General features: G+C 40.4%; 3 protein-coding genes and 3 pseudogenes across 3 annotated transcripts; 1 reads left to right on the top strand and 5 right to left on the bottom strand.

The window, feature by feature from the left end:
- Positions 1 to 3,903: 3,903 nt before the first annotated feature.
- LOC128021683 (trace amine-associated receptor 13c-like) lies at positions 3,904 to 4,962 on the bottom strand (annotated as a pseudogene).
- A 24,136-nt stretch (positions 4,963 to 29,098) lies between these two features.
- Positions 29,099 to 30,075, bottom strand: LOC128021694 (trace amine-associated receptor 13c-like; annotated as a pseudogene).
- A 13,634-nt stretch (positions 30,076 to 43,709) lies between these two features.
- LOC128020625 (trace amine-associated receptor 13c-like) lies at positions 43,710 to 45,976 on the bottom strand. Its single transcript, XM_052607240.1, has 2 exons — positions 45,235 to 45,976; positions 43,710 to 43,828 (listed from the first exon to the last, which is right to left on the bottom strand). Exons 1-2 carry the CDS (start codon positions 45,974 to 45,976, stop codon positions 43,710 to 43,712), a joined length of 861 nt encoding a protein of 286 aa, XP_052463200.1.
- Positions 45,977 to 51,619: 5,643 nt separating this feature from the next.
- Positions 51,620 to 52,636, bottom strand: LOC128021662 (trace amine-associated receptor 13c-like). Its single transcript, XM_052608974.1, has one exon. The coding sequence runs from the start codon at positions 52,619 to 52,621 to the stop codon at positions 51,620 to 51,622; it is 1,002 nt and encodes a 333-aa protein (XP_052464934.1). The 5' UTR covers positions 52,622 to 52,636.
- A 3,444-nt stretch (positions 52,637 to 56,080) lies between these two features.
- LOC128020623 (trace amine-associated receptor 13c-like) lies at positions 56,081 to 57,142 on the bottom strand (annotated as a pseudogene).
- A 10,192-nt stretch (positions 57,143 to 67,334) lies between these two features.
- Positions 67,335 to 71,759, top strand: LOC128020622 (trace amine-associated receptor 13c-like). Its single transcript, XM_052607238.1, has 2 exons — positions 67,335 to 67,368; positions 70,708 to 71,759. The coding sequence occupies exons 1-2, from the start codon at positions 67,335 to 67,337 to the stop codon at positions 71,757 to 71,759; spliced, it is 1,086 nt and encodes a 361-aa protein (XP_052463198.1).
- Positions 71,760 to 72,089: the final 330 nt, after the last annotated feature.

Here is a 72,089-nt window from a genome sequence, read left to right as displayed (position 1 = left end):
GACTTCATGCTGCTTTTGTGAGAGCATGAGTCTCGACTCTCTGCGCTCACGGATTGCTTTCTTTAAAGAAAAGTTGGCTCTGGCTTGCTTGGTTGGGGACACTTCATTTAAAGTGATATCGGTGACACATACATAACTTATTCAGTATAAAATAAAATAAATAACAGGGTATTAGGTAAAAATTATTTTATACTAAAATGTATTTCCTTAATAGCAATTATGTTTATGTATTATTAGACAAATATGAACCATTATGCATACATAAAATGCATTCTACCTTGAACTTATACACAGCATTATTAAACTAGATATTTATTATGGTCTTCAGGTATCATGAATGATCTTATAAAACTAATGTCAATCAAAGTGGATGCAGAGTCAGTGATTTACGAATTAAGAATTTAATATAGAAATTAACCAATCCACTAAAATAAGCCAAAAGTCACCTCCACAAATTAAAAAAAAGTTTGTAAATCTAACTAGGCAATTATGGTTTGCATAATTTTAGCCTTTGTTTGGATCATAAAACGATCGGCCTACATGAGGTGACGTTTAGCAGTTACAGTATTAATTTATTCACATCAAACAATAAACATTACTTCAACTTACTTGAAAAGTTAGGCATGTTATTAAAGCTGATAAAATGCTGATTTAGTTACTGCTTTGATATGACTACTGAAACTAAGGTCTTTCTTCGAATCACAACAAAGGAACCGCTGGCACAACCAGAACTCATTCCTTTTTTCTGAAAGAGGGACTTTATAGAACAAGGAAGACATCAGCCCATTTTTATGACAGTGAAAACAGTGGTATACAGATAAGTGAATTGTGTGAAAAATACTGTGTTTTTTTTACACGCGAAACATGAAGACATGTTATATTGCACACTGAAAACACAATCAAAGCTTAAAAAAAACACGAAAAACGTGACCTTTAATGCTTATTGGAGATGTGAACCATTTCAAATGAATCAGTTTGAGTTGGTGAACTGGTTCAAGAAGATCCAGTTACATTGAGTGATTAGTTTGCGAACCGGATATCACTACTCTGCAGCGAACGCGCTCACAACAGACCCGGAAGAAGACAATGCTGAATAAATTTGTATTTTTTGCTATTTTTGGAACAAAATGTATTTTAATGCTTAAAACAATTCTAACTGCCCCTGTGATGTCACATGGATTACTTTGAAGTATAGCATACATACATTTTCAATGGAGGGACAGAAAGCTCTCGGACTAAATCTAAAATATCCTAAACTGTGTTCTGAAGATGAATGGAGGTCTTATGGGTTTGGAATGACATGAGGGTGAGTTATTAATTACATAATTTTCAATTTTCTGTGGACTAACCCTTTAAGTAAAAAGTAAAGTAGGTTACTGACCATCTATCTAAAACAAATAAATGGCTTTTCAAATGAAAATACTATAAACAATTTAGGCCTCATGGGATTCATGGGAGGAAATGTCTCTGTCTCTGTGTCTGTCTCTGTTTCCTATCTCTCTCTCTCTCTCTCTCTCTCTCTCTCAGACACACACACACACACACACACACAGTGCTTTTGCTGTTTTATCAAGAAATGGATCACAGTAAACTCTGAAGCCCTGTTATGGACAGCATGGCTTGTTTTTTTGTTTTTTTAAACGTGGACCTGAAGGTGTTGTTATACCTGTGCTACACTCAGAGATGATACTCTAGTGCATGAATCATTCATTGTTTTGTTTTTTTATTTGTATAAAGACATATTGAAATTCAATAAATGTATTCTTCCAGGGAATCCTGGGCAAGATGATTGTACAAACAAATGCACATAAAATTCACATAAAAAGGTGCAAAACAAACACAGGCAAACACACACAACAGACTGATGCAACAAAAGCTGCTTTCTACTGCAGAGTCAGTGATTTAAGAATTATTCAACAATTTAATTTATAAATTAATCAATAAACTAAAATAATCCAAAAGTGGTGCACAACATTTAAACAATAAATAAAAGGAGATGTGTGTGAGAGCTTCAGAACTAACTATAAATATGGTCTTCATAATATTTGACTTTTGTTTGGATCATAAAAATAATCTGCCTACAGTACATGAGGTGATGTTCAGCAGTTACAGTATTTATTTACATCAGTTTACATGAAACAATAAACATTACTTACACTTATGAAAAGTTGGAATAAAATACATATTTAATAGTGTTATCGTTAGGCTATAACTTTGTGTGTAGCTCCAACCTTTAAATGCCTTTTCAATAAACCTGAAGTTACTTTGTTTCAGATGTTTTAATTTGAGGTGTACTGTAAGCAATTTTAATTATTCACTTTGTGATGAACCACCATAATACGCATGACCCTTACACATAGTTCTATATGACTGTCCTCTTTTTGTCATTTTATTTTTGATTTATATCAACACAGATTCAGCATGACTGATACAAGATTTGTGATTCTTGCTCAATTTTCCTAATAAGCTACTGCAACAACTGAACTTTTTGTCATTTAAACTCACTATGTGAAAATAAGTTTGCCTAATTGTTAAATTCTGACGATACCTGCATTTAAACAGATTATAATTATAAAATAATGATACTCAATGAAACAAAATATATAAAATTTAAACATGTAGTATGGAATTTTTGGCCACCAGGGGTCACTCAATCAAAATAATAACATAAGACGTACTTTGATGACGTCGGGAAAGAGCGTAAGGCTCATGGGAGTTGTTGTTCATTGGAACACGCGATCTTTCGCTCCCTGTCTAACGTTACTCAATGAAGCCTTTTTGCTCCAAAAATAAATAAATGTATGGGAAACACATCCCACAGCACAACCACCTGAGCCCAACTTCAGTCTACTCATCACCTTGCCTTTAACTGCGTTTGTAGAAGGCACTGCAGTCAGACCAATATACACAACACAGACCGGATGTTAACTTAGGTCCAGGCGCGTGCGCCCGTTGAAACCGTCTATATGAATTATGAGACCCCTATCAAGTCAATATTCCATCTAGCTAGTAGTAATATATGTTAAAAAACACGGTCGCCTTTCGTTAATAATTATAATTACGTTATACTATGATATCGAACAAGTTAGAGAACTGCATTTGAAGCTACTTTATTCAGCTAGATGTAGAACAAATGTAGATTTACATGCTAGTGCATCTGCGTTTTACACAAGAAATCATAGTTTCACAAAATATACGGATAGATAAAGTTAGTTGAATGGATGCATACCTGTTTATCAGAATGCAAGCGAGTTCGGCATCTCTCTGTAGTTTCAGCTTGTCACGAAGCTCTCTCTATCTTGGAAATGCAACTCCAATATTTACCCGTGTCTTGTTGCTTCTCTTGTCCCAAAACCATCTCGGGTCATTTATTTCACCTGTGCGTTTGCGCTTCACAGAACGTGCAGGCAAAGCATAATCATGCTCCATAACTAAGTTATTGATTGAGGTTTAAATACGAATATAAACAATATAAATATAAAATATAATAGTCTCGATAAAGGCTACTACTTTTTCTTCTTCGTCTCGTCTTTGTTTCTGTTCGCCTTTGTATTTGGCGGTTCCGCAGGAAGTTAGATAAACTAGAGGGGTCAAAGTTTATATGACACCATAGACGGGCGACAAAAAGGAAATAAAGAAACGTGCCGTGTCTTCTAATTAAACTATAATTTTCTCCGGATTTGAAAGTTCGTGGAAACTGTCGGGATGATGTAAGTACACAACTAAAAGATATATATAACATACATATAGTGATTTCTGCTATTTTTAAAGCAGAAAAATTACATATTGCGCCTTTAAATGCACATAGTGTAAATTGTAACTATTATGATTATTTACCTTTATGATTTTGACAATTGCAGTTTAGGTGAAATTGTCCTCAGAATGATGACTTTATCAGTTTAATTACAATTGATGTTCTGAAAAAATATTAACCAGAGAAGATGCTGGCTGAAATATTTGAAGAGTTAAGATGAGTTTAACTGTCTTTTTAAACCAGGGGTAAAATAAAGCATAGATCATAGGGTTCAGACCTGAGTTCATATACACAACCCATGTCAAAACATTTATGGTTGTGGAAGAAACTGCTGATATGGAACAAATATAGTAAGGAATCCAACAAAGCAGATAAACTGTGACAATGATTCCTAAAGTCAGAGCAGCTTTGCTCTCAGATTTCCTTCTCACTGAACCTTCATTTACACATTTGCCACCCTTCATCAGGGTGTTTATAACTTTCACTTGCTGATGTACAACATAGAAAATCCTCAAATATAATGATATGATCAGGATACATGGAAAAATAAAAGACATGAATAGATCAGTGACTCTCCAAGTAAAACCCACCAAAACAGAACACTCTCCATAACACATGTTTGTTTTGCCTGACATTTCAAAATAACTGGTATCAATAATAAAGGCAATGTTGTAAGTTGAGGAGCAAACCCAGCTCAAACAGATGCTTATTAATGTTTTAGTCATGGTTATTTTCTGTAGGTACTGTAAAGGGTGACAAACAGCCACATAACGATCAACAGCAATTAAAACTAAATTACTTAGAGATGCTGTGGGAAGCATCCAAATAAATATTGAATAGAGTCCACAAAAAGTGTCTCCAAAGTACCAACACATCTCAATCAGCCTTGTGGCCTCTATGGGCATCACAAGTCCAATAAGCAGGTCAGCCACAGCCAGAGAGAGAATGAGCAGGTTGGTTGGAGTGTGAAGTTTCTTGAAGTGAGAGATGGACATGATCACCAGAAGGTTCAGAAACACAGTCCATGCAGACAGCACTGATACAAACAGATAAATGATATTGTATTCATGACTGGAGCGTTTTCCCTTGATACATGAAGAGTTGATGGCAGGAAAGCAGTATTGAGTCTCATGATCCTCTGTCTCATAGGCCATGAGTGAGTCTTTTCCTCTTAGGAGTTTGTTCTGCTCTTCTTACTGTCCTTTCATTTATAGTGTCTGGATCAGACTGACCAACTGATCTACCGCCCTCCATGATGCTGCATAATTAATTTTTTTTTTTTCCTCCAACACTTTCAACCTTGATGTGATCACTTAGGACCTTACTATATATATATATATATATATATATATATATATATATATATATATATATATATATATATATATATATATATATATATATAGTAAGATTACTGTGTAGGTCCTAAGTGATCACATCAAGGTTGAAAGTGTTGGAGGAAAATATTGGAGGAAAATAGCAGCTATATAGTATACTATATATTTTTTGTCATTAATTATAAATATATAGAATATAGTGGCCCTCAATACTCTTATCTGTGCCACCACAATTTCATAATGAACCACAAATATATATATATTTTTTACTTTCATTATGGCTGCCCTCGACTAAAGATTTTTTTGGTCGACTAGTAGTCATTAATTTTAAGCATTAGTCGACTCACACGTTTATTAATAAACCATTTAAATCATGTTAATGATGCTTTAATTGCCTCCATAGCCTAATAAGCACTCAAACGCACCCATAAAGCGATAAATTAGTGTTTTCAGTTTAAGAGATGAATTCGGTGACACTGACTTGTCATCTTTACATCAGTGGATGCGCCTGCATGCAAATGACATACAGATGACGTAATCTGAGAATATATGTGTGTGTGTATATATATATATATATATATATATATATATATATATATATATATATATATATATATATAGATAGATAGATAGATAGATATGTAAATAGATAGATATTTTTTTCGGATTTGAATTGTTAAATTTGACAACATGGTCTCACCCCTAATCGTCACGTATCGATGCTTGGTCATTGCCCTCTGGCGTCGACATTCGAGGCAGAAGTTACCCCCTTTCCGTCGCTTTTAAACATAGAGGGCCATCCGATACACTCACCTTCGGATTCTGACACAGGGTGTCAACTAACGAGAGATGTGAGTGCGCTGGAAAGTTACAGTTTTCAAGGATATAATCAAACCTGGTATCACGCCAAAATGTGTAATAGTCCAGCCTGATCTCAGGCCAATTCATACATACTTTACGAGGTGGCTAATTCGTATGAATTTGTACAACCTCAAATTCATACAATTTGTGATAAATCGTACGTATTTTATGAGTTGCACAATTTTTATGAATTTGTATGAATTGCTTACACCTAACCCCGCCCCTAAAAATACCCGTCACTGGGGTCTACAAAATCATATGAGTGAGGTCACACGAATTTGTATGAATTACAGGTAAGGTTTCCACACATCTCATAAAATAGTTGATCTTCCCACATTAAATTATTAATTTGATATTTGCCTTTCATGGAAAAGGGATCATGTAAAAAGTACACACATTTACCATATTTTTACCATAGTTACTGTCACTCGACCATGTCATGTGTAGTCAATCCCTTAAAAAAATTAACCATGGTTTTATTTCAGTAATAGTATAGTAACCAAGGTTTTATATTTTATTAATTAATTTATTTATTTATTTTTGGTGTATTGATTACCATTTGTATAACCACACTTGTACTACAAACACAATGGTTAAACCATTGTTAATTTCTGGTTACCATAATTAAACTATAACAACTATGTTTTTTTTTTGTTTGTTTGTTGTTGTTTTTTTTTTTTGGTTTAATTTGTAGTGTTGCACATGAAAAAAAAAATACTATAGTAATTTATAGAAAATATTATCATGTTTTTGAACAATGCTATAGTAAAGTACTTGAATTAATTTGTTGTGGTAATTATATAGTTTCTGTGATAATATAACCATTATAGTAGTATAAACAATATATATTACTTTACCCCAGTACTGTCCTAAGTTTTATACAACATAGTCAAAGTCACCTTTATTTAGTGCTTTATATAGTGCTTTAAACAAAATACATTGCGTCAAAGCAACTGAACAACATTCATTTGGAAAACAGTGTGTCAATAATGCAAAATGATAGTTAAAGGCAGTTCATCATTGAATTCAGTGATGTCATCTCTGTTCAGTTAAATGGTGTATGTGCATTTATTTGCAATCAAGTCAACGATATTGCTGTAGATGAAGTGACCCCAACTAAGCAAGCCAGAGGCGACAGCGGCAAGGAACCGAAACTGAAACGGTGATGGAATGGACAAAAAAACCTTGGGAGAAACCAGGCTCAGTTGGGGGGCCAGTTCTCCTCTGAACAGACGAAACCAGTAGTTCAATTCCAGGCTGCAGCAAAGTCAGATTGTGCAGAAGAATCATCTGTTTCCTGTGGTCTTGTCCTGGTGGTCCTTTGAGACAAGGTCTTTACAGGGGATCTGTATCTGGGGCTCTAGATCTCCTGATCTCCGCTGTCTTTCAGGGTTGTAGAGGTCCTTTCTAGGTGCCTGGTCTCCGCTGTCTTTCAGGGCAATACCGCCCTCTATATACAACAGGGTATATTATACTACAATACACTATAGTTTACTGTAGTAAAAGCTAAATAATACTAAAGTACTTATTATAGTTTATCAGATCACTATAGTTAATACTACAGTATGCAGTAGCATTCATTAACAGTGTTGTAAATACTATAATATATACAGCAGTGATGGAGTAATCGAGTCCTGGACTCGGACTCGATTCCGACTCGAGTCATTATTCTTTGGACTCGAGTCCGACTCGAGACTCCATTCTCTGGACTCGTGACTCGACTTGGACTCGCGGACTGATGACTCGTACTTGGACTCGGACTCGAGGATATACAAAATCGGACTTGAGCATTCATCACGTTGTTTTTGACAAAAAAATGTTATAAAAAAATGTTTTGTGCCAAAGACCGGCAGGGATCTATTCTTTTCCCTCACAGACACTACCGCTCGCTCTCTTGGCTTGACAACACACTCACTGACGTCACTCACTTTACTTTCACTTTACTTTTTTTCCAAAGCGCTTGGGCACTTGCGGGAAAGGATGAAACTGATTGGTTAGTTCTTGTCACATGACCCGCGGTGCGCTTGCGGCATTCTGAAAAGTTGAGATGTTTTAAACTCGATGCGGTGAGGACGCGCCTGGATGCTGCCGTTATGAGCGCGCATATCGCGCGCCTTCATTGGAAACAACTAACTTAGCGCGCAAAAGACGCGGTATTTGAATGGCCCTTATCGTTACACATTGCTTTCTGATCAGTCGCGTGCCATCACACACACACATTTACTTGAACACATACTGTACAAACGCACTCACGCTAAATCACTCGGTCACTCACACACAAACGCTCTCTCTCTCTCTCTCTCACATACACTCTCTCTCTCTCTCTCTCCCTCCCTCTCTTGGCATATTGTATTGATTTTTATGTTTTAAGTATCTTTGAAATACAGTGTCCTGTAAAATGCACGTTTCTTTTTTTCGCCGAATGTATTTCTGTAATACAGTGTTAAAGGATTATTTCACACAAAAATGAAAATTTCCTAATCATTTAATCCTCCCAATGCCATCCAGGATATCCATGGCGTTTTTTCTTAAATTATGTTTTTTAAGGAAAACATTTCAGGATGTTTTCTTCATATAATGGACTTAAATGCCTACCAACTCAGTTGGTTGCTATTGTTTCCTCAAAAAACGTAAAAAAAATTCCAATACGGAACTCGAGACTCGACTCGGACTCGAACTCTGGAAATGGTGACTCGACTTGGACTCGACTTGGACTCTTCTTTGGTGACTCGGACTTGGACTCGGACTCGAACAATGAGACTCGAGACTCGACTCGGACTCGACAGTTGGTGACTCGACTACAACACTGATATACAGTATAATACACTTTACAATAGTGGTTCAAAAACACTATAGTATTTAAACATGGTAACTACACTTTTACTGAAATAAAACCATGGTTGATTCTCTAAGGGATTGACTACAGGACATGGTTGAGCAACAGTTACTATGGCAAATGTGTGGACTTTATACACAATCCCTTTCCCATGGCAGGTAAATATCAAATTATTAATTTAATTCATAAATGTGGGACGATCAACTATTTTATGAGATGGGTGGAAACTAGAGGGTGACATGGGAGTGGATTAAACTTGTGATCGCTGGCGCCGATACAGGATGGCTGCCTCCGTGACGAGCTCCGCATATGTTTTTGTGTTTTTGTTAGTTTGTCCTGTCTTTAGTTATATTCCTGCCATCAGTTTCACCAGGGAAGAACTGCTGAACATTCGGCAGAACGCACCACAAGATGTTTTTTCCGGATTTCAATTATTCAGATGTTTTAGTGAACGTTGTTATCGGAGGAGCGGCGGCGCTGATCAAGCGCTTCAGGACGCGCAGACGGGGGAAGCGAGCGGGAGCGCTCGTCAGACTCAGGAAGCGCGGATTTCGAACGCCGTTGCCTAGCATCCATCTGGCAAATCTCCGCTCTCTACCTAACAAAACGGACGAACTCCTTCTGCTTTCTCGGACTAATAAGGATTTCACACACTCTGCTGCTCTGTGTTTCACGGAAACCTGGCTGAATGACACCATACCGGACAGCGCGCTCCATCTGCCGGGCTTTCAGCTGTTTAGAGCGGATCGTGAATCAGAATCCACTGGGAAATCGCGCGGCGGCGGGACATGCTTTTACATCAATGAACGGTGGTGTACAGATGTAACTGTGTTAAAGAAGACGTGCTGCTCAAATCTCGAAACACTCTTCATTAACTGCAAGCCGTTCTATTCGCCGCGGGAGTTTCACTCGTTCATTCTGGTCAGTGTTTACATCCATCCTCAAGCGCATGTGAGCTCAGCTTTACAGAAACTCGCTGATCAGATCACAGAGACAGAACAACAACACCCTGACTCTGTTTTAATCATTCTCGGGGACTTTAATAAAGCCAATCTGTCCCGTGAACTGCCAAAATACAGACAGCATGTTACATGTCCCACAAGAGACAGTAATATATTGGATCACTGTTACACCACAATAGAGGATGCATTTCACTCTGTTCCACGAGCAGCTTTGGGACGTTCTGATCACCTTCTGGTTCATCTTATACCGTCCTACAGGCAGAAACTAAAATCAGCTAAACCTGTATCAAGGACTGTAAAAAGATGGACTAATGAAGCAGAGCAGGATTTACAATCTTGTTTTGACCTCACTGATTGGAGTGTTTTTGAAGCTGCTGCCACCGATCTGGATGAACTCACAGAGACCGTAACATCATATATCAGTTTCTGTGAGGATATGTGAATTCCTACAAAGACTCAACTAATTTACAATAATGACAAACCGTGGTTCACTGCAAAACTCAGACAGCTCCGTCAGGCCAAAGAAGATGCTTACGTGAAGGGGGACAATGTCTTGTATAAACAGGCTAAATACACATTGGAAAAGGAGATCAAAGTGGCAAAGAGGAATTATTCTGAAAAAATAAGGACTCAGTTCACTTCCAACGACTCCGCATCAGTGTGGAAAAGTCTAAAGAAGATCACCAATTACAAGACACCACCCCCCAGCACCGTAGAGAATCAACGACTGGCAGACGATCTGAACGAGTTTTACTGCAGGTTTGAAAGAACACCCATCACCTGCCCTGAACGCCTCCCCACAAAAACATTCACACCCCTTCACAACTCCTGCAACCAGCCCTGAATGCCTCTCCAAACTACCGTTCACACCATTAACAGCTCCTGCAACCCATCCTGAACACCTCTCCAATCAAGCACTCTCACCATTCTCACCTCCTGCATCCCCCCTCTCCCTCACACCTGCATTTCAGATCAGCGAGGATGCGGTGCGCCAGGTCTTCCGGAAGCAGAAAAGGAAAAAAGCACCAGGCCCAGATTGTGTTACACCAGCCTGTCTGAAATCCTGTGCTGACCAGCTGGCCCCCATCTTCACACAGATCTTCAACAGATCGCTGGAGCTGTGCGAAGTCCCTTCATGCCTCAAACGTTCCACCATCATCCCCATCCCTAAGAAACCCAAAATTACAGGACTAAATGACTACAGGCCTGTGGCTCTAACGTCTGTAGTCATGAAGTCATTTGAAAAACTGGTGCTGGCCCACCTGAAGGACATCACTGGGCCCTTGCTTGATCCTCTTCAGTTTGCCTACAGAGCAAACAGGTCTGTGGACGATGCAGTAAACATTGGACTGCATTATGTTCTGCAACACCTAGACAGACCGGGGACTTATGTGAGGATCCTGTTTGTGGACTTCAGCTCGGCCTTCAACACGATCATCCCAAACCTCCTCCTGCCCAAACTAAATCAGCTCTCCGTGCCCACCTCCGTCTGTCAGTGGATCAACAGCTTCCTGACAGACAGGCAGCAACTAGTGAGGCTGGGAAAATACACATCCAGCACCCGTACAATCAGCACCGGAGCTCCCCAGGGCTGCGTTCTCTCCCCACTGCTCTTCTCCCTGTACACCAACGATTGCACATCTAAGGACCCCTCTGTCAAGCTCCTGAAGTTTGCAGATGACACCACACTCATCGGCCTCATTCAGGACGGTGACGAGTCTGCTTACAGACAGGAGGTAAAAGAGCTGGCTGTCTGGTGCAGTCTCAACAACCTGGAGCTTAACACCCTCAAAACAGTGGAGATGATCGTGGACTTCAGGAGAAACACCCCTGCACTCCCCCCACTCACCATCATGAACAGCCCTGTGACTGCAGTGGAGTCATTCAGGTTCCTGGGAACCACCATCTCTCAGGACCTGAAGTGGGACATTCACATTGACTCCATCGTAAAAAAGGCCCAGCAGAGGTTGTACTTTCTCCGCCAGCTGAGGAAGTTTAACCTGCCACAGGAGCTGCTGAAACAGTTCTACTCCACCATCATTGAATCCATCCTCTGCACTTCAGTAACTGTCTGGTTCAGCTCAGCTTCTAAATCTGACCTCAGAAGACTACAGAGAGTAGTCCGGACTGCTGAGCGAATCATCGGTTCAACTCTCCCATCTATTCAAGAACTGTACTTATCCAGAGTGAGAAAAAGGGCTGTCAAAATCACTCTGGACCCCTCACATCCAGCACACTCCCTCTTTGAACTGTTGCCATCTGGTCGACGCTACAGAGCACTGAGCACTAGAACGACCAGACACAGGACCAGTTTCTTCCCTCAGGCAATCCATCTTATGAACAGCTGACAATAATGGCGAACACACTACACTTTATATTTATATACACACACACTTTATTTATCTAACACACATACTTAGTATACACTTAAATTTTGCACACAATATATATGTACATACATAACTTCACTTTGTAATATACCTGCCTACAATTGTCATTTGTATATTGTCATTCACTGTCTACATATTTGTATTTTTTATTCTTTTATTATGTGTTTTATGTTCTGTCGCTGTCATTCTGTTGTACTGCGGAGCTTCTGTCACGAAAACAAATTCCTCGTATGTGTAAACATACCTGGCAATAAAGCTCATTCTGATTCTGATTCTGATTCTGATTCTGATTTTCAAACCTTTCCCACCCGACTCTTTCAAAAAAAAAAATTTCGTCCCATCCCAATCTCACAAAAAAACTGGGGGGAAATCCCATGCCATCTCAATCCCAGAAGAATACCTCCCATTACCTCCCATTCCTTGGGTTTTTGGGAACCTGTCAGTTAGGGCTTCAGTAAAATAAAATAAAATTAAATAAATACAGCAGCCTACAGATCACAGCATGCCATCGAGCTGGCCGTCCAGTGCCACCGCCAGGCACCGCGGAGGAGATCTGGGAACCAGAATTTTTTTTTCTCTCCTCTCTCCCCTCTCTCGTCTGTCGCTCCTCCTTCCATCTCCTTTTCTCTCGCCTCGTCTGTCCTATCCCCAGGTTCCGGCAGGTCCCCGTGAGCACCCCCGTGCACTCTAGGTTAGTAGAGTGCAGTCTCGATGGTACCCCTCAGCCTGCGAGGGGCGATGGGGGTATGTGACGAGTGGGGCGGTGCCGAGAGACGTGGGAACAGGAGCGAGGCCGGTGGAGTGATTGGAGATGAGCGACACCTGCTCGACCCACCGGTCTCGAGTCCCACGGAGGAGATGGAAAGATATAAAACTGGAGTGACAAAAGTGAAGGACGAGAGAGGACCAGGCATGGGTTTTAGTTGTGTTTGGTTTTTATTTGTGCGCAACAGTCGTCCGCGATGGGCTGTTGCGCTGTTTTGTGTTTATTTTGATTATTAAAGTTTCATTTTGATTGTCTGCCGGTTCCCGCCTCCTTCTTCCCGATGATCATGGAGTAAATTCGTTACACACACATTCAATTTCATGTAAATCATCCAGAGTTTCGAAGTTTCTCACTTAAGTTCACAGACCAAGACAGCAGAAAGCGCATTCTGTTTTTGCTTGAATAATTTTACAGTAGCTCAACATTTCGTTGTTATTCTGAGTGAACATAAATACATGTAGAGTCTTTACAGATTCTAAAGATGTATTATTTTTATCTGTATGACCAAAAATTAGGGAGTATTTTAAGAGCAAGTGTCCGCATCAGTGCCTCCATCTCTCCTACTGTGAGCGTGCTGCTGTTCAGCTTCCACACACGGTTCAATAGCGCACATTTCTGTTGGATAATATTAGATTTAGATTTTGTTTCCAATCCCGAATGAATTTCCATGACATGCGCACTTCCCGAAAAAATGTCAGCCTCTAGTGGAAACCTTACCTGTAAGCATTCTGAAGTCATCTAAATCCATCTTTAATGCACTATATTGCTTGTCTATGGTCCGTGAGCAGTTGTTGGCATTTGGGAAATTATCGCCCCTGCTGGCACTGCAGTAGTAACTCCAGCTTCATACATATGTGTCATTTTCATGTTTAGTGGAGCCAAAATGTGACACTCACACATATTCTTCAGTGGACGAACATGTCTGTTTCACATTTTGGCATGATACCAGGTTGGATTATGACCCTGAAAACCCAAACTTTCCAGCGCACCTATATTTCTCGTTGGTTGATCGTCTTGCGTTAGTTGCGACTGTATCACTTTCTGTAGATTTTTTTTTCTGCGACTAAGTGACAAATAAAATTAAAATTAAAATAAAACTCTCATCAACTAAAGGTTAGTCGACTATTATGGAGGCAGTCCTACTTTTCATATTTACCTAAAAGATTTCTAACACTATGCTTTGAAATTTCCTAGTTAATCATTTGGTACATGTATGCAGTAGGCGTAGTCTGCTTTTAAAAACTGAGCTGCCGCTAGTTGCGTTGTTTTGTTTTAACGGTTTATGTTTTATAACGCTAATTAAAAAAAAAAATAAAAAAAATGTTTTTGTCATGTGTGGTGCTTTGGTTTAACATTGGTTACTTCACATTATTTAAATGGAGTCATGTTTAAAATTTGTTATTCTGGATGTTAACGAATATTTAGTTTTAGTACCTAATATGTGTACATTTTTCACAAGCTCTGAGATAAAGTCCACGGGAGTGGGCGGGAGTGGACACAAACATTGTGGGTGTGGGTAAGAGTGGAACACAAGTTTGCAGGAGCGCGTGGGCCTGGTCATACAGGAGTGGGCGGGCAGGGCTCTACACTCAACCAAGCGTTCTAACCACGACTTCGCTTGTAAGTTTTAAGATCTTTGGTATGCCCAAACATACACAGTACAGACTGACTAAAATTCCAAAAGTGAAAAGGTATAATAAGACTCCTTTATTAATTAATATGATTAATATGAATTCAGTAATTTGACAAGCAAATGTAAATAAAAGGCTTTGCAAATGAAAACATTATAACCACTTTAGGGCTCATGGTCTCATGGCTGGAAATGTAATTGTAAGTTACAAATATTTTAACTGACCCCTTGTTTCCATGGCGACGCGTCATGATTGTCACGTGACACACTGCAGCCACTAACAGATGTATCGGTATTCGTTTTATTTAATTTTTCATTTTTTATTAAAATATATACACAAACTTGCTGACCATGTCAACTATCTGATATTCCGATTCTTCGTTTAAAAACCTTTATAAATTATCTTGATCTATAACGAGATGAGCGCTGCAGTTTAGAGTCCTGTCAGCTGGATTTAACGTACAGCACTTGAATTCCCCAGTTTCTCCAGAAATACATGAAAGTAAGTGGCTGTTGAACTGGACGAAGAATATAGTAAACTTTATTGTTCTGCTATGTGTGTCTGATATCTAAATAAAACACGTCGGCAAATTACACTTGAATAGATTGTTTTTGCTGCTTCCATAGACATCAGTGTGTATTTTACAAACTACCAATGTATTGTTTTACTAGTAATTATGTATATTTAAATGTATGAAACCTAAAATAAACATTATGTGGTTGAAAACACTGCATATTAATTGTGATATATGACAAGCTCTGAGCGCGTCCGTCTCTGGCTCAGCGCCAGCCAACGCGCGAAAGCTGTTTGAATCTGGCAGTTCCCTTTCAGTCGGTCACGTTCGACGTTACGAATGGGATTTCGCCCGAGAGCCCAATTACCTTCGAGTGGTACAAAATTAGCCAATGGTACACAAAGTACCTTGGTCTGCGGAATTTGCATCGTGAGCTGCGCCCCGCAGAGCGGGTATATATGGAGCAACGCGAGCAACTCGCAGTCAAGCTTTCGCTTCGGAGCCGAGCACATCGCTTGCTGCAATCACCGGAGTGTTTACAAGCAAGAGCTGGTGTTGGTGTGACGGCGCGATTCAGCGGTTCATCTGGGTTTCCTGCGACAGCTCCCGCGTTCCCCTGAGCGCTTCAACACCTCTAAAAGAGACAGTTTCTCTCACAAAAGAGATACGGGCCGATTTGCGTCTTTTTAAAGATGTAATTTCGCCCATGTGTTTCTGGGTGCGGTCCATATATCGCTCCTCGTCAAGATCGCTGTGTCACATGTCTGGGCTTCGAGCACGCTGAGACTGCGTTCGTGGATGGCTCATGTTCTCATTGCGGGGACATGACCATCTCGGCGTTGAGATAGAGACTCGATTACCTTAAAAGGTATAGAGTCCCCTCTGCCACACCCCATTCTAGCTCTTCTTCTCGTAAGAGGGCTACTTCGGCTGGTGGCCAGGGTGATCTGAGGGTTACTGTGTGGGCTTCTCCGACGAGCGAACCTCCTCGGGCCACACCCCCTTCACATACGCCGCAACCGGTTGAGTTCCCGGATGAGTTTGCTGGACCCTCTCAGGCTCCTGACATCTCATTTGGGGCTCGCGAAGAGGACCGTATGTCGATCGCCGCATCACATGGCGGGCTTGAGTCCTCGGGAGATGAGGGTTCGGGAGTGCCAGCGTTGTCCATGTCCGATCCCGAGCTGACGGCCGTGCTTTCCCGGGCAGCGGAGAGCATCAGGCTTGAGTGGAATCCTCCACCCTGTCCCGAGCGCTCGAGGCTGAATGATTGGTTCCTGGGGGCTGCTCATGCGGATCGCCAGCACCCCCTTCTGGTTCCTTTCTTCCTGGAAGTGCACCAGGAAGTAACTAGTTCATGGAAGGCACCTTTAACTGCCCAAAACCGTTCTGGTTCTTCCTCCGCCTTCACTGCCCTCGATGGCGGGGCGGCCAAGGGGTATGCTGGGCTTCCCCCGGTGGAGCGTTCTGTTGCGATGCAACTGTGTCCACAGAGCGCCTCCGCTTGGCGTGATGGTCCCAAGCTGCCCTCCAAGGCCTGTAAGTTCTCATCCACGCTTGTGGCCAAGGCTTACAGAGCTGCGGGCCAGGCCGCTTCTGCCCTGCATGCCATGGCCTCACTTCAGGTCTATCAGGCCAAGCTTCTCCGGCATCTGCACGAGGGCGGTGCTGACCCAGGGGTTTTGCAGGAGGCGCGCACTGCTAACCACCTCGCCCTCCGGGTGACGAAGGTCACTGCGCGCTCCTTGGGTCAGGTGATGTCCACTTTGGTGGTCCAGGAGTGCCACCTATGGCTGAACCTGGCAGACATGAGGGAGTCTGATTGGGCTCAGCTCCTCAACTCCCCGGTCTCCCAGGATGGCCTCTTTGGTGACGCGGTAGAGAGCTTTGCCCAGCAGTTCTCTGCCGCCCAGAAGCAGTCTGAGGCCATCAGACACATCCTGCCCAGACGGCCCACTGCTGCTTCCACCCCGCCGCCGGCGCAACCTCAGCCTGCTCGTCGCCGAGGGCGCCCCCCTGCGGCCTCCTCCACTCCCGCTCGGCCACAGCAGCAGCCTTCCCCCCGGCCGCAGCGAGGAGATGGCTGCAGAAAGGCAGCGCAACCCGTCTCTGCCCTTAAACCTGCCAATCGCCAGGCCAAGCGGCGTTCCTGAGACGGGCGACCCGGAGTTGGCAGGACAACTCCTTCCCCCGGAGGAGGGCCGGGGGAGAATCCTTTGTTCTCATTTTCTTTTTGTTCCGCCACTGGCCGGTGGTACCCAAACCTTCACTAAAAGAGCTGTTTCCTCTACCTCCGGGTCCCAAGAGGCCACCAACGACAGCTGGCGACGTGCTTCCTCGCCGCTCGCGTTCTCCTCTCACCTTGCCAGTTTCCATGCAAAGACGGCTCAAGAACGCTTCGCCTTCTCATGCCCTCTTTGCCACTTGGAGTCAGACGAGTGCCCGCACTCCGCCCCCGCTAAGGGACGCTATGCCTCCCATGCCGGGGCTGTCTGCTCCACCACGCTGCCCCACTGTGGGTACGCCTGTAGTCCCCTTGAACCCGCTGGTTTGGTTCCTGGGAGCCTGGCTAGAGCTCCCCAGGCCTTCCCGCTGGCTCATCCGGACGCTCAGGCTCGGCTACGCGATTCAGTTCGCCCGGCGTCCCCCCAGGTTTTGGGGTGTCCACGCGACGATGGTGGGCAAAGATGCCCCTGTCATGCGCGCGGAGGTCGCGACCCTGCTGGCAAAGGGCGCGATAAAGCCGGTCCCTCCAGCCGATATGAAGTCCGCCTTTTACAGCCCTTACTTCATAGTACCCAAGAAGACAGGTGGATTACGGCCAATCCTGGACCTGCGTGCCTTGAACCAAGCTCTGCACAGACTCCCGTTCAAGATACTAACGCCCAAGCGCATTTTCGAATGCATTCGTCTGATGGATTGGTTTGCAGCAATCAACCTGAAGGACGCGTACTTTCATGTCTCCATTCTTCCTCGACACAGACCGTTTCTTCGGTTTGCTTTCGAGGGGCAGGCATATCAGTACAAGGTTCTCCCAATCGGGTTGGCCCTGTCTCCCCGCGTCTTTACGAAGGTCGCGGAGGGAGCCCTAGCTCCTCTCAGGGAACAAGGTGTCCGTATTATCAACTACCTCGACGACTGGCTCATCCTAGCTCACTCTCGAGAGCGGTTGTGCGAGCACAGGGATCTGGTGCTCAGACACCTCGCCCGACTGGGTCTTCAGGTCAACTGGGAAAAGAGCAAACTCTCCCCTGTGCAGAGGATCTTTTTTCTCGGTATGGAAATAGACTCCGTCGCCATGTTCACGCAGCTTACGAACGAGCACGCGTAGTCACTGCTGAATTGCCTGAGAAAATTCGAGGGCAAGAGAGCGGTTCCACTGAAACTGTTTCAGAGGCTCCTGGGGCATATTGCGTCCGCGGCGATCATTTGTGTCATGATCCTGTCATGATCTTGTTTCTTTCTCTGTCTCCCTCTGCTGGTAACTCTCTTCTCCTTTTCCCCTTCACTCTCCGTTTCTTTACTAACTTTCTCCACTTTCCATTTGGATAATTTCCCTCCACCTGTTTCTCATCCTGTCTCATTATCTTGGCTACTTCTACCCTCTCTTTTTCCTGTCTCATTGTCAGATTGTTTGATGTCACCTATGAGTATCGACCATTGGCGTCTGCACATTAGTCCTGTCTTGTCCTGTCCTTTCCTGTCCTGCCCTGTCGGGGTTTGGTTAGTAGTTCTCTACCACTGCTGGAATTACTCTGTGCTCACCATTTGCACCCACAGAACCTTACCTGCTGAAAGTTGCTCCGGCTTCCCTGCTCTGCGAGCACCGACCGCCGGCTCCTTCGTGAGTCCCGAGGGCCTCCGCCTCACCAGTCTGTTGGTCACCCCTTCCACAGAGGTCGTCTCAGTTTATTTGTGCTACCCAGTCTACGGGTCATCTTCTGTTTGTCTATTTCTTCTACGCCTTTGTTGGAATACCTGTGGCCAGACTTTATTTCATTAAAGGACAGTTATCATTGCACTCACATCTGATCTCTCCCTCTCTCTCTCTCTCTCTCTCTGAGGATTGTGGGTAGCGAGGGTGTTTGCAGTAGAGCACGTTGTTTTTGGCGTTCCCTGATAGTTTTTTTCTATTCCATTTCTCTTTAATTATAAACTGTTTTTGAAGTTAAATTGCCAGATTAACCTCGGAGCGCTGACTGCGGTCAGCGCGGGTTCGCGCGCAGGTATGGAGCTGGCCGGTGATTTCTCTCGTCTGACCCTCGATCACGGCTGTAAGTGTACACCGGATGACTCTATGTCAATTGAAGACGTACTGATAGCGATCAGCGATCAGGTGGTTTAAATATTAAATCTGCCTCAAGGATGAACAGAGCACTCGTTATATTTCTCAAAGAAGTTTCAATGGTTGATGAACTGTTAGAGAAAGGACTTGTTGTAAACGATACTTTTTTACCGCTACTGCCTCTGTCAAATCCTTCTAAGAAAGTTGTACTTTCAAACGTACCACCCTTCATAAAAGAAAGAACTTTGAAAGAGATTCTTGAACGCTACGGAAAATTAACTGCTCCGATTAAGATGATTCCGTTAGGTCTTAAAAATCCAAACTTTAAGCATGTCATGTCTTTCCGACGTTTCACGTACATGATACCCAATTCGCAAAATGAGCCGCTTAATCTGGTGCTAAAAATAGCAGTAGAGGGTAAAGATTACACAATCTTTGTCACTTCTGATAACAAGCGCTGTTTTTTGTGCAGTGAATACGGACATCAGAAACAGGCATGTCCCAAACAACAGAGCGCTAACAATCCGGCAGGTTTACAAACATCTCCCAAAATAAATGTTCAGGAGAATAATGTGAGCGTTAAAGAAAGTAACGCGGCTGTTCATGATGTGACAGATGAAGCTGTTGAGAGGAATGTGGAGATAAACAATGTAAACACGGTAGATGATACAGTAGATGGTGATACCAGTGTTAATGCTGTAGGGGAGGGGGGAGAAAATGAAGAATTACAGAAATTACAATCTCAGACTAAAAACAGAGATGAAGATCTATTAATGGAGTGTGCAGAAACAGATGACAGAAACGATGATAAGTCAGATGAAGCAAATGAAAGTTGTAGTCAGTCGTTTCCAACCGGCTCTGGTGTGGTCAGGTCTGATAGTGATTCAGATGAATGTGAGAGTGTAGGGAGTTTCCTAGAAATGGGAGACATTGATTCCCAAATAGGCACATCAGAATTGAGTGGCTGTGAAACTAAGTTATATTCTACAAAGGAGATTAGTGCTTTCCTTGATGAAACTAAAGGTGTACGGAATCCACAGTTTGATTTGTTTTTTCCAGATTTAAAAAGATTGTTAGTGTCTTGTAGAGATGTAATGATAAATGCAACAGTTGAGGAGTTTAGTAGACAAAAACGGTATCGTCTTAAAAAAATAATGACCAAAGTAAAGAAAATGATTCATCAAGATGGAAAAAAGTAGCTGCTAAGAGATTGGAAAAGATAGTCTTGTGAGATATCACCTGCTGCATTAAGATATAATGACATCCTTAAATATTGGATCTTTAAATGTAAATGGATGTCGTAATAAAGAAAAGAGAAGTGCACTTTTAAAGTTTGTAAAGTTTGACTTTTAAAAAGTCAAGTGTGATATTCTTACAAGAAACACACACAGATGTATTTAACCAGGCAGAATGGCTAAGTGAATGGAAAGGACAGGCTTTTCTCAGCCATGGTTCCAGTGTAAGTGCTGGAGTAGCTGTTCTCATATCAGAAAGTGTTCAGGGTAACGCTTCTAATATGATCGAAATTATTCCTGGAAGAATGCAGCGGGTGGATATCACTTTGCAAGATCTGTCTTTTTCCTTCATTAATGTATATGCTCCTAATGTTGGGTATGAAAGAGGTTTATTTTTTTAAAAATTACAGGACGCAATGATTAATATTCCTCGTGATAAGTAACTTAATAATATAGTTGATAGGAATCATGACGCATCCCAATTCCGCTGAAGCTCTTAAGAAAGTAATAACTTTTCATTCCCTTGTAGATGTGTGGAGAGAATCTTTCCCCAAAAGCAGGCAGTACACATGGATGAAAGTAAATTCCAATACAATATCAGGCGCTCGATTAGATCGAATATATGTTCAGAAATGTCGAAGAGGACAATTTTTTGATAGCAAAATTGTTCCTACTCCAATTTCTGACCATTTCTATGTCTCTGTTACAGTTACAACATCGAGTATTACCTTTAAATCATATTGGCGTTTTAACAACACTCTGTTGCGAGATCGTACGTTTATACATCTATTTGATTTCTTTTGGAGAGCTTGGAGAGAGAGAAAGACAGATTTTAAATCCCTAAGTCAGTGGTGGGACATTGGGAAAATCAATATTCAGTCTTTTTGCCAACAGTATGTACAAAATAATACAAAAGAAATTCAGAAGAAAATTGAAGAGTTAGAACAAGAAATCATGAGACTGAACAGCTCCATAAGTGAAAGTGGTGGAACAAGTGTGGATCTGCTTGAACAATATCATTTTCTCCTGAAAAACTTGCATGAAGAAAGAGATCAAGGAAAAATAGTACAACAAAGATTTACTCAGCTCAACAACATGGACTCTTCAACATCATTCTTTTTTGCTTTAGAGAAAAAAGTCCAAGACAAGAAATCAATAAGTCATCTTAAATTATCAAATGGAAGGGAGACAACCGATAAGAGAGAAATTACTTCACAAGTTTTGTCTTTTTATGAAGAACTGTATAGTGCTGAACCTTGTGATTCCGAAGCGACAGCCTATTTTCTTACTGGAACTCCAAAACTGAAGGAAGAAGAGAAGACACTATTAGAAAAGCCACTTTCACTAGAAGAGTTGAGCGAGGCTGCTAAACAGCAGTCGGTGGGACGATCTCCAGGATTGGATGGACTGACTTCAGAGTTTTACAAGGCTTTGTGGTCATTGATTGGACCAGATCTGTACTCCGTGTTCCTTGAATGTGAAAAATCAAGACTACTTCCTCTCAGTTGTAGAAGAGCAATAATTACGCTATTGCCAAAGAAAGGAGATCTAGGACTTTTAAAGAACTGGCGCCCTATCTCCCTTTTAGGGATAGATTATAAAATACTTTCAAAGGCATTAACGAACCGCTTGAAAAATGTTATGGATTCAATAATTTATAAAGACCAATCTTATTGTGTTCCAAGACGTTCTATTTTTGATAACCTTTTTCTTGTGCAAGATTTATTGCATTTTACTGAGATTTATGGACTTGATGTGGGCCTTTTATCCCTTGACCAGGAAAAGGCGTTCGACAGAGTCGATCATGGATACCTTTTTAATGCCTTATCAGCTTTTGGCTTTGGAGAACAGTTCATTTCATGGATCAAGATACTCTATACAGATGTTTTTAGTATGTTGAAGTTAAACGGAACACTAACTAGAACTTTTCCTGTGCGTAGAGGCATAAGACAAGGATGTAGCCTCTCAGGACTTTTGTATTCAATATCCATCGAACCTTTATTGAGAGTTCTCAGAGAAAAGCTACAAGGTATTTCAGTCCTCAATCCCAGTATATCGGAAACTACTGTAGTAAGGCTTATTGCCTATGCTGATGACGTTACAGTCATAATAAGATCTCAAGAAGACATTTTTCAGTTGAGGAAGTGTCTAGACTGGTTTCAGAAAGCATCTTCAGCAAAGGTAAATTGGAACAAAACGGAAGCATTACTTTGTGGCCAGTGGCGGGAAGAAGTTCCACCTCATCTCCCACAACAGTGCCACTGGAACACAGACGGATTGAAGATCCTTGGAATCTTTTTTGGCACTCAGCAGTATATGGCAAAGAATTGGGATGGAGTGGTTGAAAAGATTTTAGGACGATTGAAGAGATGGAACTGGATTCAGCCTCAGTTATCATGTAGTGGAAGAGTTTTAGTGATAAACAACTTAGCTGCTTCAATGTTGTGGCATCGACTGACTGTTTTAGACCCTCCAGCTGGACTTTTACAGCTAGTCCAGAAACATTTTGTGAATTTCTTCTGGGGAGGCCATCATTGGGTTCATCCAGGGATTCTGAATTTACCTGTGTTTGAGGGTGGTCAGGGTCTCATTGATCTAACCGCTAAATGGAGAGCTATGAGACTACAATCAGCTCAAAAACTGCTGTATAACACTGATCCACAACCATGGATTATGTATGGGTTAGCAGTATTACGAGCAGTTAGTAAAATGGGACTTGATAGACATTTATTCCTTATTTCTAATGATGCAGTCAAAGCTCTGGGTATAAATGGATTCTACCAGTCTGTATTAAGAGCATGGAACATTTTTAAAATGGAAAGAGAGAGCCATTTTGGACTTGAAGAACCAATATTTCATAACTCATGGCTATGTCATCCGTCTAACTTGCCAAATGTTGGAATTAACACTTTTATTTCATCGGGGGTTTTAAAAGTGGCAGATTTAGTTGACACCGAACATAGTACATGGTTTTCAGCACTAGAAATAACTAAACAAATGGGTAAGAAGTCAGAAAGGATAGTGAAGAATGTTTTAAGCAAGTTAAAATCATCATTTCCTACATCATTTAATAAGTTTCTTGAAGATTTTTTTGTTAATGGTTCAAATCAAATGTTTTTTCCTGAATTATTTGTAACACCATATAATTGCCAGGATAATGAAGATAAGAGACAACTTCTTTCCTTAAAAGAACTTCAACATATGTCTTTTTCAGAAAGCAGTAAGCGACTTTTGTATATAGCTTGTGTGAAGTCAAGATTTCGTGAACAACTTAAAAATAAGACGGATACAAAATGGAGGAGTTATTTATCTGTCCCTGACGTTCAATTACCTTCATGGCGTTTATTTTATAAAAGTCCATTGCCCAAACGATCAGGAGATTTACAGTGGCGTATCTTGCACTGTGCTTTAGAAACAAAAACATTTTTGTTTAAGTGTAACTTTAGTACATCTTCAGTTTGCAAATTTTGTAATGTATCAGATACTGTTTTTCACATTTTTTCTGAGTGTTATAGAATTGTACCTCTTTTGGATCTCTTAGAAAATTTATTTAGAGGTTTTGGTTGGTATTTTTCAAAAACGGTATTTATTTTTGGGGTTAAATATATGAAGTCTCAAAGTGAGTCCTGCACATTTTCCAATTTTTTAATTGGGCAAGCGAAGTTAACCATTTGGAAAGCATATCAAATTGAAAATGAAGACAAAAGAATTAATATAGTAGGATTGTTCAAAGCTTTGGTAGAGTCCAGAGTTAAAATAGAGTATGAATTTTATAAAATGAACAATAATATGTGAATTTTTATAAAAAAGTGGTGTATAAATGCAGATTTTATTTTTGTGAATGATGATGATAAATTAGTGTTTCAGTGGTACTCTTGAAATTTGAAAGAATTAATATTGAATTTAAAGTGTTATTTATTACTCATTGTTTATTAAGTATTATCATGAATTTTGGAAACGTGATGATCATTGTATAATATGATAGAATAATAAAAGTGGATAAGTCTCTCTCTCTCTCTCTCTCTCTCTCTCCACCCCCCCCCCCCCCTCCATTATCATCACAGTTAGTGGGTTTTCCCATTCGGGAAGAGGTAAAATTTGTTATTTTTACAGTTGATCACTAGGTGGGACCATTAACCCTTAAGATAGACCTGTTCAAAAAAAAAGGCTTAGTTTCTGGCTTGTATATGGAGTATAATAGCAAATTATAGTGTGAGAGAGAGAAGGGTGTGAGATAGAGAAGGGTGTGAGAGAGACCTTTGTGCACTTACCTTGATGTATCTGAAAAAATCCAAATATGCACCTCAAAACTACATGGAGTAAACAATAAAAAAAAAGTGTGTTCATGCACCTGCTGCCTTTTGATGGTGAAAAGTATGGATGGCCTTTGTGTGAAATGCTCGTCTTTTCTTGATTGTAAAGCCAGTTTAAAACCTTAAAATCATGTAACAAAAATCTACTTTGCATCAAATTTATGAACATAATGTATGAACCAAAATGCAATACCAACTTCAAATAAGCTGCAGCTCGCTGGAGGGGTCAAGCTGCATAATCATTTCTAAAACTTTGGTACAAGTCAAGCCCTTTCTCGTGTTGCTTGCCGCTGTTCTCACCATTAAATGACCAGCACGATGGCATGCAATTGTTTAAATTCATGTACTTTGCTTTTGTTTAGTCTATTCGCTTGTTAAGTCTGACGTCACGTAGCAGCGCTTCCGTATCCAAACGCTCTATCAGTTATCACGAGAAAACAACAAAAGGTGCTAATATAAACTCACAATGGATAGAATACTAGCGAAATGTTATAATCTTAACCTTTAACTCCTTAAGTCCCAGATAGCCAGACAATGAAAATATCAATATAAAAAAACATTGTAATAATATAAAATCTCCATATTCATCCAGAAGAAGGAGGCGGGAACCAGCGCACAATCAAATGAAACTTTAATAATCACAAAACAAACAAAACAGCGCATCAGCTCCTCACGGACGACTGATGCGCGAAAATAAAATCAAACACAACTAAAAGCCCAGGCCTGGTCCTCTCTCGTCCTTCATTATCGTCGCTCCAGTTTTATATCCTTCCATCTCCTACGTGGGACTCGAGACTGGAGGTAGGGCGCAGGTGTCTCTGATATCCCAATCATTCCGCCGGTCTCACTCCTTGTTCCCACGTCTCTCGGTCTCGCCCCACTCGCCACAAACATATATAAACATTATTTGTGTTTTGGACGCTGTGAGCACGGAGACTGTATACTATAAGTTTGAAAGCATTTAGCTTAAACTATTAATATGAATAAACTGTGCTCATAAACGGGCTGCTGAGGTCGTATTTTCAAGTGAAGCGAGTTGAGGCCTGGACCCGGAAACAGCGCTTCTTACGTCATCACTTAACAACCAAAAACTTTCAACACCATCAAAGGGCAGCAGGTGCATAAATACACTTTTGTTTACTCCATGTAGTTCTCAGAGCTGAGGTGTAAATTTTTATTTTCTCAAATACATCAAGGTAAGTGCGCAAAGGTCTCTCTCACACACTCTCTCTCTTTCTCACACACACACACATACACACACAATATAATATGTTGTTATACTACATAAAGCTTCATATACAAGTCAGAAACTATAAGCTTTTTAGGCACAGGCCTATCTAAAGGGTTAATGGTCCCACCTAGTGATCAACTGTAAAAATAAAAAATTTTACCTCTTCCCAAAAGGAAAACCACAAACAATCAAGAATGCATGATTATATGGTGTCATGGCTTTGCAATCAAAACATGTCATTATAATGGAAGTCAATGGGGAAAAAACAGCCACGAACAGTTAATGAGGGAGAAAAAAATTAAATCTAATGCTGCAGAAAAACTAAAAATGCTTCAAAGTAATCGTTGACATGTCCAAGACTGTTATAGTAAAAAAAAAAAAAAAAATCCAGCCACAATTACTTTTATATTGAAAATAAGTCATTTTGTGTGTTTTTCCCCCAAATCAGTGACATCATTTATGAACTTGGCAAATAAAGAGTTAACATCTTGGATTTAAAAAAAAAAAAAAAAAACATTTAGTAGTTTTGATCAGGACTGAAGTTGATTAACAGATTTATGCAAAAAAAAAAAAAAATTGATTAAAAAATTAATCAGATACATTTTTACATCAGATTAATTGAGTGGATGTTTTCGTCCCGAACATGACGAAATGGTAGTGAATTTTAATAATGCACAAGGGTTATTATAGAAATGAATCAAGCCACTAAAATAACCCAAAATTTGCTTACACAAATTAAAAAATAATTAAAAGCAAAAGTGTGTGAGCTTTCAAATCTAACTAGGCAATTATGGTTTGCATGATTTTAGCCTTTGTTTGGATCATAAAACAATCGTCCTACATGAGGTGATGTTTAGCAGTTACAGTATTAATTTATTCACATCAGTTATATGAAACAATAAACATTACTTCAACTTACTTTAAAAGTTAGGCAAGGCAAAGCAAATTTATTTATATAGCACATTTCGTACACAATGGTAATCCAAAGGGCTTTATATAAAAGAAAGTAAAATATTCATAATAAAAAAAATAAAAAAATAAAACAAGGAATTTAAAATCTTTGAAACAGATTTAAAATTTTATTTAAAATGAATTTAAGACAAAATCATTTCAGGGTGTCATTAAATACAGTTTAATACATAAAATACAGTGCAATCAGTGCTCATTCAATAAATGCACAGCTAAACAGATGAGTTTTGAGTTTTGAGTTTCTAATGTTTAAGCACATCTGATCTCTTCTGGAATCTGATTCCAACTGCGGATGGCATAATAACTAAAAGCAGATTCTCCTTATTTTGTGTGAACCCTTGGTATTTCTAACTGACTCGATCCTAATGATCTGAGTGGTCTGTTAGGTTTATATTCATTGTGCATATCTGCAATGTATTTCTCTAAGTCTTGACTGGAAACAAAACATCTATTTCTTACAATATTTTTTTAGCTGATAATATGCTGATTTAGTTACTGCTTTGATATGACTACTGAAACTAAGGTCTGTCTTCAGAATCACACCAAGATTCCTGACTTGATTTTTAGTTGTTAGACCCCTAGAGTCAATGTCTGCATTCACACAGAGAACTTCAACTTTGTTTCCAAATGCAATGACTTCAGTTTTTTTTTCCCTGTGTAAATGAAGACAGTTCTGGCACATCCAACTGTTTATTTCATCAATGCAGAGGAAATCAATGGGCTGTGGTCATTTGGCGATAAGGCTAAGTAAATCTTGGTATCATCAGCATAGTTGTGATAGGCAGTTTGGTTCTTTCTCATTATTTAACTTAGTGGGAGCATATACAGGCTAATCAAGAGCAGTGCAAGAATTGAGCCTTGTGGGACTCTTCATGTCATGGATGTCCACTTAGACTTATACTCTCTTATACTCACATAATAACCTCTCCCTTCTAATTATGACCTGAACCATTTTAATACCATCCCAGAAAGCCTGACCCAGTTTTCCAGTCTCTCTAGTAGTATGTTATGATCCACAGTGTCAAACGCAGCACTGAGATGTAGTAATACCAGCACTGATATTTTGCCAGAATCAGAATTTAAGCGAATATCATTTATTATCTCAATGAGCGTGCTGTCTCTGTGCTGTGATGCGGTCGGTAACCAGATTGAAAATTGTAGGTATCCATTTAAGATCAATATGTTCACATGATTAAAAACAACATTTTCTATAATTTTGCATATAAAAGGAAGATTTGATAGTGGTCTATAATTGGTCAGAATGGCATTATCAAGATTGTTCTTTTTCAGAAGGGGATTAACAACTGCAGTTTTCAGCAAGTTTGGAAAAGTCCCAGAAAGAAGTGAGGCATTCACCACTTCTAAAAGATCTGCTTCTAAAGAGTTTAGCACAATTCTGAAAAAAAGATGTGGGCAGTGTGTTAATATAGAAGGTTGAAATTTTAGGTGCTGCACTGTTTCTTACAAAATTTAGCTACAGATTGCAACAAAAATAAACATATTATCTTATTTCTGATATTGTTGCCGAATCTGTCTGGCCTCTGCATAACTTGAGTATGTGCTAATCGCCTTCCTGATATTAATGATCAAACTCTGATGAAATCATTGAGAAAATTTCTGTGAACTCTTCAACAAAGGCTGGAGAGTATTTTGGAGGCCTGTAAATGGCGATAAAAAGAACACGTGGAACACCTTTCAACAAAATCCCACTATTCAAAAGACAAGTACTGAACAAATAACACTTGCTTGCATTGATAGACATCTTTAAATAGAGCTGCTACACCTCCACTTCATCGAACAGTCCTGTAGACACTCATAAAATTAAAATTAGGAGGGGTTGTTTCATTGAGGACTGTTGTACTGCAGCTAACTTCTAGCCATGTTTCAATTACAAACATAAAATCCAGATTTCCAGATGTTTGTGGTTATTAAGTCACTGATTAGAAATTATTTATTTATGATTAATTAACCACCAATTGTTCTCAGAAAGATGGCTTTATCAGTTTAACTGCAATTAATGTTCTGTAAAAATATTGACCAGAGAGGATGCTGGCTGAAATATTTTCAGAGATAAGATGAGTTTAACTGTCTTTTTAAACCAGGGGTAAAATAAAGCATATACCATAGGATTCAGACCTGAGTTAATATACATGACCCATGTCAAAACATGTATGGCTATGGAGGAAACTGCTGAAATGGAACAGATATAGTACGGAATCCAACAAAGCAGATAAACTGTGACAATGATTCCTAATGTCAGAGCAGCTTTGCTCTCAGATTTCCTTCTCACTGACACTTCATTTACGCATTTGGCACCCTTCATCAGAGTGTTTATAACTTTCACTTGCTGATGTACAACATAGAAAATCCTCAAATATAAATATATGATCAGGAGACAAGGAAAAATAAAAGAAATTAACAGATCAGTGACTCTCCAAGAAAAACCCATGATAACAGAACACTCTCCATAACACATGTATGTTCTGAGTGAAATTACAAAGGCAGTGCTATAAGTTGAAGTGCAAACCCAGCTCAGACAGATGCTTATTAATGTTTTAGTCATGGTTATTTTCTGTGGGTACTGTAAAGGGTGACAAACAGCCACATAACGATCAACAGCAATTAATACTAAATTACTAAGAGATGATGAGAGAAGCATCCAAATAAATATTGTATAGAGTCCACAGAAAGTGTCTCCAAAGTACCAACATATCTCAATCAGCCTCATGGCCTCTATGGGCATCACAAGTCCAAAAAGCATGTCAGCCACTGCTAGAGAGAGAATTATCAGGTTGGTTGGAGTGTGAAGCTTCTTAAAATGAGAGATGGAGATGATCACCAGCAGGTTCAGAAACACAGTCCATGCTGAAAGCATTGATACAAACATGTAAATGACATTGTATTCATGACTGGAGCGTTTTCCCTTGATACATGATGAATTGATGGAAGGAAGGCAGTGTTGAATCTCATGATCCTCTGTCTCATAGGCCATGAGTGAATCTTCTCCTGTAAGGAGTTTGTTCTGCTCTCCTTAGTGTCCTTTCATTTTATACAGTGTCTGTATCAGACTGACCAACCCATCTACCGCCTACTCTGATGCTGCATAATGACTTTTTTTCCTCCTGTTTCATCATGTTTTCATTAGGGCTGCCCTCGACTAAATATTTTTCTGTTCGACTAGCAGTCGTTTATTTTAAGTATTAGTCAACTAATCACACGTTTATTAATAAATCATTTAAATCATGCTAATGTGCCTTTAATTGCTTACATAGCCTAATAAGCGGTCAAGCGCACACATAAAGCATGCAACACCGGCAGATGTAATGATGTTGAATGTCTCAGGGAAAAAAACAGTAATAATAAACCTCATTAACTTCTTAAAAATCTGTCTATAAACCAGTGTTTTCTGTTTAAGAGATGAATTTTTTTGACACTGACTTGACATCTCCACAGTAGTGGATGCGCCTGCTTGCAAGTTTCATACGGATTACATAATCTGAGAATAAACACAAACACACACACACACACACACACATACAGTATTTTAGTATTTTCACCAACAAAATTTCAACAAAAAATGGTTTTTAAGTCAGTTATTTCTATATTTCGCTGTAGTGTCAGTAGTAAATATCAGTTTACCACTCCTCTTCATACTCACACTCCTTGGGCAAGTATTTGTATCTGCTAGAGAGCCCTTGAAGGAATCCTCTGTTACTTTCCAGCACACTTGGAGAAATAAACTTTGTTCCAACATCTCCCATGACTGAGAAGGTAAGTACTCGCTCCTGTTTGTTTATTCACCGTGAGATGTTGTGATAATTTTTAGTCTGATTTCTTTACAAGGAATGATTTTCTCACTCATACTTTATCTCCTGGCCGAAAGGAAGGAATTTTTGCACTATGTTAGGCATCCGTGTAAATCTTGCTTTTCTATTAATTGGCATTGACATACTGCCTAATGGCAGAATCCAGTGTGGTCTAGGAGTGTGGACTAGGAAGAATGTGCAGTTTTATGTGCATTTGTCTCACTCTCATCAATTCAAAACGAGTTTTGTCAGTAGTTGCATGTGGTGTCACTCTGTAGACCTTTAAGAATGCAGTTACTTCTTGTTTCCGAGGCTTGTGCAACTGGGCAGCAGTTTAGAATCAATTCTTGAGGACTCTATTAAAACGTTCAACAGCACCATTTGCTTGAGCATGATACACACTAGTGCGGATGTGTGTAATTCCATTGTCCTTCATGAAATCCTGGAATGTTAAAGAGCAAAACTGACTGCCATTGTCAGTAACTATGTATGCAGATTTACCTTCGCTAGCGAATACTGAAGTTAGAATATCACTAATGTAGCTGTGGTGACAGATGGAGTGAAAGCCACCCCAGGCCATTTACTGTAGTAGTCCAGTAGCGTAATGGTATAGCAATAATCGTGTGTAGCAATGTTGAATGGTCCTACTACTTCAACAGCTACTTTTTGAAAACGGCCTTACAGCAATTCCCCAGGCTACATCGGGGCTGCATGTGTGTGTGCTGACTTATCATTCATTTTACAAGCAGTACATGTTTTTATGAGGCCACTGACCATCGCGTCCATGTGCACCACTACAGCTCGCGTAGTCATTGTTTCATTCGCACGATATCCTGGTGTCCTTCATATGCAAGATGCATGAGTGTAGTGCGAAGTGATACTGGTACCAGAACACAAGAACCAAGTAGCAGGACTGGAGCCTCAGCAGAAAGTTCATGTCGTAAATGATAGTAAGGACACAGCTCCACAGGAGCGTCTGTTTGTTTCTTTGGCCACCAACTTTGCATTTTGGTTTTTAGGCGAGCAAGTTAAGGGCAGCAATCACTTTGTTCTTCCAAAAGTGAGAGAGGTATGGGGCCTTTCACAGTGTCTATTTCACCAAGCAATGCAGGTTCAGCATTTTGCTCATAATCTTGTGATTCTACTGGCATTCTAGACAAGCAGTCAGCTATAAAGTTTTTGTGTCCAGCCCTATGCACCACATCATATTGATAACAAAGCAGTCTAGCTAAACATCTTGCAATATGTATGCTAGCGTGATTCATGCCTTTTGTAGAGTTAATAATGCTTAATGATCCGTTCTGAGAGTGAATCTTATCCTCTAGAGGCACGTTCTTCAGCGTTCCACAACGAAAACACATAGTGAGTAGTGTTTTCAGCTTTAGAAAACTGTCCTCCGCCTCAGCTGGGCAGTTCATGCTTGTTTGTGAAGCCGTTTTTAGCAGGCGCCTTAAAGGATCAACAACAGTTGCATACTAGGGCATAAACCTTCAGCTGAAATAGTGTGGCCCAAGTATTACAAATTCTGCTGGGTGAATGTACTTTTGTTGAGGTTCAATTTCAGGTTTGCATTCTTGAGGCGCTGTAAGACAGCCTTTAGACATCGATCATTTTTCTCCTTGGTTTCACCATAACATGTTATAATCAAGATAGCATTGGCAACCTGGCAGATTTCCTAAGAGTGTGTGCATATTTTTTTAAGGGGGGGGGGGGGGGTTGGGGGGGGGGTGAAATGCTCATTTTCACTCAATCTCCTGTTAATTTTGAGTACCTATAGAGTAGTACTGCATCCTTCATATCTCCAAAAAGTCTTTAGTTTTATTATATTTATATTTCCATTTTTTTTTCGGAAAAACACGAGCGGCTGGAGGCATGACGTGTGGGTGGAACTAAAGAATCACGAGCGTGAGTAGGCTTTTGCGTTGAGAGCATCTGGAAGCTGTGACATTACCGTGATGAAAAAACCATCATCCAAAACAACCATGGCTAACAGTCAGATTCAGCCTTATATTTATGATCCAGAATCAGATCCCGAGGCTGAAATTGAACAAGAGCAGCAGCAGGATTAACTACAGCAGGACATCTCTATGTGGTATGTATTGAAACTGTATATATTTGCTTAGCGGTTTTGGAAAATGACTAAGTTCCACTTTATGTCGTCTTTTTTTTTTTTTCTTTAAAGGTGTACATGTGGGAAGTGCAGTTTGATGCCAACATCGCATGTTGTTTACTTGATGTTGGGACTGCATCATCCTTAAGTAATAAACGATATGCAAATTCGGCGTCAAACTGGGCCTTGTTTGTAAAACAAGCATCTCCGAAATGCAGGGAACAAACACTTGCACAATCTGTTCATGATCAATCATGATCTGTAAAAATAAACTCCATCCACTGGTCCCTTAATGCTGTTTTTTTTTTTTTTTGGTAATCTGTGCAGGGTTGTCTTGTCCTGGCAACCAAAAACACACTTCTTTTGTGACATTTCGCTCTCTCCCTCTGTTCAGTGAATGTCTCTGCTCTGCTCTACGGGCGTGCGCGCGCTCTTCCGGGAGAAGTGCCCTTAGGACCCATATAAGGAAATTCCGCTCCATCTAACGTCACACAGACCCATACTCGAAAAAAACTTTCTGAAACTTGTGACAAACCGGAAGGAGTATTTTTGGAACAAAAATACTCCTTCAAACGTACAACTTAATTTTTGAAACTTTGTCCATGTTTAGCATGGGAATCCAACTCTTTAACAGTGTAAAAAACTCAGTATGCATGAAATAGCATTTCACCCCACCCCCCCCTTTAGATGCAGCGGGTACCGAAGCGAGACCATAGGGAACCTATGCAAATAGAAACACAGTCATGGTTTCTGCATTCCACAGCTAGAGGCAACTGATGATAAGCACTCTGTAAGTCAATCTTCAAAAAATACTGTAGCACCATTCAACTCCGCAAACAGCTCTTGCATTTCACGAGTTCATGCTCATATATATTTAGCTGAGGTATGGAATGCGTATTTGGCGTGCTGTCCGGGGAATGGCTCCGAGCTCGGGAATAGCCCGAACCTAAAGTACCCCCCTTCCCCATCTATTTATAAAGTGAACTCGAAGTGAGGAGATGGGGTGAAGGAGGGATGCTGATAAACCGTCAATGGATAGAGGTAAGTCAGCGATATTTATACTAATGTATTGATTACTTGAATGTGGTCCACCTGTGTTGAGAAGGCTATGTATCTGACGCGCTCCTCCTGAATCTTGTTATTAAAACATCATATGTGGTAGTGGGTGTGAATCCACAATTATACTTTTATTTGGCTCGTGTAAATCCACACACATATGGATTCCTCCTTGTTTCTTTTTTCCGTCACCTCTAATGGTGAAACCCAGGGGCTCGCATCTATGATCTTCATGATTCCAGTTTTTAGGAGCCGTTGTATCTCATTTAACACATCCTGACACATCCTTCCAGAGTGGAAGCTGGCAGACTTTTTGCTGCACAGGTTTAATGGTGTTTTCCACTTGCACCTTATGTAGGCTATGATTCCTTTTACACACTTGCCTTGCACTTTTAAATGTTCGTCCGCACAATCGAGCACCCTATTTGTCACTTGAATTGCATGCATTGAAGTACTGTGCATATCAGTGATTTTCAGATGCTATATAAAGTTTCACTTTATGAGCACAGCTTTTTGGTGTTGCTATTTCAACTTCACAGTAAATGTTATCATCCGCGGAAGTGTTAAAATTAAGCACTGTCATTTCTGGCACAGAATTTTCTTGCACTGTTTTCATGACCAATCTTCGGCTGAATGCATTTGATAATACGTTTCTGAGTTCATGACGACGTTTTTTGCATTTATTGCAAATAGCAGATGCAGTAGGACAGTCTCTATCATTAGCTAAGTGATTATGTGATACACAGTGGTAGCAATGTTGATTTGGTTTTGGTGCTTTATAATCTTTGCATCTCTTTAAAGCTGCAGTAGGTAACTTTTGTAAATATATATTTTTTACATATTTGTTAAACCTGTCATTATGTCCTGACAGTAGAATATATGACAGATAATCTGTGAAAAAAATCAAGCTCCTCTGGCTCCTCCCAGTGGTCCTATTGCCATTTGCAGTTACAGTTAACTTTATTTGTGTTCAAAATGTGTAGAAAAATGTATATAATAAGCGAGTACACCATGAATCCATTTTCCAAACCGTGTTTTTAGCTTGTCCTGAATCACTAGGGTGCGCCTATAATAAGTGTTTATATTCTGACTATTTTAGATTGCTTCGGGGGTACCGCGGCGGAGTAACCCAGAACCTTTGTGATTCTTCATAGACATAAACAGAGAGAAGTAGTTCCGGCTACGATGTTCTTCCGCAAGATGCAAGCAGTTCTGTTTATTATCCGCTAGAGCGTCAAAAGTTCCCTAAATTCGCCAAAACAGCTCGAACAGGACTCTGTGGTTGGTTTCCACTTGCATCCATACCAGAGAGGAGTGAAGCATTATGTACAGTGGGCTGAACTTGACACGTTAAATTCACAGTTTTTTTTTTTTTTTTCAGAGTGATCTCATCCTCCAGCAACAATCTGTTAAGCACTGCAAGCAGCCAGGCTTGCCCCCCCAGCTGATCACGCAGCATTTCTTGATCCATAGGGTTGCAACTGCATAGCCACTAGCCTCACACCCTCTACCCAACCCTAACCTGTGTCCGTAAATTATACATCCATTGAAAGCCCCAAAGGAAATCTGTCAGTTAACATTCCTTCATGTTATTCATCCTTTGCAGATGGGTTCAGTCCTACGGCAGCCTCCAAGTTACCACCACACCGACCTTGGGATTGTGCAATCGATTTAATCCCAGGTGAAACCATTCCCAAGGGTCGGATCTACTCGTTGTCCATCCCTGAACAAACGGCCATGCAAGAATACATCGAAGAGGCTCTGAGACAAGGGCACATCAGACCTTCCACCTACCCAGCTGCCACCAGCTTTTACTTTGTCCCGAAGAAGGATGGAGGTTTAGGATGGACCCTAAATAAAATCACAGTGAAATTTAGTTACCCACTCCCTCTAGTCCCATCCTCCCTTGAACAACTCCGCAAAGCCTGCATATTCACCAAACTGGACCTCAGGAGTGCATATAATCTGATCAGAATTCGGGAAGAAGATGAATGTAAGACGGCATTCATCACCCCCGCAGGTCACTATGAATATCTTGTAATGCCATACGGCCTAGTAAATGCCCCCACTGTACTCCAGAGTTTCATGGATAAAGTCCTCCGAGAGTTCCTGAACCGCTTTTTTCTCATGTACATCGATGATATTCTCATCTTCTCCCACAATCAAACTGAACATCGACGTCAGTTCTCTCAAGTGCTCCAGTGGCTCAGAGAGTTCTCCCTGTTCTTGAAAACTGAGAACTGCGTTTTCCACCAGACTTCCGTCGAGTTCTTGGGTTACCACCTCAGCGAGGAAGGAGTCAGGATGGATGACCATAAAACCCAAGCCATTACCTCCTGGCCCACTCCTAAGTCAATCAAGGATTTACAGAGATTCCTGGGTTTTTAAAACTTTTACCGTCGATGCATAAACCAGTACAGCATGATAACAGCAGCAGTAACATTACTCTTGAAGGGTTAGCCGAAGACCCTTTGCTGGACTCCAGAAGCTGAAAATGCTTTCCAAACACTTAAGACCGCCTTTACCACTGCTCCTCTTCTCCAGCATCCAGATCCTGAAAGGAAGTCCGTTGTAGAAGTGAATGATTCAACGACAGGCGTAGGGGCTATCCTGTCACAGGACCCCAAAAACTCATCCAAACCCATGCCTTGTGCATTTTTACCCAAAAATGATCCCCTGCTGAACGAAACTACAATATTGGCAATGGGGAACTTTTGGCTGTGAAACTCGCCCTGGAAGAATGGAGACACTGGTTGGAAGGGGCCAGAGATCCATTTCTTGTACTTACTGACCACAAGAACCTCCAGTACTTGAAGGAAGCCAAGAGACTTAACCCTCGTAAAGCGCGATGGACTCATTTCGGTTTCATTTCCAGATATCCTACCGCCCAGGATCAAAGAACATGATAGCAGATACCCTTTCCTGCCTCCACCATCCCGCGGAACCATAGAAGAACCAGAACCCATTTTGCCAACAAAGTTATTTGTCAATCCCATTCAGTGGGACCTTGATGAACAGATCCGTGAGCTATCACAAGACATGCCCGTTCTCAGTCTGTCTCGTTTGACAGTCAGAAACTTTGATCTTACATAACAGTCAGAACAAAATCAGCTCTTCGAAAATGTAACGTATTGCATATTTGAGTGGTTTGTGATTGAAAGAAGAAATCCATGTGGACTGATTAACCTGACATCGACGCTGATCCGCATAATCAACAGAAAAATAAAGCAATCTCCACATTGTATCTTGATGAATTTCCACACAGAAGTATTCAAAAATGTAGGGAGGATGTTTCCCCATGTCTTTGATATACCACTATCTGCTGTTAAATAAATAAAATAATTGATTATATACATCTAGCCAAGTTTCGTTTGTAAGTTTCCCTTATAGTAAATGCGAACGTAGCAAGACCGGAAGTATGTATGCATACACTCGCATCGCTGAAGCTCACCGGTGCCATCTTGTGCACCGAGCCCATTGCACTCTGCGTGCACCAATAACTCGCCACCTGCTGTCAGAGATTGAAATAGCATTTTCGGCAGAATTAGAAAGAGCTTTATTGCCAAGTGTTTACACACAGAAGAAATTTCGTCAGGAGCTTCCAGTACAGAAAGTACAAACATAGACACATATAATTAAGGAAATAAAACTAATAATAATAAATATTAATAATAAAATATTAATTCAGCGCATCTGATGTTTTTGTTTTTTGCACTTGTTTCATGTTGCATATATTTTTTGTTTGTTTGTTTGTTTGCTCAAGGTTAGTTTGCCCAGTAACAGAGCAAAGTAAACATTTAATAAATGTAAAAAAAAAATAATAATAATAAAAAAAAAAAAAATTAAGAATTAAATAAATTGACAACGAGAATGGGAATCGGCTCATTTTATTGTAAAATAAATTAAATCCTGATCAGTGCATCCTTAACTGGAATAGTTAGGCCTACCTGAAAGACCTGAAAAAGCATGGTTTATTTAATCTTTTAACTATTGTACCTATTTGTGCAAAATGGTTATCATTTATTACAATACAATGTTACAGTCAACATTGAAAACAATAAGTCTTATTGATAGATTGATTGATTGTGGCAAGTCCTGTGAACATTTTGCCAGGGCAAGTAAAAAAAAAAAAAAAAAAACACTGGCCGAATCAGACCAGTAGAAAATTTATTTAGTGTTAAGCCCTCTTAATACGATCAACATCAGTCTCTTAACACTTGTACACAGATCTTTAAAACACGTAGGTTACATAATGATATGTTCAAGTTCAAAACTTAAAATATATACTTGAAAAGGAAAAAAAAGGATGACTTTGAATAGCATAACTGTAAAATTGTGAGGATGAGCTGAGCAGGTCTTGCACATGTATTTCCTGGTCTGAGAATGACTTCCTGCTTAAACAGGAAGTAATGGATACCTAAAAAGATAGAAATATATGTATGTAAAAGGAGAATGAATGTGTGTGAAAACAAAAAAAAAAAGTATGTATGTGTAAGGAGAATGTATGTGTGTGAGAGACAGTAGAAATGTATGTATGTGAAAGGAGAATGTATGTGTGTGAGAGACAGTAGAAATATATGTATGTGAAAGGAGAATGTATGTGCATGAGAGAGAGTAGAAGTGTATGTGTAAGGAGAATGCAAGTGTGTGAAAGCAAGAATATTTATTTATTAATTTAATTTAATTTAATTTAATTTAATTTAATTTAATTTAATTTAAAATTTAGAATATAAGTGTGTGAAAGCAAGAATATATGTATGTGAATGAAGAATGTATGTGTGTGAAAGCAATAATATATGTATGTGAGTGGAGAATGTGTGCCAGAATGAATTATAGCTTGTGTGGTCTTTCATACTTGGTCAATACTAATTATATTATATCATAATAAATATATACAGGCACAGGACTAAAAATACATCCATCAGTCATCGCTTCTGAAATGAATTCAACAGGTCATCTTGTTAATGCTATAAATTATTTACAGCAATAAAAAAGCATTTCATCATGAACAAGAAAAAGGAACAACATCACATTAGATCACAGAAATTACAAAATGACATTTGATTCAGCTTTCAAAAGTGCATTCATCTTTGCCATGTTATATTCATTTAGTTGACTAGTGCTGTGTGCTGTATTAACAAAAACATAAATGGGATTAATAAAAACACTGACAAGCTACGCAATATCACATTCATAATCCAATCCGATTCATCTAATGAATATGATATAATGCAGCTTGTCAGTGGTCTACAGCACTGTGTATTAAATGTCGCTCCATCTAAAAGCCTGTGATGGAGATTCACCGGTATTATTAATCACAGAATCAGCTTTGCTGATTGATCAGCACTGGAGCCGTGCCTGTATCGAGTGAGATTCATGCCAAAACCTCACACACACACACAAAATGTGTTTCACTCACGCCCAACGATTCACAAACAAACTCAGTGTGATTTGCAAATACAAAACATCACTCACAAACTAATGCATTTTGTTCTGCAAATAAAAAACGTAGCTATCAAACAAATACAGTACGTTTTACATATGCAAAGAAACGTATGTCTTCAATGACAAAAATATCCTCCAAGTACAAACTAAAATCTTTCAAGTACAAAACAAAATCCTTCAAATACAAAACAAAATCCTTCAAGTACAAAACAAAATCCTTCAAGTACAAAACAAAATTCTACAAGTACGAAAAACTGTCACGTGACTTTTGGCACAAATTTTTCGCCTTGCTGATCCACACGCAAATGCCTTCAGATCCACACACATGCTAGTAAACTGTCATCTAATTCACACTCCACAACAGCAGGTGGCGCTGTTAGCGACTTGCTTGGCGTCGCCACCGACATGGAAACAGGAGAGAAGAAGAAACGCTAGCGTGAGGGACGTTTTGAACACGATGAGCGGCCAACAGGTGAGTTTCCAGTCATTGCTGCTGAAAAATCAGCCTGAAGGGGTTGTTATTCGCTATAACAACCGTCTCGCTATACACGATCCCACTTATTACATTGCTACCTACAAAATAAATAACTTGACAAAATGTATTGATTTTAAAAACGATTGTATTGCTTCCGCTAAAGAAAATAGTCCGTTCCGCGTCCATATCAACGGTCTGTTTTTCATGGCAAGGGTGTGTTTAGACCTCCAAATCAACCCTTGTCTTCTGCTAGTGTCTAATAAAATATAGAGGCTTTATTCCATATCAAATCAGTCAGAATCCAGGAAAGTGGTTGCAGCAACATCTCAGATGAAGAGTTTTTTCTATATTATATTTGGGTCCCAAAACCAAGGCCTGTAAAAATATTCTTTTTTTTTTTTTTGTCAGTCCTTGAGATTGTCATTTTTATAGCATCAAAAACACTATCAGAGAACCATGTTTGGGCATTAATATCTTAAAGTGTTATTCATTCATCCAAACTTTGCAGGATGGAAGACAAACATGTTCTTAGTATAACTGAACCAAAGTTTGTACTGCATGTCTGTTGAGATTCTGCAAGGCCCTAGATTTGGGTAAATGGCTAAACCCCTGATACTGAGGGTATTATAAACTCATTTTCTGCATCCATATCATTCCAGCAGGCTGTCAGCATACATGAGTGCCGCAATTTTTTTAAAGCTGAAAATTAGGACATAACCTACTTGTTAATAACCCTTAACCCTTGCTAAAAATAACTATATGTATGAAGTATGTGCAAAGATTTTATTTGAATTAAAGTATATTCAATCAGTAAGAATAAATGTGGCAATGGGTTTGGCACTGGTCCTTGAGGGAGGTTCAAGGGGGGGGATATATATAAATACACACAACTTTTTAATTCTGACTTTTTCTAGAAATAGACTATTTGTCCACAAACTTCTTTATAAATTTGTTACAAAATGTTATCAAATGTGGTCCGGGTCCTTGATGTAAAAATGTTTGAGAACCACTGCCCTACATAAACACTTTACATGTCTTTTCAGGTATTGTACCTACCACATTTGGACTGGGAGGACAGTGGTCTGCCTGATGGGCCACACCATGGTGTCACTTTTCCTGAGATGGGCAATACACTGAGTGATGAACAAATGGCAGCACTAAGGGCAGCCATAAATCCCCTGGGACACTCTCAATCACATGGCTCAGACATCTACCTACTTACTGTGGAGTATGTCCAGCACTTATTAGGCTTACAGAAAAATGTACTCAGCAAAGGACCTGATTCAATGATAATGCAGCACAAATACAAAAAGAACACTTATTTACAGAACAGTGCCCCTGCTAATAACTGGTTTGTAAGATGTTACAGTAACTGAAATAAATATTTCTAAATCAGTGAGGTGCTCTAATGTTTGATTTTTCTCTGTTTAATCAGTTTTTTTTTTTTTACTATGGGGACCTGGATTTCTCTTTCTTATGGGGTGGTCACACTGCACTTTTCTCTCCATTGACTTCCATTCATATGCATACGAATGCATCAGACCGGAAACGCAAGCTCATGCAAAAAATTTCGCATTTTGCTGCGTTCCAAAGTTCAAGTTTGGTGAACTCTGACCTGCGAATTCGCATCACGTGAAGATGTGGGACCAGTAGAAGATCGATACGTCACTGCGTGACCTCTCTGTACAGAAATTCAAAAATGAAGGAAGCGCTATGTAACTTTAGCTGTAGCGCAGCGTCCTATTTTATATAATACATATTTAAAAGATTATACAAAATAAAATATAGTATCTGCATGGTTTGTAGTGTCAACTGGAACAGATGATACATTTGAATGTGGATGTTTTATAATTTATAAAAACACTTAGGGTGTATATATTTATATAGAGAGAGATACAGAGAGTACAATATAATAAGACGCTTTCGACGCCGTCGCAAAAGACACAGTACAAGCACATATTAATCCATGTTGTGATAATTGAGGAAAGACCGTTTTATTGCTCCCGCCCATATTCGCAGCGGTGTCCGAAATAATTTTGCACGTTTAAAGTCTAGTGTGACCGCGCCTTTAACCAACTTGTGCAGCTCTGTGAGTGCATCTAAAATGCCTTTTGGGATGAGAACCTGGTTAGAGGCAGCACTAAAAATAACAGCCTCCTGAAAACACACAAATTCAAGGTAATCCAGGTCAAGGGGTTGCTGACAGACAATATGCTGGAGCCGTGTGTGGATTCTCTCTAACATTGTTTGTGCAAGCAGTTCCTAGAGAGAGGGGAAAAGAGGAAAAATGTATGAGATAAAAAATACTGGTGTAACTGAACATGACCAGTAAAATGACCAAAAACTACACTTTGGTTCATTCTTAATATCTCCATGACCATTAAATTAAATTTAAATTAAATGTATGCATTTAGCAGACGCATTTATCCAAAGCGACTTACAGGGCAATCAGGCTATCAATTATTACATATCATTAGTGATAGAGACCTCAAATAATGACACATGATTATGATTAAGAAAATGTAATGATTGATATCATACGGATGCAGAAAATGAGTTTATAATACCCTCAGTATCAGAGGTTTAGCCATTTACCCAAATCTAAGGCCTTGTAGAATCTCAATGGACATGAAGTAAAAACTTTGGTTCAGTTATACTAAGAACATGTTTGTCTTCCATCCTGCAAAGTTTGGTGAGGCTATGAATAACACTTTAAGATATTAATGACCAAACATGGTTCTCTGATAGTGTTTTTGATGCTATAAAAATGACAATCTCAAGGACTGACAAAAAAATATGAATATTTTTACAGGCCTTGGTTTTGGGACCCAAATATAATATAGAAAAACTCTTCATCTGAGATGTTGCTGCAACCACTTTCCTGGATTCTGACTGATTTGATATGGAATAAAGCCTCTATATTTTATTAGACACTAGCAGAAGACCAGGGTTGATTTGTAGGTCTAAACACACCCTTGCCATGAAAAACAGACCGTTGATATGGACGCGGAACGGACTATTTTCTTTAGCGGAAGCAATACAATCGTTTTTTTAAATCAATACATTTTGTCAAATTATTTATTTATTTTGTAGGTAGCAATGTAATAAGTGGGATCGTGTATAGCGATGCGGTTGTTATAGCGAATAACAACCCCTTCAGGCTGATTTTTCACCAGCAATGACTGGAAACTCACCAGTTGGCCGCTCATCGTGTTCAAAACATCCCTCACGCTAGCCAGTTTCCATGTCGGTGCCGGCGCAGAGCAAGTCGCTAACAGCGCCACCTGCTGTTGTGGAGTGCGAATTAGATGACAGTTTACCAGCATGTGTGTGGATCTGAAGGCATTTGCGTGTGGATCAGCAAGGCGAAAAATTTGTGCCAAAAGTCACGTGACAGTTTTTCGTACTTGTAGAATTTTGTTTTGTACTTGAAGGATTTTGTTTTGTATTTGAAGAATTTTGTTTTGTACTTGAAAGATTTTAGTTTGTACTTGGAAGATATTTTTGTCATTGAAGACATACGTTTCTTTGTTAATGTAAAACGTACTGTATTTGTTTGATAGCTACGTTTTTTATTTGCAGAACAAAATGCATTAGTTTGTGAGTGATGTTTTGTATTTGCAAACCACACTGAGTTTGTTTGTGAATCGTTGGGTGTGAGTAAAACACATTTTGTGTGTGTGTGAGGTTTTGGCATGATTCTCACTCCATATGCCTGCTGCAATTGCAGGTATTAAACAGAGATGGCGACAAAGAGGATTATGGACTGTGGCTTTAAGCCTTGTATTGTAATACTGAGTCTCTGTAGTACAGTATCACTGTTTCCAACAGCCACTGACTCTAGCACACTGACTGCAGCAGTAGAACTCAACAGTGATTGCATTTAACTCACATTTTCTGCTAAGAATAGATGTGTGTGAGTCTGTAAAATTTCTTTAGGAGTGTGTGTGAAAAAAAAAAAAGTTCCTGTGTGGTTTTAAAAAGTCTTACATTATATAACAAACATCTTAATTATAATTTGAAGAGGTCTTTAATGTGATTATTAAAAATGTAAAAGGCCATAATTTCACAAAATAAACATGAGCACTACATGTTTTAGAGTGAAAATTAGGTGCTGTTGCACATTCTAAAGGCACACTTTTATGGTGACCACATGGATACTTCCCTGTTGGTCACTAGATTTTGCAGGACAATGCAGATCAAATGACAGAGATAAATGTACAACTATTAGATATGTAAATATCGATAATGATTGGATGATAACACTCTTTTAATCATTAATACATTTTGTTAATTGTAACCAACTCAGTGACTGCCACTCAGTTTGCCCAAGTTCTAGTCAGAGAGTTTAATTTAATCCACAGAGCCTATTCAGTCTAAAATAAATTAAATACTCCAATCTATTTCCTTAATTAATTAATAGCAATTATGTTAATTTATTAGACCAATATAAACATTTATGCAAACATTAAATGCATTTTACCTTGAAATTTTCAACAGCATTATTTAACTTCATATTTATTAACACGTCATTCAGGTATCATGAATGATATTATAAAACTCATGTCAATGATGTGAAAACTTATAATTTGTATTATTCATGTTTTGCATGTTTTATAGATGTTGAGATGATCTTTCACTGAATTGTGTATTAAAATTGTGAAATAAACAAATAGAGTTCCTCAGATATTGAAAATATTGATGTTGTCAAATTATAAACTGGCTAAAGAAATGTGTATTTTATTTATTTAAATGAGCATTTAGACATACTACAGCACAATCAAAAGTTGATTTAAGCCATAAATTGAAAAATGTGCTTGATTATTGTTAATAATTATGTCTACTTTATGAACATCAAAGCCATGACAAGAACAATAACAACAAAGCGCAGGACTAGGACTTATGATTTAAACAATAGTTTGTGCTTTATCAGTAAAGAAAAAGGAGGTGAGGGGATCAAACCCTCACAACAATTGTGATCTATTTTAAACTCTGATTATAATTGTTAAAAATGTCAATGAGAGAGGATACTGTCTGAAATACTTTGATAAAGATGTGTTTAACTGACACTTTAAACCAACGGTAAAATAAAGCATAGACCAGAGGATTCAGGCTTGAATTAATATACACTATCCATATTAGAAATCTTACTATTTTGAAATAAATTATTGTATTCACTGTTAGAGACAAGATATAGTATGGAATATAGCAAAGCAGATAAACACTCACAATGATTCCTAATGTCAGGGCAGCTTTACTCTCAGATTTCCTCATAGATGAACCCTCCGTTACACATTTACCGCTCTTCATCAGAGAGTTTATGACTTTCACTTGCTGATGTACAACATAGAATATCTTCAGATATAAAATTATAATCACAGTACAAGGAAAAAGGAAGGACAAGAACAGATCAGTCATACTCCAGGCAGAGTTAATCATAAAGGGACACTCTCCATAACACCTATGTGTTCTTCTTGATGGATCAAAATATCCGTTATCTGTTATGAAAGAAATATTGTATGCTGAAGACCACACCCAGCAGACACATATGATAATAAAAGTTTTAGTTGTAGTTATTTTTTGTTGGTACAGTAAAGGGTGACACACGGCCACATAACGATCAACAGCAATTAAAATCAAATTATAAAGAGATGCTGAAATAAGCAGCCCTGTTATTGCCAAAAACAGTCCACAGAAAGTGTCTCCAAAGTACCAGCAGATCTCAATCAGCCTCATGGCCTCTAAGGGCATCAAAAGTCCAATAAGCATGTCGGCCACAGCTAGAGAGAGAATGATGAGGTTAGTTGGAGTGTGAAGCTTCTTGAAGTGAGAGATGGAGATGATCACCAGCAGGTTCAGAAACACAGTCCATGCTGACAGCAATGAAAAAAACATATACATGATATTGGATTCATGACTTGAGTGTTTTCCCTTAATACATGATGAGTTGATGGCAGGAAAGCAGTATTGTATCTCATGATCCTCTGTCTCATAGGCCATGTGTGAGTCTCCTCCTTTTGGGAGTTTGTTCTGCTCTCCTTACTGCCCTTTCTTTTATACAGTATCTGGATCAGACTCACCCATCTACCGCCCACACAGATGCTGCATAATTACATTATATTCCCCCACTCTTTCAACGCTGAAGTTTTTTTATTTTTGTAATTTTTATTTTGTCGTTAATTATCTAGATTATTAGAATATTTTCCAACACAGTTTCATAATGAACCAAAAATATTTTCTAAACTTTTCTTATTTGCCTAAAAGGTCTCTAATGTTGTTCTTTGCAATTTCATTAAATATATTCTGTAGTGTTCTGAGTTCTATTTTTAAGCTAGAATGCAGCAAGAATGCAGCAAACTCAATGTCCACACGTGTTGTGAATTTGACATGCGTTTGGGTATGCAACATCAGTGCTGGCTCTACCTAATTAATGACATATGTGGTTTCATAGTACCGACAGTAATACTTGGTAATTAATAACTTTGATAATATTTGGGTAGCACTTTATTTTACAGTCCTGTTCATACTAGGTACTTATTATAGTAATTACAATAACTATGTAATACTAGGGACTCACCCTGAACCTACCCCTAAACCTAACCTTACCCCATGTAGTTACCCTGTATTACCAGAACTTTCTTATATAAGCATACTGTAAGTACACTATAAGTACATGTAAGTACACATACTGTAAAATAAAGTGCAACCAATATTTGCTTGTGTCAGTCACATGTGTGCTATCAGTCCGGTTAAGAGGAGAGGACAGAAAGTGAGGTAGATAAGGGTAATGAATGAAGTCATGAATTGCCCTGGATCCAAATGAAATTTGACAGTATATTGGACCCAATAGGATGACTGCTGAGAACATGCTGTGGGGTTTGTGGCAGGCTGGTCAGTGGTTGGAATTTTATGTGGAAGATTTCCTCAACAGGGTGTTTTCCCAGGGTATTCCTCGAGGCCCAGTTCTTGGCCCACTACTGTTTATCATTTATATATGTGACCAATCACGGAAAGTAGGGACACAAGTCGGTTCTGGGGCATTTTGAGTTATTTGCAGATTCTGAAAGTGTAGTCTCCAAGCTTTCCAACGATGTGTAACACATGGAAATCTGATAATATTTGGAGAAGTTGTGGCCATTTGAAGGTAGGCACTTAAAAAAGCTCAAAAAGCAGAAAATAGCCTCTAAAGATTGTGCAGTTCTCACCTGTTCTCACTGAACACAAAACGACAAACTTTGATGTTTATGGAAACTCACCCCATAAGAAACAGAAAAGTATTCTTGCAAATCTCGATGCCTCCAATGAAATAAGTCGTTCGGGCACACTTTCTCTTTGTCAGGGTCTTCTTTGTGGATGTAACCATCTCCGAAGTTTGACTGTGCGTCTGTTTGCCTCTAAATGTTACGGATTTTCCCCATTTCTCTGTCTTTATCCCCATCAAATGTTACTATCGATATAGCCTCTGATATCTTACGGTCCAACTCGTCTGACGCCAGTCCAATACATTCTTCCTCGTCGTCATCTTCGCTCAGTTGTAGATTAGGGATATTATATATTATATTTCATCGTCGCTCAGATCGTCTTCAGAATCACTGAGCGCTTGTTCATAAGCATACGGCTTGTCAAAGAAGTACTTCAAAACATTTTCAGTGTAACGGCCACGGTTCAGCTCGTCTGCGATCATCTTTGCAGCGTCCATCTTCATTGAATTTTGATATCAGCTAGAGCCGGCCAGAGCGCTGCATATTAAGTAGCCACGCTTCCCTCGGAGGGCGGGGGCAATAACAAAAGAAACAAAAGCCGGCTTATCCAGTATTGAAATACTGAATGAAGTGAACGGAGACGTCTTTTACTCCCTGCATTGCTGTCATTTTACTCGTTTTTGACTTGTTTTATTATTTTTGTTTATGCCAAATTCCTTGGTATTTTTGTTCTATATTTTTGTGTTTATTTTCTTTTGATCCTTACCTCTTCTTGATTTGCCATTTTGTTTGTTTTTATCACTTTGTGACTCAAATGGCGTTGTTCTTTGAGCTTTGACGTTTACTCTTTACCCAAGAGGAGGGTGGAAAGGGAAGGTGTCGTGCGACTTCCATTGTGCAACATTTAGGTAACTCAATCTGTTTAGACACCATGGTAAGAGGTGAACACCAGCCCCTGTATGTTTATTTTCTATTAGTTGAGAATAAGGAAGTATATGGTGCTTGGCGCTGAAGATTTGCTTTCTTCCTTTCTTTTTCTTTAGTTAGGTTAGAGGTATAATGTAAGTTAGAAGTGGTTTTGTTTTGTTTCTTTCTTTCTTTTAGCATGGATAAGGGTTAATCTTGGGTTAATTTGAATAGTTTTTTGTTTGTTTTCTTTTTCTGAGGTGTATATATTTGTACCTATTGGTTGTCTCTTCATCCCCCAGACCATCTAAAGAGGGTTGTAACACATGAGGTTACAGCATGTTCAAAACTCCGCAGCAAGAGTTCTTACCTCCACCAGGTGTTCTGTTCACATTATTCCTCTATATATATATATATATATATATTTTTTTTTTTTTTTTTCTCCAATGACAGGTTAGATTTATGTTACCTTTTTTAAAAATCAAAGATCAAAATGATTAACAATGCATATTTATTTTCACAGCCTTCTTTGATCATATTTACCAAGGTTGCCAATAATTCTGACCAAGACTTTTTGCAATGGCACCTTGGCTGGTTTAGGACTGTCATGGATGAGTAAAGATGACAATAATAAAAAAAACTAGTGGGTGGCAGCAAATCCCTGTTTTATTAAATTATTGATTGATTTGAATGGTTCAAACGATTGATTCAAAACATCAGATTCAATTAGAAATTAAACAAGTGAATGGACTGTTTAATCACTTGCTCACATGATTCTTTCAAAAACAGATTCATTCAAGGAATGAAACACCGTGTTGCTAGACATTGTTGTATAAAATTATTAGCATATATGTGTGCAGATATTTAGACAAGTACATTGCTTGTGCAAAGAATATAAAAATATAAAACTCATACATGGGTTTCTTTTCTTTAATTGCTTGAATTATAAGGGCATCATAACTGTATTCTAAGGCTTCATTGCGATTGGATTCTCAAGACGTGTTTTTGTTTGTTTTTTGAAAAGTCATTGACTCAATAATGTCAGCTCTACTATCATCTCTCAGTCCCTCACACATAAAGCACAATGACATTATCTCAAGGGAATGTCTTTAAATTATAATGAAAGAAAAATCACCTTCTGTTGCCTTTTTTTAAAGAACTTCAAAAAGTTGCGCTTGAAAATGATGGAAACTTCCTTCTGCTTGTTCTCAGCTTGTTAAAGTACCGAGTCCTGACTAGCCAATCACCATTATTTAGTTCATGAATTATCATAAGTTGATAATTGTCTTAACATTTTGTCTGAATACTGTATTAAATGCACAAGTAGTTTTGACTGAGACATATTTTTATAATTGTTGGAAACTTACATTTAAATACAAATTCCATATAGCTTGGATCAACTGACTCCTTCTCTACATAATAATATGATTTTAATATGACCAAGTCACATTCTCAGATTTGGTCTCAGAATTCTTTCTCACTGAACCATCCAAAACATGCTTTCCACCCTTCATCTGAGAGTTTATAACTTTCACTTGTTGTTGTGCAACCCAGAAGCTCAGTGACTCTCCATTAAAAATGTATCATGAAGCTGCACTGAAGAATCAAAGTATCCATCACTGATTACAATTGTAGTGTTATAGAAGGAGGAGCAAAACCTGCTGAGAAAAATGCTCACTAAACTTTTGGTCATTGTTAATTCCTGTGGATACATTAACAGTGTAATGATATTAACTCCATAATCATCGGGAAGAAGGAGGCGGGAACCGGCGCACAAACAAAATTAAACTTTAATAACTCCAAATAAACACAAAACAGCACACCAGCCCCTCATGGACGACTGGTGCGCATAAATAAAGAGCAAAACATAAAATAATGTCCCAGGCCTGGTCCTCTCTCGTCCTTCACGGTCTTCGCTCCAGTTTTATATCCTTCCATGTCCTACGTGGGACTCGAGACCGGTGGTGGGGCGCAGGTGCAGCGCATCTCCAATCACTACACCTGGCCTCACTCCTCGTGCCCACGTCTCTCGGCCCCGCCCCACTCTACATACCACTCAGCTACATACCAATCAGCAGCAATACAAATGTAATTACTGAGAAATGGAGAAAAAGGCTGGTTTGAGTGTGAATATTCTTGAAGTGAGAGATGGAGATGATCACCAGAAACACAGTACCTTGCGACAGCAAAAAAATAAATAATAAAAAAATATATATGGCAGGAAAGCAGTAAATTTAATAATGTAAATTTTGAGATTTGGGCCTATTTGTCTTTTTTGTAAAGTGTTGTTTCAAAGTAGTGAATGAGTACATCCAAAAATTTACTTTTAAGTGTGTTTACTGCGCATTACCTAATTGCATCTGATTTAAATTTAGATTTAAATTTCAGTACTTCTCTTAAGAGCCATTTTCTCAAAATTAGTTTTATTGATATTTTGTTCTCATGCACTGAGTCAGAAATATCCACTTCAGCAACAGTTAAATACAACTTACATCTTTTCAGACTTATTCCTATCCATACTCTGAATGGCTTTTACAATGGGGATTGTTCACATTTTATAAAAACACACACACACACAAAACAAAACAAAACTATCTTCTGATTTAAGAAGAGATCAAAGGAATATCTAACATCCCCTAATCAAACAAATATGCCAACAAAATCTGGCTAATCCATTGATAAACTTTCCATTCTGAAAATGTATGCAAATTAATGCATATTTTAATAAAATGTTTAATAAAATAAAATGTTTCATGATACTTGGCAGCGTCCATAAACAGGGTGATGTGAATGAGAAATGTGTGCTTTCATCGAGTGTATCAGGATAATATTTTCAGCTATTAACAACTTAAATTCTGCTTAATAAACATTAAACACAAACACAGCTATCAACATGTTAACATGTTTCAATGTTAAAAATCATCTCATCCAAATAAAAAAAATAAGGCCATGATAAGAACATAGAATAAAACACAAGAGTATAATGATAAGTAATTGTTTAATGAATGTCTCCACATTAAAATCAAACCAAAACGTTAGAACTGTATGTTAGCATTAGAAATTGTTCTTTATGATTTTGGTTTTGATGAACCACCATGATAATACATTTGACACTTCCAAATACAGTATTTCTAAATGGCTGTACTTTTTTTGTCATTGTGTTTTTGATTTATTTCAACTCGGATTCTGCACGACTGATAAAAGTGAAGCATAAAATACATAATATAATAATTTATTTCATTAGATTGGAGTTATGTGATTCTTACTTTATTTTTCTAATAAGCTAATGCAACACAACTGAAAAATTACTGTTAAAATAAGCTTGCCTAATTGTTAAATTCTGATAAAATCTGCATTTGAACAGAGTATAATTATAAAGGAATGATACTCAATGAAACAAACTATACAATATTAAACTATATTTAGTGTAAATTAAAAGAATAACATATTATAATTATCTACCTTAGGACTTTATAACAATTGCATTTTATGTTAAATTGTTCTCAGAATGATGGCTTTATCAGTTTAATTACAATTAATGTTCTGTTAAAATATTGACCAGAGAGGATGCTGGCTGAAATATTTTTAGAGATAAGATGAGTTTAACTGTGTTTTTAAACCAGGGGTAAAATAAAGCATAGACCATAGGATTCAGACCCGAGTTAATATACACAACCCACATCAAAACATTTATGGTTGTGGAAGTGATTATTGATATAGAACAGATATAGTACGGAATCCAACAAAGCAGATAAACTGTGACAATGATTCCTAAAGTCAGAGCAGCTTTGCTCTCAGATTTCCTCCTCAATGATCCTTCCGTTACACATTTACCACTCCTCATCAGAGAGTTTATGACTTTCACTTGCTGATGTACAACATAGAAAATCCTCAAATATAAAGTTATGATGAGGATACAAGGGGACAAAAAAGACAAAATCAGATCAGAGACTCTCCATGCAAAAGTTAGTATAACAGAGCAATTGCCGTAACACACGTCTGTTCTGTGTGAAATGCTAAAAAATCCATTATTAATTGCATAGTAAGTGAAATAAGATGAAAAGCAAAACCAGCAGAGACAGATAGTCAATAAAGTTTTAGTCATGGTTATTTTCTGTGGGTACAATAAAGGGTAACACACAGCCACATGACGATCAACAGCAATTAAAACTAAATTACTGAGAGACACAGAAATAAGCAATTCAAGGATCACTGTAAACAGTCCACAGTAAGTATCTCCAAAGTACCAACACGTCTCAATCAGGTTTATGGCCTCTATGGGCATGACAATTAGTCCAATAAGCATGTCAGCCACAGCTAGAGAGAGAATGATCAGGTTGGTTGGAGTGTGAAGCTTCTTGAAGTGAGAGATGGAGATGATCACCAGCAGGTTCAAAAACACAGTCCATGCTGACAGCAATGAAAAAATCACATACATGATATTGTATTCATGAATGGAGTGTTTTCCCTTGATACATGATGAGTTGATGGCAGGAAAGCAATATTGAATCTCATGATGCTCTGTCTCATAGGCCATGAGTGAGTCTCCTGTTAGGAGTTTGTTCTGCTCTCCTTACTCTCCTTTCATTTATACAGTGTCTGGATCAGACTGACCAACCCATCTGCCGCCCACTCTGATGCTGCATAAGGAAGCTAATCTTACCAAGTTAATGAACACTAGGTAAATAAGTTTTATTTTAAATAAATCAATCAGTTAGTCAATCTTTGTGATGGTTCATGAATGCACTGTTTCCTGCTTGTCTCAGGTTTCGTCATGTTGATTGTTTCATGTGGGCGTTACCCAGTCTTACCATTCTGGGCCATCTACCATTCATGGGCTGCAGCCCATTCCAACGGCCTAGTTAATGCCCTGTCTTTCGTCTCTTGTTTGTCAGATCGTTGTTTGAGGTCCTCCATGCTTCAAAGAAACAGGGCTCGGGTGCAGGGGGAGAACATGACAATTATCATTATAAAAATAAAAACAATTTAGAAATTAATTAAAATATAATTATATTTTAAATGTGACATAAATATTTTTTTTTTTTTTTTCAACAATAGCAACAGTGTTTAAACATTAAGACCACTTTAGCCTGTAAACTCAATAATATATCTCTGGAAATAAATGTACAAATATAAATGTCAATAAAAAATGCATAATATACCTGACATCAAAGTGCAGTGTGAAGGATATGAATAACAAATGTAGCCTGTCATTTGTTTACATTGCAAAGGTGTTCAATTTTAGACAACTACAACAGTAATAATAATATTAATCACTTTATTCCAGTGTATCAGTTTTTTAAGGTTTTGTATCAATACTTAAGGTGGACTTATTGATTAGGTGCAAGAGTAGTAGTGATGGTTAAAATAATAGAATAATGCTGAAATAGTAAATTGAGCCTTGTTCCTAGATGGACAGAGAGTGGAAAGTAACAGATCAGATGAGGAGATGGAGATAGAGGAAGAAAAAGAGGGACATGTAGAGGCACAAATGACAGAAAGAGAGCAAGGGACAGCAAGCCAGGAGACAGAGGCTGGTGAGAAAGAGGAAAATGTAGAGGCACAAGTGTTTTCTATAGTTTTTACTATAACCGCTGTTCTTAATTATTCTGTAGAACAGAGAATAAAAAGCCATCAGGTTGGGACAATTTAAGTCATTTCAGATTCTGATCCCAGAGCTATTATTATTTTAAAGTTAAAATTGTCTTCTCTATTGTTTCTTTTTCAAAACTGCATCAAAGCATTTGCTGCTGTATCAATACATAATCATCCATATCGATACGCGAATCAGCAAGGAATGCATCACAATATATTGCTGTATTGATATTTTGAACAGCGCCATTTAAAGCCTTGTTCCATATGCCCATTTTATACTTTGAGCACCTGCCCCTCCAAAGGTCTCTGGACGGCCCTGTTCAGAGGGAGTGTCAGCCACATTAAAAAAGTGAATAGCTTAAGTCATTTGTGGATTAACCTGTTAACCTGATCCCCCATTATGGGACTCACAGCTGAAAGTGCTCTACCTAACTTATAATTGTAATAGTTTCCTACTTCAGTGTGTTACAAACATAATTGTGGTGTCTTTAGAAAGAAAACCCTTTGGGCTTTACTTTTTATCAACCAGATTTGATAGTGCTCAAAAATATTAAAAGTTATAGACACTGAAGTGCCTTGAAGGAAACCGATTCTCGAAGCCAGCACATTTCATTCCCTTGCCCAAATTATCCTCAGCCAAGGAGTGAGTGGTTACTGTAATAGATCGTGTCTTTCTGTTACATGGCTTCCTGGTAGACGTGGTTTCTGGCAGGGAACCCCAATTTGTGTCCAAATTTTTGAGGGTGTTTTGTAAATTAGTGGGAGCAACGGTCTGTCTTTGGGTTATCATCCGCAGAGCAACGGTCAGTCTGAGCGGGCCAACCAAGATTCAGAGAGAACGTTGCGATGTTTAGTCTCCAAGAATCCTTCTTTCTGGAGTCAACAACTCTCTATGGTGGAGTATGCTCTTAACTCGCAACCAGTGTCAGCAATGACTGCAAGACTCTGCTCCAGGTGAGGGCGCACACCAAGGCCAAGGACGATCGCCACTGGTCTAAGCCTCCCGTATACGTCATGGATCAAAAAGTGTGGCTTTCTACCAACAACATTCCGCTCCGTTCCGTTTCTAATAAGTTAGCTCACAAGTTTATTGGCCCGTTCCCTGTCACCAAGATTATTAGTCCAGTGACAGTCTTTATCAAACTACCTCCGGCATACAGGAGGACTATGTTATCCTGTTTTATGTTACTTGTGTGTCTGACTGTGTTTATTAAATATCCGATTTACTTGAATTTGCTTCCTCACCTTCTTTTGCCGTTACAGTAATCCTAAAATTCATGTCGTACTTGCATACTCTTTGTATGCATTTTGGTTAATGCGTGCTCAACTAGTCAATTGTTTCCGACAAGTATTCGATCACTCGACTAGTCTATGCAAGCCCTACTTCACAGTCATGTATTCTAATGCTTTGAATAAACTTGCATTAGGTATATTTTTTCTCGATGCACCCTCTTGTGGCCTCAGGAGAGAAGCCAAAAGCCTAACTGAAATTATGCATTTTAAATTTAAATATCATTTGGATTTTGATTATATACGTACAAAATTCAAATTTAGTTTTTAAGCCATTTTCGTACAGTTCATTTAGTGCCTCGCTCCTGTTTCTGTTGTTGGAGCAAATGTACAAAAAGTGTACAAAACTGTACATATCACTGATGTGCTGGAACAGTTAATTAATTGCCCCGTTCCTGTTGCTGTTGTTGGAGTAAGTGTACAAAATCTGTACAAAACTGTACATATCTTTAATGAATTGTTACAGTTAACTTTAGAGGTAGGATTGAGATTTACAGCTCAAAATATGTTTTTAGTGCTATATATTTTTATTTATATTGTATTTATTATTAGCATTTTAACATTTATTTTACGTGTATTAAAATATAAATGTTATTTAAAATGTAAATTACTGTAAACTAAATTAAATTAATCAGCACACTGACCTTTAAATAAACTAATTTATTTACAAAGCACATAAAATTCTAATTGACAAGTAACCATAAACATAATTCATAATTAAATATATATATTCAAAACCACACACTCTGCAAAGCATTTATCATGAACTAGAAGACTCTGTTCTGTATGCACAGTAAAAGAGAATATGTGGTCACATGGTTGAATGCAGTGTGTCTGTCTAGACCAATATATGATACATATTTACAACACACACACAGTGAATGAACATTAAACACAAACAAAACTATCAACATATTAACATGTTTCAATGTTAAAAATAATCTTAGCCAAACAAAAATAAGGCCATAACATGAACATAGAATGAAACACATGGGTATCCTACTTGTTTGTTTATTCTGTTAATGTCTCCACTTTTAATGTAAAACTCAAACTAAGACTTTAAAACTGTATGTTAGCATAAGAAATTGTGCTTTATTCTCTACAAAAATAATTAATGATCTTTAAAAATGTCCACAAGAGAGGATGCTGGCTCTAATATTTTAAATGTTAATATGTGTTTAACTGTTATTTTAAACCAGCGGTAGAATAAAGCATAAATAAGAGGATTCAGACCGGAGTTAACATACAAACTCCATAATAGAAATGTCACTGTGGCAGGAGATATTACTGTAGTACATGTTGCAGACACTATATAGGGAATATAGCAAAGCAGATAAACTGTGACAATGATTCCTAATGTCAGTGCAGCTTTGCTCTCAGATTTCCTCCTCACTGATCCTTCTGTTACACATTTACCACTCTTCATCAAGGAGTTTATAACTTTCACTTGCTGATGTGCGACATAGAAAATCCTCAAATATAAAGTTATAATCAAGGTACAAGGTAACAAGAAAGAAAAAAAAAGGTCAGTTAATGTCCAAGAAAAACTTATTTCTAAATAGCATTTTCCATAGCACACATCTGACCTTTCGGAAGCTGCAAAATATCTGCCACTAAGTGAATAGCCAATATTGTAGGTTGAAGAGAAAAACCAGCAGAGACAGATGCTTATTAAAGTTTTAGTCATTGTTATTTTCTTTGGGTAGAGTAAAGGGTGACACACAGCCACATAACGATCAACAGCAATTAAAACTAAATTACAAATAGATGTTGAGATGAGTAGTACCATGATTATCATAAAAACGTCGCAGAAAGTGTCTCCAAAGTACCAACATGTCTCAATTAGCTTGATGGCATCCACAGGCATGACAATAAGCCCTACAAGCATATCAGTCACAGCGAGAGAGAGAATGATCAGGTTGGTTGGAGTGTGAAGCTTCTTGAAATGAGAGATAGAGATGATCACCAGCAGGTTCAGAAACACAGTCCATGCTGACAGCAATGAAAAAAACACATATATGATATTGTATTCATAACTCGAGCGTTTTCCCTTGATACATGATGAGTTGATGGCAGGAAAGCAGTATTGAGTCTCATGATCCTCTGTCTCATAGACCATGAGTAAATCTTCTCCTGTTATGAGTTTGTTCTGCTCTCCTTACTCTCCTTTCATTTATACAGTGTCTGGATCAGACTGACCAACCCATCTACCACCCACACTGATGCTGTATAATGATGTAATTACTTTCTTTTAATAATTCCAAACTTGGTAGTCAAATTACTGTGCACAAGAGCCAAAATTCAAGGTATGGATCTAAATATTTTGATTTTGCATTATGTTATATCCACAGTGAAGTCCAAGAACATTGACCAGTGAAATAAAACTTAAAAAGGAGCACAGCTACAGTGATAGTTTACCCAGAATCATACTTGTATACATAGTTCAGCCATTTTCAAAATATATTCTATTGTATTGCCCAAAAGAAAGAAACAACATAAAAGTGAGTAAATTATGACAATGTTCTTTATTGGGTGAACTTCCTTTAAAGCTCACTGTAAAAATGGCTCACAAAAGAGAAGTTTGTACTAATAATAATCTCTAAGATTTGTTTGTAGATTTCTTTAATGATGTAAATGCATTGTGAAAATTGTGTGATAAGTGACAATCCTCTTTGGTTCCACATCACTTTTCACACTAGTTTCTGAACATCAAGCTTCACAAAATATTGATGTTTATGTCAAGTGTTAGGTCATAAATCTGCATTTGTCACTTGGACATAATCGATGGTTAATAGCGTATAAAGTTTCATCCTTACACTGCACATAATTTGTACATTCAGGATGTTTGGGGTATCCCCTGCCTCAGACAGACACCAGGGTTAAAAGGTGCCTTTGGTATTATTTTCATCTAAACCACTAGATGGCACAAAAACTTGGCCTAGCACTTTTTAAAAATACACATGTATTTTTGTCTGATCTGACACGGTCACGTGCAGCAGCACTGAGTTGATTCTCAGTTTGATTTTCAGTGTTTTTTTACTGTAATTATTTTAAGATAATTACAGTAACAGTGTTTAAATAAGGAAAGAATATGTAAAAGCAAGTGGTGGTTTCTCCATTAGGGCGACACACCTCCAAAGGAAAGGGAGGGATTTTTTTTTTCTTTTACATTTAACCACAGTGTTACGCTAGCTTATGTAAAAATAAATAAATAAATAAATGAGAGGCGGGACAGCTATGCCTTTGTCAGCTGAACTTGATTGACATCACGGTGAACGTTACTTCAGCGTAGATTAATTCTATTGTGTCATTGAAAGAAATACCATTAATACATTGTAGCAATTATGATAAAATAGGGATAAAATGGCAATTAAAGAATTAGGATAACCAAGCCCAAATTTAAAAATCAACAAGTATCTACAAAGGGCGGGAAGTCGTATAAACTAGGATTTTGGTAGAAGGACGTGGTATGAGCGGAAAAAAAGGCTAATAGGCTGTGAAGTGCTGATCTATAATATAGATTAGTGATGAAAAGTAGCTGATGCTTTATTCTGATAATTTACTGCTGCATTTTGTTCCATCGTGACAGCGTGACGGACATCACATGGACAACAACAGGTGTCACCGACATGCATCATCTCTCAGAGAAGGTGAAAAAACAGGAAAGAGCAAAGATGCATATGGATAGTAGAGAGCAGTGTAATATAAGTGAGTAATTTAAGTAAGCAGTCTAATGTAAGTGAGTAATGTGATATAAATGAGCAGTGTAATATAAGTGAGTTGTGTAAACAGTGATTTATGTGACTTCAACTATTTCTTATTAAACTAAAATTGAGGTAAAAACTTTTTTTTTTGGGGGGGGGGGGCATCAGTCTTCATTTCCTGCTGAATTGTGTTTACACGCATATAGAAACATAAAGAGAGCAAGAGAGTGATTCCTAATGTCAGTTAATTTTTAATTAATACTATAGTAGTTCAGTTCCTTTAACATCTTTAACTAGCCGTTAATTTATCAATTGAATGGGTGACCTATCCTCATTAATCATGCAGACATTTGCCCCTGTTTAATATCCTTAAAGGGGGGGTGAAATGCTCGTTTTCACTCAATATCCTGTTTATCTTGAGTACCTATAGAGTAGTACTGCATCCTTCATAACTTCAAAAAGTCTTTAGTTTTATCATATTCATAAGAGAAAGATAGTCTGTACTGATTTTTCCCGGAAAAACACGACAGGCTGGAGGCGTGACGTGTGGGTGGAGCTAAAGAATCACGTGAAAATCACAGACGTCAGGTGGTAAGAATCGGAACTCAAACGTAGTTTAGAAAACGTACTCGGTTACGAACGTAACCTCGGTTCCCTGAGATACGGAACGAGTACTGCGTATGGGGAAAAGCTCCTTTTTTCCTCGATACTGAAGCCTTTTTTCAATAACGCAGTGCAACTGCACTGCCATTGGTTTAATCTGTAAACTTTTTTAAACCAATGACAGCGCTGCGTAGCTGCGCGAGCCTGTGGCGATGCAGCGCGCCAAAGCCCGCCAGAATGGGCGGGGCGAATGGCTATATAAGCAGGCAATCGCCAGAGGAAATCAGGTCATACGACTGAAGCGACGACACTGAACCCGCAGCCTCGTGGCACGGCATATAACGCAGTACTCGTTCCGTATCTCAGGGAACCGAGGTTACGTTCGTAACCGAGTACGTTCCCTTTCGATACTTCACTCATACTGCGTATGGGGAACGAATTCAACCGCGCCGTGCCACGGTAGGGAACGACAAGACTTAACTTGAACACCCTGGGGTCCAGAGGATAAGTGAGAGGGCCGGAGCCATCGAACCCTTGACGCTACACTGCTGAGAGGGAGCTAGCTCCCTGGAGGTGGTATGATGACAGAGTCTGCTAGAGGCTGTCGTATCAAACCGAAAGAACCCGAGCATGCAAGGTCGGGATATCCAAGTTATAGAACCTGACAAAAGTGGACGGCGAGGACCAGCCGGCCGCCTCACAGATGTCCTTGATAGAGACACCACTAGACCAGGCCCATGAAGAGGCCATCCCTCTAGTAGAGTGGGCTCTAACTCCTATGGGGCACTCAAGGCCCATAGAGGAGTAACATAGAGCGATAGCTTCAACTATCCAACGCGAGAGGCGTTGCTTTGAGACCGAAGACCCTTTGGTGCGGTCACCAAAGCAGACAAAAAGCTGGTCAGATTGCCTGAACGGCTGAGACCGCTCAATGTAAATTCTCAAAGCCCTCACTGGGCAGAGTAAATCCAGCTCCCGCTCACCTGACAACGGAGGCAGAGCTGAGAGGGAAATTACCTGTGCTCTGAATGGCGTCGAGAGCACTTTAGGTACGTAGCCATGCCTGGGTTTTAAAATGACCTTAGAGTCATTGGGCCCAAACTCAAGGCATGCAGGGCTCACCGAGAGGGCCTGCAAATCGCCAACACGCTTGACCGATGCTAGAGCAAGTAGCAGAGCGGTTTTGAGCGTTAGGGGCCGAAGGTCAGCTGACCGCAGCGGTTCAAAGGGAGGTCCTTTGAGTGCTCCAAGGACCGTGTGAAGGTCCCAAGTGGGAACGGTAAGAGGGCGTGGGGGCTTCAACCGCCTAGCACCTCTCAGGAAATGCACAATGAGGCTGTGTCGACCCACTGATTGGCCAGCAATAGGAGCATGAAATGCTGCAATGGCTGCTACGTACACTTTGAGTGTGGAAGGGGTGAGACCCTTTTCCAGACGCTCCTGGAGAAATGACAGTATCGGAGATACATCACACTCAACAGGGTCTTTGTTTTGTGCTAAGCACCAGTCAACAAAGACTGACCATTTTTGGGCATAGAGGCGTCTTGTAGACGGGGCTCTTGCCTGAGCAATGGTGTGTAGTACGTCCCCGGGGAGGCTCAGAGGCTCCCATCGAGGGACCATACATGCAGAGCCCAGAGTTCTGGCTGTGGATGCCAGATTGTCCTGTTCGCCTGAGAGAGGAGGTCCCGCCTCAGGGGGATCGGCCATGGGGCTTTCATGGAAAGCCTGAAAAGCTCCGAGGACCAAACTTGGGTCCTCCAGAGTGGGGCCACTAGGAGGACTCTGTGTCTGTCTTCCCTGACTCGTCTGATGACCTGAGGGATCAGAGCAATCGGGGGGAAAGCATAAAGAAGGAGGCTGGGCCAGTTGTGGGCCAGTGCATCTGTTTCCTTTGAAAAATAAGTTGGGCAATGAGAGTTGCTTTCTGAGGCGAAGAGGTCGACCTCTGCCTTCCCGAAAATCTCCCAGATTTTGAGAACTGTCTGGGGATGGAGCATCCACTCGTCCGAGGGGACATTGCTCCGTGAAAGCATGTCTGCTCCCAGATTCGTCTTGCCAGGTATGTGTGTCGCCTTGAGCGATCGCAACCTGGGTAATGCCCATTCCAAGAGGCGCTTTGCCAGTGCGCAGAGGCGGCTGGACGAAAGGCCGCCTTGGTGATTTATGTAGGACACCACTGTCATGCTGTCCGACTGGACTAGGATGTGGCGCCCTTCCAAGATTGCCTGAAAGGATTGAAGGGCTCGTTCCACTGCCAGCATCTCGAGGCAGTTGATATGAAGATGGCTTTCTTCGTGCGACCACGAGCCGAAGGCTGGTCTGCCCTCGCACAGAGCACCCCAACCCAGGTTGGACGCATCTGTTGAGAGTACCGTCCTTCTGGAAACCGCCTGTAGGGGTACTCCACGACTGAACCAAACAGGGTTCATCCAAGGCTCCAGGGCTGCTAGACAGGCCTGGTTGACCCTGATGCGAAAGCGGCCGTGCCGCCAAGCATGAGGTGGGACCCGGAGTTTCAGCCAGTACTGCAAGGGCCGCATTCGTAGGAGGCCGAGCTGTAAAACTGGGGAGGCGGAAGCCATCAGCCCTAGCATCCTCTGAAAGAACTTCAGAGGGAAACAGGCTTTGTTCTTGACAGAGGCCGCGAGCTGCTGAAGTACAAGAGCGCGCTCTGGTGATATGACCGCCCTCATATTGACGGAGTCGAAAACTGCTCCCAGGAACGTAATACGTTGGCTGGGGAGCAGTGAGCTCTTGGCGAAATTGACCCTGAGTCCTAGGCACTGTAAGTGGCTCAGGAGCATGGATCTGTTGTGGTCTAGCTCGGTTCGTGACTGGGCTAGAATGAGCCAGTCGTCGAGATAGTTCAGAATGCGAATTCCCATCTGTCTCAGAGGGGAGAGCGCCTCGTTCATGCACTTCGTGAAAGTGCGGGGAGCTAGAGACAGCCCAAAGGGAAGGACTGTATATTGGTAAGCCACACCCTCGAACGCGAACCTCAAGAATCGTCTGTGATGGGGGGCTATCTGGATGTGAAAGTAAGCATCTTTCAGGTCCAGCGAGAAGAACCAGTCCTCGGGGCAAATCTGCGTGAGGATCTGCTTCAGTGTCAACATCTTGAACTTCCGTTTCATGAGGGAAAGGTTCAGATGTCTGAGGTCTAAGATGGGTCTGAGACCGCCATCTTTCTTGGGGACAAGGAAATAACGGCTGTAGAACCCCGACCCGCTGTCTGAGGGAGGAACTATCTCTATGGCTCCCTTCCTTAACAGCGTCATCACTTCGGTGCGGAGGACCTGAGCATCGTCCGGCTCTACCGAGGTGGGAATCACTCCGCGAAAACGCGGGGGTCTTCGGGCGAACTGCAGTGAGTATCCGTGTTTTATTATCCCCAACACCCACTTGGACACTCCGGGGATGGCCTGCCAGGCCTCGGCCCGCGTGACAAGGGGCTGGATAGTGTCGGATGGCAGACCGCTGATCAGGGGCCTGAACACCGACGAGTGTGGAAGAGGAAAAGTGCTCTCTTTTTGAAAATGTGAAATATTTATTGTGTTCGCCATAACAACGGCGCTTTGCGTGGACGCAACAACAGTGGGCCCAGGTCGCACAGCAGACAGGCGAGAGAGCTTCTGGGGTGGTCCGGCCGCAGCGGGACTTTGCCCCTTCCTCTTTCTTCCCCAACGATCAGGAGGATTTAGAGGGCGTCGGGTCCAGCACAATCCTTTGCCGGGGGCCCTGACGTCTAGGCGGTTTAGCGCGCCTAGTGGGGCGAGCTGGGTGCTGCTCCTTAGGGGGTGCCGCCTGGGGGGTAGAAGGGGCAGGTTTGCTCTGGTGCTGAGTCGGCGCAGTCCTGGGGCGACTCGGGGCAGAGGTGGAGCGCTTGGGCAGGAAGTGTCGCATGGCTTGGGACGACTTCTGTGCTGCAGTGAAGCGTTCTGTAAACCCTTCTACCGCTGGTCCGAAGAGGCCGCATGGAGAGACTGGGGCATCGAGAAAGGCCACTTTGTCGCTCTCCTTAATCTCTGTTAGGTTGAGCCAGAGGTGGCGCTCCAGCACAACCAGGTTGGCCATGGATCGTCCGATGGCCTGGGCCGTGGCTTTCGTGGCGCGCAGAGCCAAATCAGTGGCGCTGCGGAGGTCACGGAAAGCAGGTTCACTACAGCTAGACTCATCCAGGGAACGGAGAAGCTTTGCCTGGAACACCTGCAATATGGCCATGGTGTGCAGAGATGAAGCGGCTTGGCCCGCAGAAGTGTAGGCCCTGCCAGCCATGGCAGAGGTCGTCCTGCAGGGCTTGGAAGGAAGGGCTCTCTTATTTTTCCACCCCACAGCCGCGGGGGGACAGAGGTGAGCAGCCACGGCCTCATCCAGGGGCGGCAATTGCTCATAGCCCTTCTCCTGAGAGCCATCTACTGAGCTGAGAGCTGCAGAGGAAGTGCGTAGGCGGGCCGAGTAGGGGGCGCGCCACGACTTTGTCAGCTCGTCATGAACCTCAGGGAAGAATGGGGCAGGTCGCTGGCGGGGGGCCTGGCGGCGTCCTGGCAGGTACCACTCGTCCAGCCTGCTGCGTGTCGGCTCTTCAGGGGGGGCCCACTCCAAATGGAGTTCCTCAACAGCCTTGGAGAGGATGCGGAGAAGCTCGGCATCCATCCCAGCTCTGGCGTCGATGGGCTCCAGTGACGGCAGGTGGGTGGGGTCAGAATCGCCGGCCCAGTCCTCCGTTTCAGAAGCCGCGAGTGACATGGAGTCGTCAAGCGGCTCGTCCTCCGATCCGCCAAAAGAGACGAGGTCGCTCGCTTCAGCCGAGGGACGCTGCTCTGGGTGTGAGAAGAGGACAGGGGACGGCTCTCTCATTGGAGAGGGTGAGGCATGCGGGCGCTGAGCCGGCGTGAGCTCACCCAAATCCGGGCGCTGGGCCCCTCTTCCCCGCTGTCTTTTCCTGGCCGGCTCGCGGGAGGAAAAAGACGGGAGGGCGCGAGGGGCGGGATTACTTTCATTAAAGAAAGCAATCCGCGAGCGCAGAGAGGCGAGACTCATGCTTTCACAAAAGCAGCATGAAGTCTCAGTGAGTGCAGCCTCAGCATGGGGCTTACCCAGGCAGAAAACACACTCACCATGGCCGTCGTCCTCATGCAGAGGGGCTCTGCATGTGCCACAGCTGTGGCGCGGCATGGCCGTCGCCGTTAAAACGGCGTTAGAAACGCTCTTTTAGAGCGGTGAAAACCGCTGGAAAAAGCTCTTTTAGGATCGCCGGATGGCGGCAGGAGATCGCTGAGAAGCGGCCGGAAGCGGGAAGCGGGCGGCCCGAGATCGGCGCTGAGAGCGGCTGTCTGCGAGTACGCCGGCGCTGCAGGCGGTCGGCGGTCTCAGCTGGTCCGCTGCGGTGCCTCTTCGACGGCGAGAGCTCGTTCCAGGCGAAGGCGTTCAGCAGAGATCCAACGAAGTGAAGTCGTCGCTGAAGGAGTAAGATCTGATTTCCTCTGGCGATTGCCTGCTTATATAGCCATTCGCCCCGCCCATTCTGGCGGGCTTTGGCGCGCTGCATCACCACAGGCTCGCGCAGCTACGCAGCGCTGTCATTGGTTTAAAAAAGTTTACAGATTAAACCAATGGCAGTGCAGTTGCACTGCGTTATTGAAAAAAGGCTTCAGTATCGAGGAAAAAAGGAGCTTTTCCCCATACGCAGTATGAGTGAAGTATCGAAAGGGAACTAGTCCCGTCCGAATAGTGTTTTAGATGCAGTTTGGCACCATGGCATCAAAATCACTGATGAAAACACAAATTTCAAAAATGAAAAGAGTTTTGTCTATCAACATTACTGTTGACACAAATTTGGATTTGGTAATAATCGGGCCAGAAGTCTAGGAGTTTGTAAAAAAATAGGTTTTCAAAGCAAATATCTAAATTATAGCCGATTATGGCATGATTGTTATTTATGTTCTCAGCATGATACAATGGATCTATCAAGAACAGACTCATGACAATAGCCAAAACTAATAAAGATAATAAATAAATAATAAAACTAATAAATAGAAATATAAATTTTTATTGTGATTTTTGAGTGTCTCAGGGCATGGTGCCAATGACACATACTGAGTTTCAATGATATACTAATGTGTTCATAAAATATGGAAATTTATGACAAATTTCTAAATGGCTCATGCCCAAAAAGGTTAACATGGGCATGGCTCGACTCAGTATGTCACACTTAACCTGAAGAGACCAGTCTTGTGATTTTTGACTAAACCGTTCTAAAGTTATAATCTAAAATTCCGATTTTTTTTTTTTTTTTTTTTTTTTATCTCCTGACCACTACATGGTGTGCCAAATTCATATCTTTATTGCAAGTGGTTCTATAGTCTGCCATAGACTCAAGAGCCAAAAAAAGAAGAATGCCAGGGCGGAGCAGAAGACCACCACATCCATGCGGCCAGAATAATGGGAGGACAAAACTCTGTTAATCATGGTGTTTATACTGGATTCCAGAGGATCGGTGCTGACTTCACTCTGCTCATGAAGATTATTGGTGACTTGCATTTGTTCATGAAGATCCCCGGTGACTTGACTCAGTCCTTGAAGATCCCCGGTGACTTGACTCAGTCCTTGAAGATCACCGGTGACTTGACTCTGTCCTTGAAGATCACCAGTGACTTGTCACTGTCCTTGAAGATCACCAGTGACTTGACTCTGTCCTTGAAGATCACCAGTGACTTGACTTGACTCTGAAAGGTCAACGGTGACTAGCCTTGTCTCTGGAAAGTCCATGGTGACTACTCCTGACTCTGGAAGGTCAAATGTGACTAATCCTGACTCTGGAAGGTCAATGGTGACTAACCCTGACTCTGGAGGGTCAACGGTGACTAACCCTGACTCCAGAGGGTCAATGGTGACTAACCCTGACTCCAGAATGTCAACGGTGACTAACCCTGACTCTGGAGGGTCCACGAGCACCTGACTAGAGTCAGGAGGGACAACCGGAACCTGACTCAACTCTCGAAAGTAAACAGGAATCTGACTTGACTCAGGAAAACCCACTGTAACTGCCATCCTCTGCATTGGTTCTGGGCTGACGGCCATGTTGCGCAGCGGCGCTGGATTGGTGGCCATCTTATACTGTGGTGCTGGCTCAGCAGACATGACGTGAACAGTTTTGGTAATCTCTAGGATCTTTGATAGCATGGAGAAATAATCCAAAAATGTCTCTGCGGCCATCTTAGGCATTGGCGCTGAGCTGGCGGCCATCTTGCACCGTGGCACTGGACTGGTGCCCAATTTGTGCTGTGGCGCTGTGCTGGCGTCCATCCTGCCTCGTGGCGATGGTTTGGCGGCCATCTTGTGCTGTGGCGCTGGGCTGGTGGCCATCCTGTTTCGTGGCGCTGAGCTGGCGGCCATCTTGTGCTGTGGTGTGGGGCTGGCCTCCATCTTGCCTCGTGGTGCTGGGTTGACGGCCATGTTGCCTCGTGGCGCTGAGCTGGCGGCCATCTTGTGCTGTGGTGTGGGGCTGGCTTCCATCTTGCCTCGTGGTGCGGGGTTGGTGGCCATGCTCCGTAGCGGCGCTGGGTTGGCGGCCATCTTACACAGCGGTGCTGACTCAGTCGATTTGCACCTCCTCTCCCCTCTCTGTCCACAATGGGGAAACGGCGGCTCCCATCCGAACCCCGGGTCAACGGGAGGGCACAGTGGAGATCGCTGCCGGACCTTCTCTCGACTACTCCCTACTGAGCGACCTCCCCTGGTTCCATGGAACACTACCAGGCGGGTACCCTCAAACCCATTCCTCACCCGCTCAGTGACTGGGAAGGAACTATGGTAAGACATACCGCTGGATCCTTTTGGATGGAGTCCTCCTGTAATGATTCGACGACCAGTGAAAAACACAGGGAGATGAGAGATCCAATCGCAGGTATGTTTATTGGGATAATCCAAATTCATCGTCAGACAAGCCAGGGTCAAAACCAGAAATGCAGTCCAAACAAACAAAATAACAAAACAAGGAAGGGAACCGGAAAGGGAAGGAAATGGAACGGGAACTCAGAATGTGAGAATGGAGGAATGTCGGGGAACGAGAAGACTGAAACATCGAAGGGTAAGGACTCCATACAAACAACAGGGAAAGACAGGTATTTATAAGGAGACTAATGACAAATATTTCCTGCACCTGGTGCAATTATCTGGAGTGCAATTACTGTGAAGACAGGACCAGACTAGAGGAATTATAGTGCCTATGGTGAAGTGAGCTCACTAGTGGACACCCAGGGAAACAGAGACTGACAGCGTGACACATCTTCACAAAGCTAAGCAAAGTTTTTCATTTTATTGCCTAGTGCTATTTTGGCAAACATGCTTCAGACATTGCTCATTGTACAAAGCTAATTTTCAGTTATGTTTGCTCATAGCCCCGGGCCAGTAGCACGAGGCCAGAATAGCACAGGATTTCCACAGTGGAGCTTGAAGCACCGCTGCACGTCACTAAAACACGCCCTGTATACGCCTCTCAGAACAACGTCATGCAACCTCATCATTTCACCATCAAAGAGAAGTTATCAGAAAACTAAGAAATAAGTCACTGGAACATGCGCGATCACAAAACAAACATGATAAAAGCGGCAGTTTGTTTGCATGCTTTGTTATATATTCAAATTCAAAAGCATCGATGTTTTAACTATAGAATTGATTTAATTTATCCGGACTCAAAATTAATCACACATAAATACACTTATTTCTATTTTATTTATTTATTTTTAACGCTTATGAAAATAGCCTGCTTATTCAGTCGAGTCTGTTTCTGTTTATTAGCCACAGTATAGCCGTCATATTTAGAATGAATGATAATATCTCTATTTTTATAAAAGTAAAAAAAAAACAAAAAGAACAAAAAAACATTATTAGGCTATATTCTTTTATGATAGGCAACGTGAGATAAACTCTCGAGACGAGGCTTGTGACAGATAATATAAGTTACTTAATAAATACACGATTGCGATAGAGATTGTGATTTCTTCAAGCGGTTATATTTTACCATGTTTACTATGGCAATGTTAATGTTTAGCGTGCATATCTTTTTCATCGCTTATAAATATTTCTGCCTTGTATGGTGATTATAATCCACATTGGATCAAGTTATTTCAAACACTTGCTGCTAACTAAGAGTGAGTTTTGACCTCAACTTATTTTAAAACTTCTTTAATGCTGCTGTTAAAGCATCTTTCTGAAATTATCCGCGCTGATGCTCTCCAGACACGGGGAAACTCCGCCTTTGTTCATAACCCCTCCTCTAGCCCCAGCTGGCCCGCTTTGGCCCAAGGTTTTCGTCGGGCCAAAAAACCCTGGCCATTGGCCCCCGAGGAAGCCCCGGCGAGGCACGATCAAGCCACGGAAGTGACTGTGGAAACGCGACTGGCCCTGGCACGCACTAGCATGCCCGGTCTTAGCTCGATAGTGGAAACAAGGCTATTGTCAGTGTTGTGCGTTTGCTTAGACCTTTGTTGTCATAAACAAGTGTGTTCAGCTGAATTTGATTTCCGTTTTGTCGGGTATAAAAAAAGGTTAGTATACTGTGGTAGCGGTCACGGCATTACTTCTATTATTAGTCATTCAAAGCTTAATCTCATGGTCTTAACAGAGACCAGGATCAAACCAGAGGACACTACTTCACCTGCAGCACTCTTCAATGATTTCTCATTTTCACACTACCCCTGTTTGACTGGAAGAGGTGGAGGCACTGCTTTGCTCATATCTAATGATTGGAAATGTTATCCTTTACCATCTTTGGGTATCAACAGCTCCTTTGAATCTCATTCAGTTACTGTTACCTACCCTCTTAAAATACATTTTGTAGTTGTCTATCGACCCCCAGGAGCACTAGGTAACTTTTTGGATGAATTAGATATGTTGCTCTCAACCTTTCCTGAGGATGGTACTCCCATAGTTATTCTTGGAGATTTCAACATCCACCTAGATAAACGTCTGTATGCTGATTTCCCCACTCTGCATGCCTCTTTTGATCTCAACCGAGTGTCATCTACTGCTACTCAAAAATCAGGCAACCAACTGGACCTTATTTATATGTGACACTGCTCTACTGATCATGTACTGGTTTCTCCATTGCACACATCGGATCACTTCCCTTACTCACTCTTAACCTCAAGATGGTCCCTGAAACATCACTTACCACTCCACATGTCATATTTCGACGTAGCCTACGCACACTTACACCCTCCATGCTATCTGCAATGGTTTCATCTTTACTTCCTTCCCCTAAACTCGTAGCATCTTTTGATGCAAACAGTGCTACTGATACTTTCTGCACCACTCTTACATCTTGTTTAGACACTGTTTGCCCCTTATCTTCCAGGCCAGCCCGTAACACCCCTTCTGCCCCTTGGTTATCTGATGGTCTACATGAACACCATTCTAAGCTTAAAGCTGCTTAACTGTAATGTGTATCAGTCACTCCTATCTTCCTTTTCTGCTAATGTCTCCACTGCTAAAATGACATACTACCATAAGAAAATTAACAGTTCGTCTAACTCCACTACTTAAGAAACCCACCCTCAACCCTTCTCTTTTAGAGAGCTACAGACCAGTTTCCCTTCTTCATTTCATTGCAAAAACACTTGAACGAGCTGTGTTCAACCAAGTCTCTACCTTTCTCAAACACAACAACCTCCTTGACAGCAACCAATCTGGCTTCAGAAGTGGACATTCAACTGAGACTGCCTTGCTCTCAGCTGTTGAAGCTCTAAGACTGGCAAGAGCGGAATCCAAATCTTCAGTACTTATCCTGCTTGATCTGTCCGCTGCTTTTGACACGGTTAACCACCAGATCCTCATATCAACCCTACTGGCAAAGGGCATCTTAGGAACCACACTTCAATAGTTTGAGTCTTATCAGATAGGTCCTTCAAAGAATCTTGGAGAGGTGAGGTGTCCAAGTCACAACATCTACTGGGGTGCCTCAGGGCTCAGTTCTTGGAACACTTCTTTTCTCTGTCTACATGGCATCATTAGGTTTTGTCATTCAGAAACATGGCTTTTTATACCACTGTTATGCTGATGACACTTAACTCTACTTCTCATTCCATCCGGATGATCTGATGGTAACATGTGTATGTGTGTGTAAAGACCTCTAACACTAGCTTGCTCTATTCTTTTTCTATTCTATCTGTTTTCTTATTATTTATGATATTATTTAAAAGCCCATGCTATGTGTACTGTGTTAACCTAGCTTGTTATAGCACTTATATATCATTGCTCTTTTTGTTGTTTTTGATTGCTTCCATTGTCCTTCTTTGTAAGTCGCTTTGGATAAAAGTGTCTGCTAAATGAATAAATGTAAATGTAAAATGTAAATGCAGCATCAGAGTGGGTGGTAGATGGGTGGGCCAGTCTGATTCAGACACCATATAAATTAAAGAATAGTAAGGAGAGCAGAAAAACTCCCTAACAGGAGGAGACTCATTCATGGCATATGAGACAGAGGATCATGAGACTCAGTACTGCTTTCCTGCCATCAACTCATCATGTATCAAGGGAAAACGCTCTAGTCATGAATACAATATCATCTATATGTTTGTATTATTGCTGTCAGCATGGACTGTGTTTCTGAACCTGCTGGTGATCATCTCCATCTCTCACTTCAAGAAGCTTCACACTCCAACAAACCTAATTATTCTCTCTCTGGCAGTGGCTGACATGCTTATTGGACTAATTGTGATACCTGTAGAGGGCATCAAGCAAATTGAGACATGTTGGTACTTTGGAGACACATACTGTGGACTGTTTGTGATCACCGTTAGGTTGCTCCTTTCTACATCTCTTTGTAATTTAATTTTAATTGCTGTAGATCGCTATATGGCTGTGTGTTACTCTTTACTATACCCGCAGAAAATAACAACAACTAAAACTTTAATAAGCATCTGTCTCTGCTGGTTATTCTGTTCAGTTTACAATATTTGGTATGTAATTAGTAACGGATATTTTAACACATCAGATAAAACACTGTGTTATGGCCAGTGTATTGTTTTGATAACTAATGCTTGGAAATTCATTGATTTGATCTTTTCCTTTTTATTTCCATGTACTGTGATCATCACTGCATATTTGAGGATATTTTATGTTGTGCAAAGGCAAGTGAAAGTTATTAACTCTCAAATGAGCGGTGTAAAATGTGTAATGGAAGTTTCAGTGAGGAGGAAATCTGAGAGAAAAGCTGCTCTGACATTAGGAATCATTGTGACAGCTTATCTGCTTTGCTGGATTCCATTCTACATCTGTTCTCTAACAAAAACCACAGCAATCTCTTCCACTTCTATGACATTTCTAACATGGACCTTCCATATAAACTCAGGACTGAATCCTATTGTCTATGCTTTATTTTACCGCTGGTTTAAAATATCAGTTAAATACATTCTAACTTTTAGAATATTTCAGCCAGCATCCTCGCTGATTGACATTTTTACAGATTATTATTCATGATTTACAGTGGGGATTTAATTTTTATTTTCTTTTGAACTAAAGCAAAACTTTGAAATTACAGCATGTGTGAAATGTCAACTTATCATTTACTCTCAATCATGTTGTAACAAATCTGACATTTTTAAACAGTAAAGGAGAGGTTAGGCAGGAGGACTTCTTCCCCATTTCACTGAACAAAACCACTTTCATTGTACAAATCAAAATTAGATGAACATGAATGGTTACTGAGGCAGATAATGCCTAATATGCATTTTTTTCCCTGTATAGTTCACAGATAAGGCAATACTAGAGTCTACTGTGAAAAAAGACAATTCCAAGATGTGAACAAAA

The sequence above is a fragment of the Carassius gibelio genome, chromosome A10 (genome assembly GCF_023724105.1).
Source record: "Carassius gibelio isolate Cgi1373 ecotype wild population from Czech Republic chromosome A10, carGib1.2-hapl.c, whole genome shotgun sequence".
Lineage (NCBI taxonomy): Eukaryota > Metazoa > Chordata > Actinopteri > Cypriniformes > Cyprinidae > Carassius > Carassius gibelio.
This window is presented reverse-complemented; position numbering and strand designations above follow the sequence as displayed.

What these genes read in the sequence shown, in the direction of transcription:
- LOC128020622 (XM_052607238.1), top strand. Translation starts at nt 67,335, where the DNA reads ATGTCGGGGAACGAGAAGACTGAAACATCGAAGG. An exon ending in GAAGACTGAAACATCGAAGG is followed by an intron (nt 67,369 to 70,707) that starts GTAAGGACTCCA and finishes AAGAATAGTAAG; the next exon opens with GAGAGCAGAAAAACTCCCTA.
- LOC128021662 (XM_052608974.1), bottom strand. Translation starts at nt 52,621, where the DNA reads ATGGCCTATGAGACAGAGCATCATGAGATTCAATATTGCTTTCCTGCC.
- LOC128020625 (XM_052607240.1), bottom strand. Translation starts at nt 45,976, where the DNA reads ATGGCCTATGAGACAGAGGATCATGAGATACAATACTGCTTTCCTGCC. An exon ending in ATCTATGAGGAAATCTGAGA is followed by an intron (nt 43,829 to 45,234) that starts GTAAAGCTGCCC and finishes CTACTGCTGCAG; the next exon opens with TCAGTGTGCTAGAGTCAGTG.